This window comes from Heterocephalus glaber, unplaced genomic scaffold, assembly GCF_053883595.1.
Source record: "Heterocephalus glaber isolate CG9 unplaced genomic scaffold, H.glaber_assembly_v1.0 deba00001497, whole genome shotgun sequence".
NCBI classification, from domain to species: domain Eukaryota; kingdom Metazoa; phylum Chordata; class Mammalia; order Rodentia; family Bathyergidae; genus Heterocephalus; species Heterocephalus glaber.
In genome coordinates this window covers 66,021,471-66,093,559 of record NW_028258320.1, presented here as the reverse complement: position 1 = coordinate 66,093,559, position 72,089 = coordinate 66,021,471, and the positions used below count along the sequence as shown (strand labels likewise).

Here is a 72,089-nt window from a genome sequence, read left to right as displayed (position 1 = left end):
TTTTTAATCTTTGAAAGCCGTGGCACAAATCCATACCCATGGACACGTACACATAGGAGTAGACAGGACAGGGATGGCATTTTCAGGTCTTGCCTATTCCTAAACCTGTGACCTATATTTCTTTCTGAATTCAAGAGTGTGTTTTGACATAATTGATCATGAAGTAGCGCTTTCTTTGTGCTTGCAGCCCAACCATACCCTTTGATACCATGTATGAGGTCTGAGGTAAGATAGAAGGCATAAAGATAGATAGAAAAAAGACAAAGAAAATCATAATTTTCCAATTGGGTTTCCCAACACAAAAGTTACCCAAAGTTACAATGCCCTTTCTCTTCCAGGAAACTCACTCCAAACAAATTCCTAAAGAACTGAAAGACACAGTAAGCCCATCAACTGGAGGATCTTTGTTTTTCACCTGTACATTGAGCCTCTACTTTTCCTCCCTCAGACCTCCATCCTCAAGGAAGCAACACTATTAAGTGGATGGCGGATCTTAACTTCCAACATTCTCACAAAGCCCACCAAATGGGTAAGCTGGCAGGCAGTAGGAGTACACATCCTGGAGCACTCATCTTGAAGACACACCCAAGACCACATAAAAACCCCCAGCTCCTGACCAGATTGTGCCTTTCTGTTAAGGACCCATATTTATTCTCTCTGAATGTGTACTTTTCAAATTCTGACTAATAAATCTCTTTATGCTTCTCACTGACACATCTTGAAGATTCTTTTTCTATAACAGAAATCAGCAAACCCACAAGCTATTCTGTGAGAGGAGTGAGTTAAGTTTCTCTTGTCCTCTTTGGGGGACCTCTTCAGTCCTGCCTGGTAATAAGGTGTACTAAATTCCATATCTGCCAGAGGGAGAGATTTGGGGAATTCACAGCTACAACTAACTGGACCACTCTGCAGGGCTTTTTCTGGTTGATGTTCTCCAACTTCCACCGGTTAATTGGCAACTTTGAGCAATGCTTCCTAGGCTGGGATGTGCATGTGAATCACCTGAGGTCTTATGAAAATGCAGCTTCTGGCTCAGTATGTCTGAGACAGGGTTTGAGGCTCTGCATTTATATTATCCAAGAGATGCCAGGGATGCTTGTCCACAAGTCACACTTTGAGTAGTCAGAATCACTCCATTGAGATTCCCACTCCACCAGGATTTTCTCCTTTCTCTCCCTCCTCAGTTCCAATCTAAATTCTAGGAACAAAAATCGACAATATTTGATATTGATCTTGGTACTCATTTGATCTTTACCTCACACAAGATAAACACGTCCTATGTGAAGCTTATCTTTGGAAGTAGATTCTAACCTCTGCTGCCTCTGTTACCTCCTGACAGCAGCAACCACGATGACCCAGCAGACTGTGGTAATTACTTGTTGAATTGCATTCAGTTCAGTGTGGCTCTGTTTTCTTACGCTATATTGCGAATGCATTGCCTTCCAAACGGGATTCGCAGACTGACATGTGAGAGCTTTGAGGGAGAGTTCACATTTTTTTTACATGTTTGCAGCAGTGATTGTCAAATAGGCAATAAAATTCTAGCACTGGATCTCAGACCTTCTCTCCCCAATCTCACCAACCTGTCCTCAAGCCAGAACAGAAAATGCAACCAGGACAAACCTAGTCTTATTTTTCTGAAGAACTCTCCTTATGTCCCTAGCCTTGCCTACACCCCTCCTCCAGATCCAACAAGGTATCTTGAGACTTGTAGAAAAATGAAAGAAATATCTTCTTCCCCTAAAAAAGGGAGAAATCTTTAATTTGGCAATTTAAGTACATAATAAAGCCCTACTTACTATTTTTGAATCATCTTCCAGCCAAATGGGTTTAGTTTATAGGTCCCTTCTCCCACCCCAATTTTTTTTAAAATGGTGATTTGTTCTCTCCTGTTGTCACTCCACCTCCCACGCCTCATGGGCTCCTCACCTCTTCTTTCTAACCAATTCCTCACATGCATGTGGGCCCAATGCAAATCTAAAATCTCACAGTCAGCTTCCTCTCCCTCAGAAACTAGTAGTATAATTATGTGTAGAATTTGTTTGGCTATTAATTGGGTGGTATCCTGTGTGCCATATTTTTCTTTGTTATCTCAGCCTGCTATTTAAATATTTTACTCTTAGTTAACTTTAGACATATTTATGCGTTATCAAAAGATGTTAAATTAAAATTTGCTAAAGAAATCCATGACCTACACCTGCATATTCCCCTGTGCATCGGGCACTCATTCATCCATTCAACAATTAATTTTTGAGCACAGTAACAGTGGAGTGATTGATTAATAACCAAAATAAGGTTAAATATATGAACATAATTGAATTTAATACCTGATATTTCATAATCCAAGTACTTTCACACATAACATCTCTTTGTCCTTGTGACATCCTCCTGAGGCAGATGGGAAAAAGTAATATGTCATGCAAAAGCACTTAATTAGTAAATTCACTTTGACAGTGTTTCAAGCCAGCATGTGAAAAAAAAAGATATTAAGTGGGAAAATCTAAAATTTAATTGTGACACGTCAAACAAACTCGTAAAGCAGATTCATAAAAATACCAAAGAAGACCAGCGGTTCAAGAACTAAACAACACTGGCTCAATTTATGGCTTATTTAACCAAATCAGCAATCTGGAAAAGGTGCCTCTTAAATTTGGACTAAATGCTTGACAGAGAGTAAGACAGCCTGACCTCCATGGTTAATAAATTCCATAAGTAGAGAGCAAACATTAAAAATGCCCTGTAGCTCAATGTCTTCAGCCAAAAAGAACTAATCCAATTGAGTGAGACCAAAGAAAACGACTGGGGATGTATGGTCCCAGAATGTCTCTGAGGTATTCAAACTCAAGTCAATTTAAGGACTTGTAAGTTAATAACTAGGAACTAGGACTTTACACATAATCCCCGTACTTTACAGGTAGCCAGTGAAGGTTTTATACAATCAGGATAATGTGATTTTCATGCTTGATGTCAGTCAAAATGTCAGTAACTGAGTTCCAGACCAAGAAAAGTTCTTCTATCAGTCCATTAGGAAAGTCCTCAGAACACTGACCAGCCGGCACTGGGTGCACTAGGAAGGCAGAAGCTCCGACCACCACATGGAGGGCAGAGAGGGCAGTAGACAGCGGCCATGGAGTGGGCTGGGCCACAGGGGCTTTTAAAGGTGTATCTGGTAAATAATTAAATGGGCAACCTAAAAGATATGGCAGGATGGAAGATTAAGTGCAAATTCATAATAGAACTCTTAGGAATGAACAGCCTTCAAAGCTGCAGTTCTGGGCAATTTATGGATTTGCAGTAATGGTGAGAACCCAGAAGCAATGAGAGTTTCTTCTTAGTGTGATTCATCATCAGCTTTTAATAGCTAAGCAGAGAATATCTGGAGATGAGGTGGGTAGAGAGTGAATTTAAATTTCAAAGGGGCAAAGAGGACTACTTTTCAAAAATATACTACATAATAGCAGGTAAATATTTTAAATGCACTGATTGGATTTCTTTAAAAAATAATTGCCCAAGAACTGTGTGTGTGTGTGTGCACACATGTGCATGTTTAAATTTCCCAGCAGAAATATCATAACGTCAAATGATTAAATCTTTACAGATTTGATATTGACTTGTGTTGAGATAAATAAGATGGAAAAAGCAACCAAACCACTAATTGATCATACTTGTGCTCCTTTAATCTCACTTTAATATTGCAAGGCAGCTAACATCAGTTCCAAAAAAACACTGGGAAATGAGAGCACAGAGGAGCGAGGGCTCTAGGTCTTGGGCACAAAAAAATTGCCTTCAGATGAGTGATGTCAGCATCACTTGAAATGTGGTTAGAAATATAGAGTCTCAGGCCTTTGGTAGACCTGCTGAATCAGAGTCTGCCTTACCCATTCTATGTGTCTCCCAAGGAAGTTCTCATAGAGTACCTGGGGCAGGGGCAGACCAGTGATGTGAACTAGCTCAGAGCTGGCCAGCCAACTCTGCTGTGCAAATAAGCTTCAACCCAGGGGCCCCTCACCCAGGAAATGCATTCACAGAGAACCCCTGATGAAGAAATGAGACATCTTTAGGCTGCCTATGGCAGGCAGAACTCATGAGTGCTCAGGAAGAGTTGTTCCACAAAAATTTACCAAGTAATAACAGTAGACTGTAAAATAGAGGTCAGGGCAATAGGTCCTGGAGCCAGACTGCCTGGTGTTAGTTTCAGGTCAGCCAAGTGCTGACTTTGTGACATCGGACCATTTGTTTAATCTCATTATCCTTCAGTTCCCTTATCTGCAAAGTGGAGTTGTGGTAGAGCAAACAGAAAGCTCGATGTAGGCTGGCTCTGGTTATTCCCCATGTCGTGCTACGGGGGCGATGCACAGTATGGAGCAAAACTGATGTGACTCCTGGCCTTCCAGCAAGGAACTTGGCTTTCAGAGGGACAGCAGACATCTCTAGGTGAATTGGAATAAACACCGTGCAAGAAGATCAGATTACTATGGAAAATGAAATAAGAGAGCAACTCGATTTATGGAATGAATTAGGGAACCTCCCTTACACAACTGAGCTTTTCCTGTGGCCTGAAGCTGGGTAGAGAATGCTTTCCCAATGTAGAGACCAGCACTGAGAACCCTAGTGAGGAACTGAGCACTGGGAGAGCTGAGAGATGCCCTGTGGAGTGAGTACAGAGAGCAAGGGGGTCTTGGCGATGTGGAGGAGTAAATGACCTAAATCCCCACTCAGATACCTGGAAATGCTGATATAGAATAAAAAAAATTCTCTTCACTTCACAGAACTTAATACAAATGAGGACCTCTCAGATGTTCCAACTGCAGAATGAAAAAAACAGTGAACTATGCCCTGCCTGCCGTCGTAGGAGTTACTGATGTCAGAAACCTCAAGGTAAGGCTAAGAGATGATGAGACTTCGAGCTGTACGCAAGGGAGTAGCAGAACTGAGTTCCCCTGTGAAACTGAGACAGTGGAAACTCACTGACCCAGGGAGAGAGTGAACAAGTGGTCTGTCTTTTGGTGAAAAGAAAGAGAGATCATTAAAATTACATTTCAAAACTATCATTCTAGCTGAGGATTGGAAGAGAGCAAAGGAGCTGTGAGCTTCTGAGTTAAGAAGCCTAGCCTTCAAGTGGGGGTTTCTCATGACTTCGACTGGGGTAGTAGCAGTGGAGTTCGCCTGTCTTAGTAGCTTTCCTGTTGCTGTTACACAGTGCCGGATGCCCAGCACTTAGAGGAAGAGTTTTATTTTGGGTCATGTTTCGGTCCATGGTTATCTGGCACCAAAGAAGAGGCAACATGGCCGAGGGACATGGCAGAAGGCAAGCTGCTCACTGCCTAGTAGACAGCAAGCAGAGTGACGGAAGGAGCTGGGAAGGGAGACACAGCCTTCCTGGTCGGTCGTTCCCCTCATAACCCTCCTCTTCCAAGCAGGCCGTGCCTCCTCACTGCAAGCCAGCTGTATACCCTTGGAACTCCATCACCTTGTAAGAGCCCTGCCTGTGAGTGTATGAGGCTTTGGTGTGACATCTAGGTACAAACCATAACACAGTTCATACAGAGTGATTAACTTCAGGCCCCACATTGCCACCGTAAGTGAGTACTGGAGCTTCACAAAGAACTACGGAATGAATGAGAAAAATGAAATGATCAGTGACAAGGGCCAGGCTTTCAGAGGCTACAACCAGAGGGGCGGGGGGAAGCCAGGTTGTAGGAGATGTCAGAAAGTCAGGAAAATGAGTGAGGAAAATGTGATCCCTTCCACAGGAGAAAGAGCTGCAAAGCTGCTCCATGCAAAGTTAGGGGTGGTCTAGGGGTTCACATCCCAAGTTGGAAATTTGAGCAAAATTCTAGAAGGGAGTAAAAACCCCACGGGAAGCAGCAGTGTCTCTGATTTAAAATTGCTTCAAGCTAGGGGAAAAACTAGTATATTCTAGAACCTTATGCATTCTGTAAAGGCGAAACAAGTGAAAAGTGTAAAACCCAGTCTGCTAGTCATTGTATGGTGTGTGGGTTGGCAACATTGGCCTTATCTGGAGCCAGGTTAGGAATGCAGAGTTTTGGCCCCTCCTGTGGGCCTTGTGAGCAAGAATATGCATATTAACATGTTCTCATCGCTTCCTACCCACACGACCATTTCATGACATGCTGTGGAAGATGAGGTTGCCTAAATCATCTATGGCCAAGGATAAGGAGTACTCCACAGTGGAGGGCATGGAGATAATATTGAAATACTATAACTCACTTCAGGTAAATCAAAGATAGAAGAGATTCAACCCCATCTAGACCAAGATAACTAAGGATCTTGGAATCTTCCCATAGGTCAGTTTGGTGGATAAAACAACAGGACAAAACCAATTGAAAAAAAGTGAAGTGAAGTAAAAGGAGAGATACAAACTTGAGAAGTAATTTAGTGTATAATTTCTAATTTGTTCCCATTCCATGTTAAATGAATAGTAGATGACCTAAATCCCCACTCAGATACCTGGAAATGCTGATATAGAATAAAAAAATACTCTCTTCACTTCACAGAACTTAATACAAATGAGGACCTCTCAGATGTTCCAACTGCAGAATGAAAAAAGCAGTGAACTATGCCCTGCCTGCCGTCGTAGGAGTTACTGATGTCAGAAACCTCAAGGTAAGGCTAAGAGATGATGAGACTTCGAGCTGTATGCAAGGGAGTAGCAGAACTGAGTCCCCTGTGAAACTGAGACAGTGGAAACTCACTGACCCAGGGAGAGAGTGAACATTGACAACAGTCAGCTTAACCTTACCATGCAACCTTAAAATGTTTACAAGTATAATTATTTTAGATTTAAATTCACAGGTTCAGTGATTTGTACCGGAACATCCCTTCCCAACAGTTCGTTAAAATCCTCTGATATTACTCTGTTGTCACCATTTAGGATGTCTTCTACCCACAGTGCAATTTGCATTGTTATATGACATCACTAACACCAACTTCAGTGGTATTACCACCCACCCTTTCAAGGAGTACATACTGAACATCACCTACCACGTGCCATGTAGACACTGAAGATACAGCAGTGGACATGACTGTTTGCCTAACGTGGTCACTACTTTTACGGAGCTTCAAGTCTCTGGGATCAAATTTAATCATCACATTTTCAGCTATTTTCTGAAGTGTTATTAACATTTAAGTTCTGATTCATTTTCGTAGTGCTACATATGGTAGACGAGGAAATGTCTCCATTTGCATGTGTATTGTTGTTTGTTAGATAACACCATCATGAATGCATCAAAAACTTCTTTTGTGCTATATTTTTAGAAATGTTTTCTTTCAGCCTCACTATACTCCTTCCCATAGTGAAAAGCCATGAGAGTCCTAAGGGATGGCAATCGAATACATAAATATGTAAAATTCTCATTGAATTAATAGACTTGCTTCATTTTTTTCTCTTATTAGAATATAAAAATCTGACAAGTTCTCCAAAACTCTATCACTTAGGTCTCTTGGGGGAAATGTGAGACCTGAGGACAGCACAAGCATCAGTAGTCTTTGTGTCACTAGATAGCTCTGCTGAGTCTCCACAGGCTGCAAAAAATGATTTGTCAGTTTAATTTCAACTGCGGCAGCTATGGAATGGGGACCATGGCTTCTAGTCACAGAAATAGACGTGCAGAAATAGCCTTCAAAGCCAGAAATGTAGGTGGTAGGAAGGGAGCCCTCCTCCCTACATCCCAGTCCATCCAGTTCCCCACCTAGCCCCACTAGTGATCCCTGGTACTGATAGGTGTCTGTGTACTTAGCTGTAGTAGACTTAGGGTGCATAAGTAATTACAGCAACAGTGAAATCCAGGTCCCTTGGCAAAAAAGCAGGCAGAATTGTGAACTTTATGCCTAGAAATGTAAGACAATAAAATTGTGTATAATCTTAGTTATTACTGATCTAATGTGGGTGGGAGATTAGAAAAAATATATCCTATATATAACACCTTTGACTTTTCTCCTTCCTTCATTCCCTTGATTATATATTAACTCAGTGATTATCTGCATAGAAAAGAGATCAGCTGTAGAGGGGTTTATATTCTCAGATACTGAGGGCCCAGGAGCCAACTATAACATCCATGTTATTGGTGACACTGGTATTCATTCGATCAGGAGATGAGGACACATTCCTGAGTATGTTAGCATCCTGAAAGACCTTCAAATCCCTCTTTCTGTCAGCAGCTGCACACCATTTCTGTCTTCCCAGGGTTGGCTTCCCAGATTGACAGCCAGCTTCCAGGCATCCTTAAGCATTGTCATTCTTCCCTGGAATTATGTTAGGATTTGCCTTCCTCTTCATTCGTATAATTACATCCCTGTTCCGTACTCAAATTTGTTCTCCTGTTACTACACGCATTGATCTTCTGGCATCTCCTCTTTCTCTACACCTATTCATCCATTAAAGTGATCTTATGCAAATGTTATTTTTGTTCTGTTGCTTCTTGGCTCAGAAATTTTAAATGAAAGGTAGCTCTGCACAAGTGAGCAATATGTGCCTAAGAATATGTAGACCACAGAATTAGAAGGACCCGGACTTGAATTCCATCTCCACTGGTTATTTATCTGCAAGTTCTCTAATTTCCTTCACTTTTAGGGTTTTTGTTGTTGTTGTTGTTGTCATTACTGTAAAAAATACTAGACGTGATCAAAATATACCATGAATGTTTGAATTTTTAAAAATTTATTACTGTAAAAGATACATTGCCATTAATCCCCCTCAAGATACTCCCCCATGCTTCAAACACACTTATCCCATTATTCTTGCCACTTTCTGAAGCAGTTCTAGAAGACCTTGCTCATGAGTGTCTTTCTGAGGTGTGATAAAAAATGTGGTGAATACTGCTGCCCAGTGCCACCCGAGAGAAAGGCAGGCCCCTAAAAACATTATGGTGCATCCTCATCCTCTTTATTCATCGGATCCGCACCATACAATTGCTGTCTCTTCTCCAAAATCAAAACGACCATGAAAGGTGAACATTTCAAATGGATTCGGGACCTCAAGGCACAACAATATAACTAAAGACACTCATGAAAAAGGATTTTCAGAACCGCTTCATAAAATGGCAAGAATGTGGGAAAAATGTGTTAGAGGGAGGGAGAGTATCCTGGGGAAGATTAATGACAATGTGTCTTCCACTGTAATAATTTTTTTAATTTAAACATTCACTGTAGTTTTTCGATTACACCTTTCATATAACATAAAATTTGCCCTTTTAGCTATGTTTCAGTGTTCAATTCAGAGGTCTTAATCACATTCACAATGTTGTACAACTATCACTATGATATAGATAGCAACATAGATATATGCACAGACAGATTTAATTTGTTGTGCAATTTAGTAGCTGGATTGGCCCCAATGTTAACTGAGTAAAAATTTCTAGTGGATAATCTACCTTTTTTTTCTCTGTAGTTAATTCTCAATGTACACTAACATTTTACACATTTTTATTAACAGATAAATAACATAAAATTTGCCATTTCAACCATTTATAAGAGTACATTCACTAGTATTAATTACATACACAGTATTGTACAACCATCATCTTTATCTTTTTCCAGAATTTTTCATCTTCCCAAACAGAAACAATATACTCGCACCAGGCCCTGGTAACCTCTAATTTATTTTTCTTATATTACTTGGATTTCTCAGCCTCCAGAACTGTGAGAAACAAATCTCTCTAGTTTAAGCCATGCAGTCTATGGTATTTTGTATGGCAGACAAGCAGAACAATTCACGCGCTCACTATGGCTTCTGAGGACCTGCCATGTTGACTTCCAGAAGCATTACACTACATCACTGGGCAGTCCCGCAGCCATGCACAAGGAGAGTTCTGATTTCCTTGCATCCTGCTACCACTTGTTATCTTCTGTTTCTTGTTGGGGAATTTTTATTTAAGCTGTTCTAGCTGGTAGAAGTGGGATCTTATTGTGGTTTCAATTTACATTTCCTTAATCACTCATCACGTTGAGCATCTTCTCATGTGCTTATTGCCCATTTTTACATTTTTTTTGAAAAGTACCTTTTTAAAATTGGATTGTTTGGATTTTTGCTATTGTTAATGTCCTTTGTGTTTTGTGTATAAGTGGAGGTTTCTTCTTCATATTAGGGATTGAATCAAGGCCTTACGCATGCCAGGCAAGTGTTGTACCACCGACCTACATCCCACACCCTCTTAAAATATTTTTGAGACAAGCTCTCATTAAATTGCCCTGTCTAGGGCCAGGGATTTAGCTCAGTGGTTCTGCCACCTGCCTTACAAGAGCAAGGACCCAAGTTTGATTCCCCCATACCAAAAAAATAAAAAAATAAAAATAAATAAATTGCCCTGTCTACCCTTAAACTGGATATCCTCCTGCCTCAGCCTCTCATGTAGCTGAGATTTCAGGTGTGTGGCCACCATGCCTGGCATTTTTTTTTTGATTTTTAAAAGTTCCTTATACATTCTGGATTGTAAAATCCTTACCATGTATATGATTTACAAATTCTTTTTCCCACTGTATAGGTTATCTTTTTACTTTCTTGGTTGTTTCCTTTGATGCACAGAAGTTTTACGTTTTTATTAAGTCTTACTTATCTATTTCTTCTTTTGTTGTTTGTGCCTTTAGGCCACATCTATGAATCCATTGCCAAAATCAAAGTTATAAAGATTTGCTCATATATTTTCTTCTACAGACTTGTGACTCTAGTTCTTTTATTCAGGTCATTGATATGCTTTTAATTAATTTTTGTATATAGTATGAGTCAGGGACCCAGCTTCATTCTTTTGCTTATAGAAATCCTATTGTTCCAGAACTGCATTTTATACACACCATTCTTTCCCCAGTCGAGTGGAGTTGGCATTCCTATCAAAAGTCATTTGGCCATAGGTGCTTAGGTTTGTTTCTAGACTCTTTTTTTTTTTTTTTTTTTTTGTACCGGGGATGGAACTCAGGTTGGTGGTGAAACCACTGAGCTAAGTCCCCGGCCCTTTTCTAGACTCTTAATTCTATTCCACTGATTTATCCTTCTGCCAGTACTAAACTGTTTTTGATGACTATAATTTTGTAGTAAAATTTAAAATCAGGAGACGTGATTCCTCCACCATTATTCTTCTATTTCAGCACTGTTTCTGTTATTTGAGGCTCCTTACAATTCTATATACATTTGAGGATTTTAAAAAAAGACTTAGAAATTTGTTACAGATTGCCTTAAATCAGTAGACTACTTTGGGAAGTATTACCATGCTAAGCAGATTAAGTCTTCCAACCTATGAACATGGAGGTATTTCTATTCATTTAGATCACTTTTAATTTATTTCAGAATATTTTATAGTTTTTATTGTATACGCCTTTCACTTCCATAGTTAAATTTATTCCTAGTGTATCAGTCAGTGCTTACTAGAGAAACAGATTTAATACAAGATATACAAATACATTAGAATTACAAGATTAGCTTACAATGGCAGGCCACAGAGTCAGGTGTAGAAGAGTGCAGAGGGTCTGTCTGTGCATTGGAGATCCAGTCGAAGGCCTGGAGTCCACAGTAGTGACCACTGTGAGTCTGTATCAGGAGGCCAAAGCATCTGCAATGAAGGCTGAAGAGTTTGTGTTGGAAGCTATGAGATGACATCCAAGGTAAAGGCAAAGACTGGAACTCTTTGAAAGAATCAGAAGGGAGCCTTCCTTCTTTGCTTCCCCTTTATACCATTTGGGTGACAAATCACCCTAGGAGGGGTCTTCTGTCTTCAGTAAATCCCCTCAGCCACACCCAGAACTATGCTGATCCAATTTAGTTGAGTGTTTCTACTCAAATTGATGCAGTCAGTTAACTATCACACCTAGGTATTTTATTCTTTTAGATATTTTGTAAATGTATTTCATTTCTTGATTTTCTTTTCTGATTGTTTACTGCAGGTATATAGAAACACAGGTGATTTTTGTGTTGATTTTGTGCTGTGCAACTTTTTTGAATTTGTTTATAAGCATTAGTATCTTTCTTGTGGATTCTATGGTGTTTTCTGTATACAGGGTCATGTTATCAGTCAATAGAGATGGTTTTACTTCTTCCTTTCTAATTTGGATGCCTTATATTTCTTTTTTGTATGTGATTATTCTGACTATAATTTCCAGTACAATGTTGAATAGTAGTGGTAAAAGTGGTTTTCCTTTTCTTGTTCTTGATGGATAGTTTACTTTTAAAATACACATTAAATGGAAAAATTATTTAAGCCGGTTTTATAAATACTAATCATCATTGAATCCAAAACTATCTTTTAAATTAACTTCTTACTTGCTGTATTTGAAGGTAGACTTGCTTAGTGACAAAGGATAATATTGTGATGAATTATCACTAAGTGAATGTGTCACATACCACAGCCAGCAAAAGGAAATTAACATCATCAGCTCCCCCAAAACCTCCCTGTGTCTGTCCCAGTCAGTACCTTCTCCCTTCTCTACAAATGGCATCAGTGTTCAATTTCGAAAACCATAGATTATCTTTGCCTTCCTTGTCATTTGAGGCAACGAGAATCTTTCAGCACAGCCTCCCCATTACTATATTAGCATGGTATATTTGTCACACCTGATGAATCAACATTACTATTATTAGCCAAAGTCCATACTCAATTTAATTCTTCTTGGTTTTTACCTAATGTCTTCCCTTTCAGCATCTCATCCAGATGCCATATCATATTGTTTCATTTCCCTAGGCTTCTATGTTTTTAAGAGTTTTTCAGATTTTTCTTGTTTTTGGTGAACTTGTGGCATTTCAATTGGGACTTATCTGATGTTGTCATGATTTCACTGGGGATACAGACTTCAGAGGGGAATATTACAGAAGTAAAATGTCCTTCTCATCATATCAAAGATACATACTCTCCATAGGGCTTATTACTGTTGATATTACCTCAGCTCATATGAGTATGGTAGTGATTGTCAGGTTAGATTGTAAAGTTGCTCTTTTTTCTCATTTCTGTATTGTACTCTTTGGGAGGAAGTCACTGTGTGTAGTTCATACTTAAGGAATGGAGAATTATGCTCCACCTCCCTGAGGGTGGAATATCTACACGAATTATTTGCAATTGCTCTGCTTTGAGGTTTGTCTGTTCCCTCTTCTTTATTTATTTACTCAGTCATTTATTTATGTCAATATAGGTAGTAATTTATACTATGAGCTGTAATCCAGTATTAATTTATTTATTTTGTTGCTTAAATTATTCCCATCTTGGTGTGTTTGTAATTTTTTCAGTTGACACCTGTGTCTCTTTGATATATCCCTATTATTGTGGGTTGTTTTGTTTTGTTTTTGCTTGCTTGATTTTATTGTTTTGTTTATTTTTAGCACTTTCTTGCTGTAATGAACCGAATGTATTTCCCCAAAATTCAAGTGTTAAAAGCTTAATAGCTAATATGATAATATTTGAAGATGAGGCCTTTGAGAGGTAATTAGATCATGGAGGTGTATCCTTCATGATGAAATGAGTGCCCTACCAAGAGATGAGAGAGAGAGCTTTCTCATTCTCTCTGCCTTGTGGGGACATAACATCTGCCTATACACCAGAAAGAAAACCCTCACTAGAACCAGACCATGCTAGCATCTTGATCTTGAACCTCCTAGCCTCCAGCATTATGAGAAAAAAATTTTTGTTATGTAGGCTACCAAGCATATGGTATTTTCGTTATAAGGCACTTATTTTCAGTCACTACAAGATGCTCAAGTCATCTTGTCTGCTGCCAGCCTCAGTTCTAGAATCAGCCATTTCTCCAAGGAGCCCTGGTTCCTTTGATTAGAAACTGGTGGTATAAACCAAAATCTGGACACTAGCTCATTGCTCCTATAGTGCCATTGCTTTAGGACCAGGCTAGTCTTTGCAGAATATGTTTCAGATTTTGTAGTTAAGTACTTGACTGTCATACACTCATCACCAGCTCCAGACACAAAGGTTGGGAAGAACAGGTATCTCTGTTTTAATGCAAGATGAAAGCAATAGTATGTTGGGCAGAGCCAATCGTAATAATACTTCTTGATTATAAATAAGCTAATGCTTATTACCATTCTCTTCATTGACCAGCACATCTGAATGTAGAAAATAGTTACAAGGCCAGCGATTTAGCTCAGTGTTCTGCTGCCTGCCTTGCAAGAGCAAGGACCTGAGTTGGATCCCAGGTATCAAAAAAGAAAAAAGAAAGAAAAGAAAATAGTTACAAGGGAGAGAAAATTTTAATTCTGAGACCCAAAGCACATTATAAAGTACATACATGCAAATTTTTCTCTACTTGGTAAGAATTATTTATGACCATAAGATTACAGAGTTATTAAGCTCAAATTTTAAAATTCATTTTGTAGACAAAAACAAAGGTAGACAACTGTCTCACCATTGTGCCTACATTATATGGAGGTTTTTTTAAAATTCCATTTGTGTAAGATAGAAATTGTTCTTGTGGCTTGGAATTAGCCTTTTAAAAGTCTTGATGAGCATTCACATTTAGTAAAATTTTACTATAAACTCTTTGGATTAGATGGAATCTAGAGTATTCTGTAGTTATCTCTAATTGTTAGGCAAGGATAAAAGGGTATTTTCCATCTTCTTTTCCTTGATGATACATTACAAAGTATGGAAAACTGAAGCTATGTGGCACACTTGGATCATTCTCAGGAAAGACAATACATGAGAGTCCAAGCATCCAAAGCTGATAGAAAAGGGATGGTTCTGCACATTACAAATAAATCACTAGCTTCATAAAACCAATCATTTCATGTTCATTTATGTAACAATCCATCTAGTCTTTGTAAAAATTACTTGCCTCAAAAATTTTATGTAGACTATATGGAGGGAAGTATGCTAGTGCTTGGTTGGAAATGTTAAGCATTATGAAATTTATTAACCCAAATACGATGCAAACCCATATCTTCTAACTTATGTTTTCTTAAAGTTCAATTATTTCTTTAAAAAGAAATTCTTGAAGGTTTTATTCAGCAAGTCATTCCTGTAATATATTCCATCTTAGACATAAAACTACAATTTCAACAGATTGTATTCCTGAGCCACAGACTACTGAAATCTGTATCTTACTATCACCACAGTTAAGGAGACGCATGATCTTTACTACACAGAACTTCTTTCCTCATATCTTTGCCATCAAACTGTCACAAGAACTGTTTTATACCATATGGGTCAGTGCAATTAGTCTATATTTTTTCTGATCTTTGAACCACAAACCGTATTACAGACCTCTCCAGTGGCACAGGTATTATGAAGGGCTTTTCTCAAGTATCTTATATATAAAAGAAACATCTAGAAGTCCAGCTAGGCATCATATTTCTCTGTCTTCACCCATTAGCACCTGTGAAGAGAGCCACACTCCAAAGATCCAGAATAAGCAAAATTGTGGTAACAACTGGGATTCCAAATGAGGACACGTCCTTCAGACTCCCAAGTTCAGATGATAAATGAGCAGACCGCTTGGACTTAAATAATTGACACAGAAGTATTATGGCTGATTATGAAGCCCTTTTAGTTTTATTGTATGAGTCCACTCTTGACCATCTAGATGTTTGAATAAAGATAAATTTATATTATTTCTGACACCACAAGATCAAGTTCTGAGGAAGCTTCCGTTGGTAGACTTCCTGCTATTGGCAGTAGCCAGACAGGGTGTGGTTTTATTAAACCACCAAGGTCTGCGTGGCATGATCCAAACTCTTTGCCTTCATTCCATATTATAAACAATATGTTCCACCAGATTCCAGCTAAGCTACTTGACTGTGCCCGTGATTATTTCCCATGCCTTCTTAGCAGATGATAGGTATTTGTATTTTTGTTTTTGCTCATGCTCAATTCCATTTACATGTTTGGAGCAGGAAAGAGAATGTTTCAAACACATTTAACTGGGTCTTGAGTTTGGGGTCAGAAATGTGCTGTAACTCCCATGCCAGTCTGCAAACATCTGGTGTTCCAGATGGGAGTAATAACAACTCTGCTCTTATTTTCATAACTGCATTATAGAAGATGTTCCCTGATTTCCTCCTTGGTGAGTTTAATTCACACCAATATTTTAAGGAAGATTAGAAAAAGAGAAAAAAAGGGAATGAAGGAAAACATTTCTGACAGCACAGAAAGTTGGGTTTTCATACTCCCATCCTATAAAAGAGTCTAAGATAATTATAGCACATAACAGATCTTTTAGGCTTATTTTGTGAATCTAATCAACTATGTATTATTTGCTATGCTGAAGCTCAATATGGACCATAAAATACTGTATTTTTAGCCCAGATTTAGCATTTATCTTTTTCCTCTAAAATGATTTTCACCAGTAAAACAGTTTTTCTAAAACCAGTTGAAAATCAAGTCCCTTCGTAGAGTCGCTTTGTTTTTAGTGGTACCATTGAGCCTCCCTTGTAATACTGATCCTGGGAGATGCCCTATCTGCTGCATCACCAGCACTTTCTAGCAGCTACACGAAGGAGTAAGATGTCATTTTATTGCTTACTACATCTCTGAGATGATGTGCAGTCACACTGTCCAGATTTGCTGCACTTGTTTGGTCTTCGAGAGACAGTGAGCAAATCAGAGACTCAAAAGGAGACTGTCAGCTCCTACCTTGGGTCCTCAAGCAGAAAACCACAGGGTCACAGATCCAAAGTTGAGTAGGCCTGGAGCCACAGGTGCAAAGGATAAGCAAGTGTCAGGATCATGTCTGAACCAGATCTGGCTGTCTAGCATTCCTCAGAAAGAGACCACTACCTCAAGTGCTGGGAGGACAAGAGGATTTGTCCCTTTTGTTGACTCATTTAACCTGAGCACTGCTTAGAAGAGTGCTTGGCACACAGTGAACCCTCAGTAAATATGACGGAATGAAAGAATAAATATAACACCCAGCTTCTTGATCAACATCATACATGGCAGTGTACCAGGCTTGACTCTCCACTGGGCTTGCAGCATGACTTAGTGAAAAGAGGTCCCAGATCTAGCTCTTGACTTGGCCACTTCCTCACTTTAGGAACTGTATGACTATATCTCCAAGAGCAAATAACTCAGAGCCTTAGCCTTATCATCTTTAAGCTGAGATGACACTGGGCCTCCCTATCTCACAAGGCTTTATGCATACTAAATTAGAAGGTGTATAGCAAACTTCACAACCTGGTAGGAATATTGTTACTATCAGCACATGGATTCTGAGATGTGATCTTCTTATTACAGAGGTACTGGCTACAGGAAAGCTTAGGTAAGATATTCCTATGGATTCAAGTTCTTGGCCAAAGAACACATTGAAAGCCACAACCTGGGCTCCTCATGAGCTGGAGCCATCTCTAGCAGAAGCCAGGGAAACTCATGCAATCCAGAGTGAGGTAGAAGATGGGGTGGAGCAGCTTGAGGGAAGCAGTCAAGAAGAGGGTAGGCCAGGCAGAGATTCAAGTGAATTATCCCAAATATGAGGCATGGAGGACACATTTCCAATAACCAGTCCAGGTGGTAGATTATAATGCAACGTTGAGAATTCTGGCTGGACAAGGTTATCAATATGCAGAGACGTCTAGGTGATTGGTAGACAAGTCCAGCCTCGGGACTAGCCACAGACATCTGGATATAGGGCTAGCTTAAATGGATTGGAGTTGGCAGAGCCTAGGAGAATGGGATAGACTTGGGGCTATATTGGGTACCAGTGCAACGCCAGGTAGCAGAGGCTGGAAGTAGTAGGGCCAGATGGAGGTTTTTGTCTCTCTCTGGAGTAAAGGAAAACACAGCTGAGGACTTATGGGACATCCAGGGCTTTGTCCACTCCAGGTTGAGATTTCAAATCCCATTAGATCCTGGGGAGAGGTTTCTAGTGTACCAGCAGACCTAGGTAGAGATGAGTCCACAATCAAACATATTATATCTTCCTAAGTTGGGAAGGTTTGAGTTCTCTGTCAATTAGAACTAGCAAGAAAGCAATTTTTAAAAATAAAACTTTAAAATATGTTGTCTTTGCTATAGGTAAGAGGAAATAACAGTTTTAGACTAATCATAGATGCTACTTTATGGCCTCTTACAGCACAGTACTATTGGACAAAATCCTGAATGTACACTGACAATTTTCCAAGTGTTTATTCAGAACAAAGAATACCAGGCAGTTGGGGTCATAGCTGCAGAACTACGCAAAGAACAATGGTTGCTTGTACACCTTGCGCACGCAGCCCTGTACCTGTGAGTCATTCCACTTGTCCACGAGCCACTCACTGATGGTCATAAAAGGAGACTAGGGATAGGCAAGCACAGCTCATGGCTGTTCCTCCATACCTCCTTCTCAGCACCCTCACCGGTCTCAGCTTCAACAGAATTCGGACACTTTTCTTTCATTTCAGCTCTCTCCTTCTTGTCCATTGGTGTTGAAACTCAAGGAAGCTTTCCTGCTCAATCCAGTGAACACCAAAGATTCTGGCCTCCTAGACTTCTGGCCCCACCACCCCTACACAGTTTTAAGGAAACTCTTTCTTTGCTCAAGCTCTGACCCTGGCACCGCACACAGCCCCCACAAGCCTGACCAGCACCCAGATGTGTAAACTCCAGTCCCTCGATGTTTGCCCCTTGGTGAACGCTGGAAACAGCATGTGTACCTCAGCCCTTCCACTGAGGTCCCTCAAGCCACTGCTTTGAGTGACCATGGGAGAAACCCCTAAGCTTTTAGGGGAGCTGTCCATTTCTACGTGAAAGAAAACAGCAAGTGTAGAGGAAGTACTAACTTGGGGACCACCCACCACATCGAAAATGTGCCAACCCTATAAAACCTGAATTTTAAATTTTTCTTTTAAGGATCATCCCCTTAGAACACACAAGTAATTCATTGAAAGTTTGGAAATTTTCAGGCATCCACACTGACTGCAAAACAATTTAAACAACTTCTTTCCTCCCAATTAGTTATAAGGGGCAAATATGAAATTGGATGGGCTGTGGGGAGGAAGCAAAATAACTATAGTAACTGAAGACTTGGAGAGGAGGGAAGGCTGTCTTAAAATAGATGTTGCTACAAGGGAGAAAGGAGAGAGCTTAAAAAAGTCATAAGGACCTGGGGCAAGGCTCAGCGCCACCAGGACTTGGAAGAGAGGCATAAAAAGACTGAAGTTCCTTTTAGTTGTTGTTGCCTACATTTTTCAAGGACCATCTGTGAATCAGGAAGGTGGGATTCTCTTCTGTATTCCTCTCCTGTTGTTATCATTTGTAAGTGCGCTTTCATTTTGTTGATGCATAAATTCAAAATGATTAACATTTCCAATGATTCAAAGTCCAAAAGGCACAAAAGGCTCCTCCAGAAAGCACCCAGTTGATGGAGGATCTTTCTGGAGCTGAATAATCAGTACACCAGCAAGAACATATTCATTCTCCATATATACTCTCATTTTCCCCTGGGCTGGTATTTTTAAGGAACATCAAGTTAAATTGGCTTTTGAGTACATTTGGGAACCTGACAACCATTTAAAACATGTTTCTCCATAAGAGAAATTGATATCAGATCCACAATATCAACCCAAAGGTAAAATTTTAGACCCAAGTACATCTACAAGTTGGAGACTTTCTGTTTGGATCTGTATTAAGCAGTGCTGAACGAGCAGAGATATGAAGAATGAGAAGGTGAAAAGTGAAAGCAGTCTGTATATGCTAGATTAAAGTTTTCTGTGCTTTTTTTTTCTTCCCAAATGTACCTTCAAATGGGCTTTTAAGAAGCCAACATTTTGGGGGAGCTAAAGGTTAACAAAAAGTGATAGCTGGAAGAAACCCTCTTAAGCTATCAAAATTATTCTTCTGTTAAATAGAAGTGAACTCAACTTAAATGGCGCCAAGGCTGTCCACAGAAACCCTTTTCAACTGCCACCCCACTGTCCACAGTGACCACATCCGGAATGGGAATCCGTGCATTCCATATTCTCATATGAGAAACACCTTAGCAACAGAACGGGCCAGATGGATGCGTTTTGTTTAATGTCACCAGCTGATATCTTCTGGTAGGAAATTTGTTTTTGTTTGTTTCCCATGACAGTGTGAAAAAGGGTGAGTGTGTAGATGACCATTCTCAGAAATTGCATGTGCAAACAGGTCACCAGGCCTGGGTTGAGAGTGTCACTTCTTGGGCGACGTTTCAGAAACTTGCCATAATTCGTCCAGACAACCACAAGTTTATTATGAAGTCGGTGCGTGAACAGCAGTGCACATCCCTGAGATAATTAATGTTCAGACTCCTCACCTTAGAAAGAGGTAGTGCAATAATAAAGGTGAAATAATTCAATTCCCCTTCAAATTTGTTTGGACCTCAAAAAGCAACCCTTCCTTTCTTGACCAGAATTAACTGAAAAAATTCAGTTTTTGCTACAGAAAGGAATATTAGTACTACAGGTAGATGATTGTGTGCACTTATCCTTGTGGATTTTTAAGTTTCTTAAAGGCAGGGCTGATAGATTTTAAAAACAGACACAGGGAGAGGTAGAGGGAGAGAAAATAAATATAGGATACTCAGTTGAATACGTATTTTAGAAAATCTCATAATCATTGTTTTATACCACACAATGCTTAAACACAGATTTGCACACAGTACTTTTCCCCCAAGTTGTATGCTAAACTGATTAGACATCATTTCAACATATTTATCTGTTTATTAATCTAGCAAACAAATAGCACCAAATGTTAAGCATTTTTTCTATGTGCTTTACAAATCGTCACTTATCTAACGGACAGCTGAATCCATGAATATAAGAAAACCACAGATAATAGTTCTTTTTAGAATTGTAAATCTCTGTGGTATCTTTATTCATAGGGTCAACACAATCTAAATTTGGTTGGCATTCGAGTAAAGTTTTGCATGTTTTTTATTTGATTATGAAAGTAGTGGACATCTAAGTAAAAAAATGAAGAAAATACAGAAAAGTACAAATAGACAATAAAGTCACCCTAACACCTGTTACCGCTTCTTCTTAGACATATATTTTGAATAGCTGTGAAGTAATGAGCTCATTCTATCCAAATAACTTTCCAGGACCAGCCGTTCTCAATCCTAGAATCCTATCTTTTGCAGCCGTTGTACTTATCACTCTCCGAAATGATCTCGTTTATTTAGTTTTCACTTGTGCTCTGTTTCCAGCTACTAGAATCAAACTTCTGGGTGCATCTCTACTGTAGGCACATAGTCAATGCTCAATAAAATATTTCTTAAGTGAATTAATATTCTCCCTCTCATGTGCATAGGATCACTGCAATCAATTTAGCACGATCCCTTAGCACTTTGTTTCTTTGGTATAGGTGGGCCCTAAATCTGAAATGATTGTGCTCAAGATTTCTCAGGCTTAACACTGAAAACAGAATTTTGGCTCAAATTTAGTGGTCGCCATATCTGCAAAAATTCTGTGCAGGCTAAAGTCGTGATAATAATGCTACAAAAATACTTTCAACATGCCAGTGAGATCTTGTCTGTTTCAGATTTTAATGGGTTAATCCTTTCAATCCCAAGATGATCATGGGCAGAAACTTGCCAATTACAAATTTTAAGTACGAATGTATTTAACAAGGTCAATAGAAAATGCCATCTTCATATGTCCTATAAAAAGCCAAAGTTTTGCTTTCTCTCCAAATGCTTATTTAACAGACCAGCATTGTTAGGTATGAAAAATTCAATATGCACTAAGGGAAAATAGAAATAGGGCATCTGTTGAACAGTAATTGGTGTCTGAAAAGATTTCTTATCACGGCCCTAGGACATACTGAAACACAAAGAAGACGGCCTGGTTTGACTTACGGATTTTTTCCCATTAAATTACATCTCATTGCATATATTACCACAACATGTCCGTGAAGTAGATAATAAAGACACCACTATTGTTCCCATACTACAGGGTTGGAAACCAACACCTCAGTAAGTATTTAAGGACCTCTTTGTTGCCCAGTTCTTTGCTAAGTAAAGCGTGCCCAAGGAAAGGGGCTTTCGGTATAATTTGAAAGGTATCAGGAAAATGCTTTAAACGATTAGAAAAAAAGAAAGCAAAAACAAGGGGGTACTGTACATTTAATAGAAAGATCGGAGTTTTGGGAAAGGAGAGGTGGAGAAGGCAACACGGAGAAATAACATTTGCAAAGATGAAAGAGAAGCAGCGAAGGATCAGTAGCAATGCCAATTGTACCATCACCTCCCGGGGCTTGAGCACTCACTGCCTGCCATTCCGAGGGCCTGGCATAAACTCATTCCGAGCTCACAGCAGCTCTGCGCAGTTATCGATCCTATTACGATCCCCAACACCACCAGTCGAAGAAACTGCAGGATTAAAAAAAAAAAAAAGTATCATGTCATGCACACAATAGGAATAAAGAGGGCCTTGAGGTAAACAGAATGAGCTGATCATGAGGCCAACCTAGAAATCAGAACCGAAGAGACCCCAGCTCAGCTGGAAGGAAGTTTCCCCCTGTAGTGAGAACGTAGCCCAACTCATCCGAATGTGCCCATTATCCAGACTGTTGAATCTTAGTTTGGGGTCAGTCTTATCAGCCAGCAGTGTTAAGATTTAGGACCCTTTTATGATTTTGACAATGACTGAGAACCCCAAAGAGCTTTTCTGTAAATGGTTATTTATCAAATCTTTAACATAGAAGTTAAAACAAATTTTCTAAGCATGAAAATATTAAATGATCTTGATTATTAGATGCAAGTATAAATAATACCTGCATGAAGAATATCTTTTCCGTACAAAAAGAAACTAGGGAGGAGAATGACATTATTTTGCATTTTTGCAAATTTCTTTCATGCCTACCGTAATACAAGACACACGGATTCTCCTATCTGTTTCTGTATTTGATATGTTTTGATATGTTGCAGTGGCTGAAGAATATGAAGAAAGTCTACGGTCACAGAGATACATCATTGAAAAAGTGAGTATTTTAATAGTGGATAATTTGTGGAGTATTTTAATAGCCTTTTCAGATAATTTGGGGACAATCTTTTTCGGTAATACACCAAAACTTGCTCACTTGTAGTATTTCTCTCTTTTTGTTTATTAAGATATTATTTACATACAAGGAATTTCTTCAGTTTACAATGTACAGTGTGATGAAATTCAGTACTGATCTCAAAGCATACATCGGTTGCCAAACCCTAAAAAGAGCCTATGGCTATGCCCCTTTTCACCCACTTTGCCTAGCTCTCAGCAACTAGTGCTCTGCTTTTCTTATTTTGTCTTTTCTAGAATTTCACTTAAATGGTTGCTTGTGTTTGCCTTCTTTCACTGAGCATAATAGTTTTGAGATTTACATATGTTGCATATACAAATATTTTGTTCCCTTTAGCATTATGTAATATTCCATTGGATACTGCTCAGTTTGTATATCCACCAACTATTAGATACTTAAGTTGTCTTCAGTTTTGGGCTATTAACAATAATGCTGCTATCAACATTTGCGTGCACATTTTAAAGTGGATGAATGTTTAAATTCCTCTAGGTAAATAGCTGTGGATGGATCTCATTACAAATACATGTTTAATGTTATAATGTACTGTTTTCCAAAATGGCTGTACTATTTAGCATTCCAATTTGCTTTGCAAAATATGAGAGGTCTAACTGCTACACACCCTTATCAGTATTTGCTATTGTCCATCCTCCTACTTTATCGCTTCTAGAAGATATGTAGTGGTTTCTCATTGTAGTTTTAATTTGCACTTTTTTTTTTTTTTTTTTTGCAGTACTGGGGATTAAACTCATAGCCTTCATATTGAGTTACATCCACAGCTCTTTTTATTTTTTTTATTTTGAGTCAGGGTCTTACTAAGTTGCTAAATTGCCTGGACTGGATTCAAACTTGAGATCCTTCTGCCTCAGCCTCCCAAAGTGCTGAAATTACAGGTGTATACCACTATACCTGGCTTAATTTTCACTTCTTATATGACTAGTGACATTGAACAAATTTTCATATACTCATTGAACATCTTTTGCAATGGTTCTATTCCATTATTTTCCTCATTTTTAAATTAGGTTATCTTATTATTGAATTGTAAGCAGGTTTTTTTGTTTTGTTTTTGCACCTTCTAGATTCAAGCCAAATGTTGGGTTTATGTTTCCCAAATTTTCTCCCAGTCTATGACTTTCCTTTTCATTTTAATTACATTTTTCAGAAGGCAAACCTTTTAAATCTTCATTAAAATAATTTTGCCAATTTTTTCTTTTTGAAAAATTTTCTATTTTGAGTTAATTTCCCCACATAGTTTTAAGGAATGGTTAAGGTTCTTTTATTTATTTATGTGTTTGTTTGTTGGTTTATTTTTTTCATGCACATGTCCAGTTGTTCCATCACCAACTTGTTGAAAAGACTGTCTTTTCTCCTGTGAATTATTTTGTTATCTTTGATCAAAATCAATTGGCCACATCATTGTGAGTCTATTTCTGGTCTTCTATTCTTTTCCTCAGTCTATTTTTACTTTAGTATATCATTGTCTTGATTACTATAATTTCATGGTAAGTCACAATATTAGGTAGTGTAAGTCCTCAAGTTTCATTTTTTTTTCTAAATTGCCTTAGGTATTCTAAATCCTTTACTTCTCCATATATAAATTCCATACTTTAAAAAAAAATTCCAAACATTTTTAAATCAACTTATTAATTCTTTTAAAAGACCTGTTAGAATTTTGGTTACTATTGCAAGGATCAACCTGGGAAGACTGCCATTTTAATACCATCTAATAATATTGAATCTTCTAACCAGGGGGTCAACAAACTATGATCTTCAGGCCAAATCTAGGCTATCTTTGTATGACCCCAAGCTAAGAATGGCTTTTACATTTTGAATCAGTGACAAAAACAAAACAAAAAAGAATATTCCAGAGATCAAAGCAGTCCAAAACCCAACAATATTTACTCTCTGGCCCTTTATAGAAAAAGTTTTCCAATTTATTGTTCTAAACTTTAAATATGACACAACTCTCCATTTATTTAGCATTTTAATTTCCTCTTGCAGTGTTCTGTAGTTTTAAATTCACAGGCCTCACACACTTGTCATTAAATTCATGCCTAGGATTTATTATTGTGGCTACACTTTGTGTTGGTTGGAGGCATAGCTTTTTTTAAGAACTCACATAACATGATAAAAATACTGAAGAATTATTTTAATAATATTACGGAAGGAGCCACATAGACTAGAAGCAGGGAAAGTGGGGAATCTGCAATATTTAAAGTGAGAAGTACTAGAGAAATGGGTTAGTGTTGTGGGAGAAAAAAAGAGAGTAAATTTTTTAAAAAAACATTTCAAAGGAAGGAAAGGCAGGATTGGTAATGGACTGGATAAAGAGGATGAAAGAGAAGGAAGCGTCAAAGACAACTTCAAGGTTTCTAGCCTGTGATGTTCAATGGCTCATCCATGGTGATTTTTATTTGGTTTACTTTTATCATCTGGATGCACAAATGGGATTTTCCCACATCTAGAATTGTAGCGCCCAACATTCAGATTTACCATTGAAATTACCTTCTATCTCTTCACACCCTGTTAGTGAACAGGTAGTATTTTGATGGATGTTATATGATCAGAGAAATCCTGGGTCTCGGTGGCTTGTGGAACATGGTCCTCTATAAATCCTTGCTTTAATTAATCTTTCCTTATTTGAAATCTTTTTGGTTTTGTGGTAAACTAATAGAATTTCATTCTTACAACCTTGTTTGTTCAGAAATCATTAGCCCTTTTAAGACATTTCTGTTATTTATGACATTTAGATTTTCCTCCCTTTTCTATCCTTTGGTTTTCTTTTGAAGTCGCACTATTAAACCTCCTTAAAAATATTTATGTGTGTTTAGTTAACAAAAGCTCCTGTAAGTTGAATCCATGCTGGGAAAAGGTTCAGGTAAGCTCTCTATATAAGCTTACAGACAATTGTGTAAATCTTCAGCCATTAAAGAGAAAGGAGAAAAAAGCCACCCTCATTACACTGCTGTCATTTGCTCTTCATCTCCTGTCCTCTTTAGCAGCATTAAGATGGGATGTAAATTTGCCAGTTAATGCTGTTAGAAAATGGATGGTTCAAGAAGGGCAGGAATTAGAGATCAGCATTAGGTGCAGATAAGCCCCTTTGCCTCCGCAGTGGCGGCTGTTTAACATTCATGGGAAAATCATCATCAAACAGCGTTATCACAGCTCTGTTGATGGCTGAGGAACTTCATCACTATGATAATTTTTTTTATAGCTGTGAGCCAAAAAGCTCTCTTTTATTTCTGCTGTCTCGAGCTGTGATAGAAGCTTGTTTGTATGGGTAGGACACAGCAAACCCTGGGCTCCTCAGCCTGGTTTGATTTCTTTTTCCCTCCCCTCTGCTCTCTCCTCGTGCATGTTGCACTAAACAGTCCCGCTGATAAAAATACATATATAAATATAAAAATGGAAGTCCTCCAACAATCCTTCAAAGCAGAACAGATATTTTTATGATCAGTAATTCAAAGTTTGACAAGTGATGCCATTCTGTAATGAAACTGTCATCCGTTTTACTGTGAGCAAAATGCTAACTTGATAAATGGAATGTGGAAGGGCGGGGGCAGGCCAAAAGGAGGGGAAATAATGCCTGATTCTGAATACCTGGAAAGCAACAATTCGCCGTAGTCAAAGTATTCCTCAATAGCATATTTCTCCCCAATAGGCTACGTCATACAAGCTCCTTAATTATAATTATGTCTCTAAGTCGAGCAGAGTAAACCCAAGACCAGGTCTTCTGTAGCCCCTTTTGGCTCTATTCTATTTTTATCTTTGCAGTGTTTGGGGACAACAGTGGTTGTGTTATTCTAAATTTACCAAATTTGCTTGAGAACACACAATCTTTGCACATGATATTTTCCCAGTGTGTTTAGACATCTTCAAGTATATCAGAGATGAAAGTAGCAGTTGGTGCTTGCAGCATATATGGGCAAAGACATGTGGTATTCTTCGGGGGTAGATAAGGAAACTATTCAAAGAAAATTTAAATTTATTAAGGTGCTCAAGCTTATGCTTCTTTGCAGCTTTGACCTCATTTTTGGAGGCTTAACTCTTCTACGTGACTTTTTCCCCCTTTTGGGATGCAGCTAGAAAGGCGTGGTGCTTAAAAGCACTTTTGCCTCCCTAACCGAAAAGAACTATCATTTCAATAGTTGGGATTTGAATTCAGGATTGACTTAACTACTTCGGTAATTTACTTTCCACCCCAGCTCATTCTGTTTCTTTCCCAAGAGCAGACTTCCAGTCCTGCCATGATGGGCTGAATTATGCTTGGAGTTTGGAGATAAGGACTTTTGTCTACGAGGCTCAGCTTAGACGACCAAACTCATTTCCTGGAAGACTAGAGTTTGAATCCAGTTAGGATCCTGGAGGTGAAAGGCTAGTGCCTTATCATTTAAGTATAGCTATTTAAACATAAGTTTAAACGAGATACTGCAGGATGGAGGGACAGCCTTGTCCCTCTGAGGGTAATCTTGAGGACAGCAGGCTGACTGTTCCCTGAAGATCAGATAACTTTCTCTATCCCCAAATAGCTTTGGTCACCTCTGACTTCTCAAGATCAAGAGCCAAGGATGCTTCCTCATTCCAAGATTTTCTGTTTCATGCTGGTTAAAAAAAAAATCTAAGAAGGTATTTAATTTTCATGAACACATTCCTTGAACTGACTGTAGGTTCGGTCTTAACTCTGCAAGCTTTTCTTTGTTGGTGAAAAAAAATCACAGGGTCCCTCTATAAAGGAGTATTGGATGCGCTTGGTATCCATTCCTCTCAAGGACCCCTGATACATACAAGCCAGAGATGGGGATAACTTTCTAAAGTCTCCTTCATGAGCCACAAGGAAGTACCCTTACCCTACCTAGGTGACCACATCCAAAGGAATTCGGGCTCTTTTCCTCTCTGCTGATGAAAACTCCCTGGCATTCACTTCTCTTGTTTATTGCCTGTCTCTCTACTGTAACGTAAACTCTCTGAGGGCAACATTTGTTATCTGTCTTTTCTTTTCTTTTTATTTTTCTTTTGTATCTCCAATGTTTGGGGCTGAGGGCTGAAAGGGTGTCATGAAATTATGGCACAGAACTCAAGGAGCTAACCCTGGCTGATAACCCAAGAAATCCCAAGATGAGCAGGGCCACTTAAAACGCCAATAGGGACCCCCAAACCCCTTTGTTTCCCAGGTACACATAGGAGAGGTAGAAATGTGTTCACCTCTGAAGTTGGACTAAAGAAGAAGATTCAGGGAGAGGTAACTTTTACATTTGACATTTTTCCTGGAGTGGAACAGGTGGAGAGAGAACTTTGTGGAGAGGGGTCTTTCTACCAACAATTATACAGGAAATAATGTTTATAGCCAGTGGCTTTTTTAGCCCTCTTGTTTTGTGGAAAAATAGATCAGTGATTCTCCATCTTAGTTATAAAGACTGATAAGCTGTGAGTCTTAAGTGACTGTACTTGGAGAAGATGAAGAAAGGGGAGCAGGTGGATGCCCGGCCTTACAACACTCAAGAGGAAGTCCAGCTCCTGTGAGGGATCCTGGGCGGCACTGTCAACCTACGTAGGCTTGAGAGCAGAAATTCTGATCCACATGAAGTAGAACCAGCTGTATTTAGCAACTGTAGAAATCACACATGCTCTGACTTCGTTCATTTTACACTAACAACTATAAGAAATGGCTTTGAGGTCACAAGAACAAAAGACAACGATGATAATTTCCTTTGGCTTTCTTGACAAGCCATTAGCAATTTTCTAGCTCTTTTTTCTCCTTAAATCCATCCATCTATCTCATTATCTTGAATTAGCTTTATTTTTTCTTGGAAATAAAAAATTAATTAACCTTTTAATAACTGGAATCTCTTACAAAGATATCTTGCATTCTCAGTATGTAGGTTATGACTCAATTGTCAATTAATACATTTTTGTCACCTAATTTTGACTTTGGAGTTAAGGATAGTTAATCTCACAAGAATTTCATTTTAACTTTACTACACATATTCGTGTGCATGCTCAAGCATGCGTGTGCATCTATATACACACATTCTCATCCATCTGATAGACTCACAGCATAGGTTGGTTTTATTGCAAACCTAAATTTATACAATTTCTTTTACTGTATTGGGGATTGAAACCAGGGCCTCAAGCATGTTAAGCAAGTGCTCTTCCATTGAGTTTGTATCCCCAGCCCTAAATCCTTTTATATTTTTGAATATCTTGTGGATACCAGGACTTTCTCTGAAAGGTATAAAGATAGCTTACTATATCTGAGGTTATGTCGATTAAAATTAAGCATAATGAGCTAGTTGTTTTCATCAATACTATCTTATATGGCATTCCTATGTGATTCCCATGTGAATCTATTTATCAGCTTTTTAGTAAGATCAAAATCTGAAGACATTTCACAACACAGAAACCATCTCTATCTCTGGGACCTGGAAAAGGTTTCATTTGATGGAGTGGTTACTGGCAAGAAATGATTGGTAGTATTATTCATCAAAGCCTGCTTCCCAGAATGTAATTCTCCTTAGCCTGTTTCTTTGCTTGGTTTCTTTACTATGCATTTTTTAGGAAGAGCATTAGCATTAAGGAAGCAAGAATTCATGCTTGGGTCTTCGCCATAGGATCTTGAACCAACCATTTCTTTTGTTAGTCAAACTGAGAGGCTATAGACAAAATGACCTTGAACATATATAAGGGCTGAATGTCTGCCCTGCCCTCCCCAAAGACACACTGCTACAGCTGGACTGTGTCTCCCTTGGTTTATGTGTCAGAAACTTAATCCTCAACGCAACGTGTTGAAAGGTAGGTCCTTTAAAAGGTGAATTAGGCTAAAGGCTCTGCCCCAATGTATGGATTCATGCTGTGACTGTGGGAGTGGAGTGGTTGTCCCTGGAGTAATTTCCTGAGGAAGAAGAAGTCCATTCCCTCTCCTCTTGCCCTCCCTTTCACCCTCTGGAGTTCTGCTACAGGATGACCCCGCAAGGCACACCTTGACATTGGACTTCCCAGCCTCTACACTATAAGAAATAAATTTCTTTATAAATTGTGCAGTCTGTGGTATTCTTTCATGGCAACACAAAGCAGACTAAGACATACACAAAACAATGATACTGCCAAATCACTGGAATAATGTGTGATTCATTTTCTCAGGAAAAGGAATAGGATTGTTCTGGCCCATCTGTACTCTCTCAGCTCCACTGACCCAGCACACACACAAGAGCAGTGATCAGAGGACTAACGGCAGCAACTGGAAGCCATGGCATAGCGAGAAGCAGAGGACCCGTGCAGGGACAGTCCCTGAACTCTGAGCCAAGTCCACTGGCGGGAACCTCAGCAGCCACACAGCCACCCTGAAAGGCGCCGGGGTCTGCTCCACTGTTGCACTGCTCGCAGCCACACCTGCTACCACCAAAGCAGGTAAGAGGTGCTCTCTCAAGTCTGCCCTTTACATGGGGCCTCATTAATCAGAGCCCAGCCAGGCCCTGAGAAAGCATCCGAATGTATCTGTCACCTCTTACAATTCACAGAGCAGATTCTCCATTTCCTTTGTTAGGCTATGAATAATTCTACAGCTTCTCCGGTTTTATTAGGAAGACTTTCCCTCGGTTTCTCTTTGTTCTTCTCATCTAATCTCTTAATGAAAGTTGCTAATTAAATTCCTATAGCCATTTTTTTAACAGTGTTTTGAATAGCAAAGTCTGTCAACTGCAGAAAGTGTATTCTTATCAACACGCCTGTTGCCTGGAGGAGCAAAGGCCTCGCTGACAGATGGCTGCCGAGGGAGGCCCAGCAGGCCTCACATCTGCAGCACCTGTCAGCAGGAGCAGGGAACGGTGCAGGCTGGAGAGGGGGGACTGCTTGGGTTCAGTAAATAGGAGCCGGGTTGCAAGGGTGTCTCTGGGCGTCTCGGGCAGAAGTCAGCACATGGAAGCCGAGAGTTCTGGCCGTGTGCTTGTTTGCAAGCATGTCCCATTAACAGTTTGATGCTGTCCCGTGAACAGTTATGTATACCTTTAAACCTAAGAGGTGTCAGTTTCTAAAGGACATTTTAAAAGCAGCTGAGGGGTCTGACATGTACACCAAACTAGCCTTTTATAGGACACAGGTCATCAAATTGACTTCCATTAGCAGGTGACCCAACTTACTTTCAAATTAAATTCTCTTGTTGCTGTCTGGCTTCAAGGCCTTTAAGAACAAGGAGGAATAGCCTTTTTATTGAACTTACATTGAAATTAAGGATCCAAATGTTTTCCCTCAAACCAATCCCACTTTTATGCCCACAGAGGCAGTTATCTTGCAACTACTTGTTAGTGTTAATGGAAGGATGATCCGCAAACACAAGAACTGGAATAAAACCATTTCCTTTAAGGGAACATTTGTCCTTGATCTAATGCTGGTCACTTCCAAAAGCAAAAATTATCTCTCGATACTTTTTCCTAATAGCAGTTGTCAAGTACTGATGGTTGGCATGGGATATAGAGTAGTTGTCACAACCCAGCTCTAAAGCCCAAGAATCTTCACAAGAAGTATGTGTTCTGTGAGTTCATAACAGAACTGGAAAACACAAGAGACTGACCAGAGATTCAAGGAATTTCTGAAATATACAAAGACCCCAAATCTGTAGAAAAATAAACCTATAGTCTAGCAGAAACTACAGCTCAAAATAAGAGGAAAATGCCCCTAAGACAGAAGCAAATATGAGAAAGTTGCAGATAAAGAGGCAAAGATAGAGGAGGGAAGTGATCAGAGTGGTTAAAGAGGTAGCTCAACAACTGTATCTGTCCAAAAGAAATACTTAGCCTTTGTGCACTGGTACATACAAATGAATGTCTGGCTCATCACAGTGAAATAGCTTGTCAATCCAACAGTGAGTGAGACACTATGAAATTATGTAGATCACTGTGCATTGAGATTAAAAGATCTCCAAGATATAATATTGAAGGTGAAAAAAAAAACAAAATGTAGAAAATCATAAAGTGAATAGATAGATGAGTAGATGGATGGACGGATGAATGGATGGGTAGATGGAGGGATGGAATGTATGTACACATGTTTGTGAATGGAAAGATGTGGACCTAGAAAGAGACAAACTGTTTTTAGATGTTATCTTTTGGGATATTGAGTGATGGTACAGTTAAGGGGAGGGAGATATTTACTTTTTACTCTCATGCACATGTAATGCCTGAGACTGTATTAATATGCATGTGCATGATCATAGATACATAAGGCAAAAAAGAGACAAAAGCATACATGCTGCCTGTCCTCCACAGAGCTTATGTGGGAGGTAATGGCAGGTAGGAAAAAAAAAATCCACAATTTAGTGAAACAGATGCTCTGATGGAGCAATGTCACAGTGCCTTAATGCCCACCAAGATACAAATAGCCCAGTGTAGATCCTAAGGACTTCCCCAAAGCAGGGATGACTAAGGTAGAGCCTTGGTCAGATGAACAGGCAAGCAAGGATGAGCAGAGGGAGCTAGTCAGCAAAGCTGAGGGGCTTACTTTGAAGTAAGCATCAAAGATGAGCCTGAGATGGGTCACAGAGATCCTTGAAAGCCCTGTTGAGGCTCTCACCCCCCTCCTGGGCCTGTCGTATGGGCAAGTGCTGTGTCAGTGCTCCACACCTGGGGTGGGAGCTGTGGAGTACACATGCCCCAGCCAGGTCATCTCTCAGTCTCTCTTTTCACGAAGGCACTGCAAGCTGGAGAATCATAGGATAGTGTGGGAGTAACTGACAGCTCTTAGAAAGGTGGGTCACCTGCTGGAATCTTCCCTCACAGTCTGGCCTGTATCCGCCCACACACCATCTCCATTTGATCCCCCCGCAAACATATGCCCAGAAGCCCTTGGTAGGTGGCCAAGAAGATTCAGGTGAAGACAATAGGACAAGCATCCCTTTCGTTGTCCTTTTTTTTTTCTTTTCTTCTGCCTTCTGCAGAAATCAGTCAATGACTCACAATAATCCTTGCCCAGAAAACTTCAACTCCTCAAACCTTCCCAAAGTTTTACATGTGGAGCAGTCACTCCTCCAAGCAACACAGACTTGAATTCTGGCGTGTAGATTCCCATGCTACCATGAGCAGGTGAAATACACAGTGAAGCCAGGAAAGTGAACTGCCTGTCCCTGGTGTAGCAACTCATACACACCCAAAAGCACAGTAGCTCTCAGGAAAGCTCCTGTGCCAGGTCTTCCTGAGCTGATACTGGAATCCGTGGAGAAGAGATGTGGCAATCTGCCTGGCACAGCCCCGTGCAGCCTGAGGACAGCCTGTGCCTCTGGTCCCTGGGGAGTAAAAAAAGGAGAAGCACACTAGCCCTGTATTAGTTCCTAGGGCACCATAAACAATTGTCACAAACCGAGTGGCTTAAAATGATGGAAATTTGTTCTCTCTTAGTTCTGGAGTTTAGAAATCTGAAATTGAGTCGCCAGCAGGCTGCAGTCCTTCCAAAGGCTCTATGGGAGAATTCTTTCTTCTGTCTTTCAGCTTCTGGTGGCTCCAGGAATCCCTTGGCTTGTGGCCACATCACTCCAATCTCTACCTCTATCTTCACTTTGCCCTCCACTCTGTCTTCTCTTTTTCTGTCTTTTACAAGGACATTTGTCATTGGATTTAGGGCCCATCCAAATAATTCAAGGTGAACTTATCTTGAGATTCTTAATTACATCTGCAAAGACTCTTATCCCAGATAAGGTCACATTCATTACTTGCAAGGGTTAGGATATGGACAGAGCTTTGGGAGGGACAAATTTGAGCCCTCTAGAGATACTTGGCCAGCTTCGTTGGCTTTCCCAAGGCATTTTGTCTTAATTGTTTCTACGAGGCCCACTCTGTCTTAGCACACTTGGCCTACATCTACTAGGGAGCAGGAGAACAGGGGAAATAAAATGATATGGCTTTTGAGATGAGATTCAGTACTCTGGTTATTCAGATGGAGAAGCTGGGCAGGAAAATCTGGTTGCTGGCCCAAGTCACAGTTTTTTTTTAAAATTAATTTCATTGGTACACTTTAGGTATACAATATAATGACATTCATCATTGGAAATTTGTACCTTTACATAATCTCTCTTGGTTCTTACTTTTTCCCCATTCCCCTGCCCTCCCTTTAACCCCTCCATCCCTCCCTGTTTACAAAGAAATTCCATTTTTTCCAAAATTTCCATTTTTTCATTTTCTCATATTAATTCCATTCCATTCTCCTTTCCCCTACCCCTCCCACTTCCCCTTCCTCTTTGCACCTTTCTCCCTATTTCACAGTATCTATTATAACTTTAAGTCTATTCAGTATTTACACATGTGTATCATTTATTTCACTTAAGAGTATCGCCTCAATGTGCATCCACTTAGCTATAAATGTCTCTAATTTCTCATTTTTTAGGGCTGATAGTACTCCGTTTTATTAAAAAAATACATTTTCATTCTCCAGTTTCCAGTTGATGGGCAATTGGGCTGCTTCCAAGATTTAGCTATTACAAACTGTGCTACTATGAACATGGGTGCACGTATATCACTGTGGTACAATTCTTTCAATTCTTTGGGGAAGATACCCAGCAAGGGAATGGCTGGGTCAAATGGGACTTCCAGTCCTACTTCTTTGAGATATCTCCATACTGATTTCCACAGTGGTAGCAGCAGTCAGTACTCCCACCAGTATTGGAGCAGTGTTCCTGTTTCCCCACATCCCTGCCAGCATTTGTTATTGGTTGATTTCATGATAGCAGCCATTCTTTTTGGGGTGAGGTTGAATCTCAGAGTTGTTTTCATTTGCATGTGATGTCGAACATTTTTTCATATGTTTATTTGCTCTTTATACTTCTTTGTCTGAGAAATGTCTGTTCATTTCAGATGCCCATTTTCGGATTGGGTCTTTAAATTTGGGAGGTCTAATTTTTTTAAGTTCTTTATAGATTCTAGATAGTAGATCTTTGTCTGAGGAACAGCAGGTGAAAATTTTTTGCCATATTGTGGGTTGTCTCTTAACACTGTTGGTGGTTTCTATGCTGTGCAGAAGCATTTTAATAAGAAGAGATCCCACTTGTTGATTTTTTGAGCTAGTTCATGGGCAACTGAGGTTTTGTTCATAAAATCTTTTCCTACACCAATGTCTTCAAGAGTTTGACCCAACCCCTCTTCCAGCCAATTCAGGATTTCTGTTTTAATATTTAGATCTTCAATCCATTTTGATTTTAGTTTAGTGCATAGTGACAGATATAGGTCTAGTTTTAATCTTTGGCAAGTTGAAACCCAATTTTTCCAGAACCATTTATTAAAGAAGCTATCTTTCCTCCAGTGAGGGTGTTTGGCTCCTTTATCAAAGATGAGATGACTGAGTGTATCTGGAGTTGTTTCTGCATCTTCTAATCTGTTCCACTGGTCCTCAGGTCTGTTTCTTTGCCAGTACCATGCTGTTTTTATCACAGTAGCTTTGTAGTATAGTTGCAGGTTGGGGGTTGTGATACCCCCTGCCATGTCTCTGTTGCCTAGAATTGCTTTTGCTATTCTAGGTCTCTTCTTGTTCCAAATGAACTTTTCAATTGTTTTCTCAAGGTCCATGAAGTATGGTGCTGGAATTTCAATTGGGATTGCATTGAATCTACATAGCAGTTTTGGAAGTATGGCCATTTTCACTGTTGATTCTTCCTACCCAGGAGCAAGGAATGTTTTTCCATTTTCTGATATCATCTTCAATCTCTCTTTTCAGAGTGCTATAGTTTTCAGAGAAGAGGTCTTTGATTTCTTTTGTTAGGTTGATTCCTAGGTATTTCAGTTTCTTGGATGCTATTGTGAAAGGAATTGTTTATCCTGTTTCTCTCTCAGTGAGTCTGTTGTTCATGTAGAGGAAAGCTACCGATTTTTGTATGTTGACTCTGTATCCAGCTACTTTACTGAATTTGGTTATTAGGCCTAGAAGACTTTTTGTGGAGTTCTTGGGGTCTTCTATATAGAGTATCATGTCATCTACAAATAATGACAATTTGACTTCTTTATTGCTTTTATTTCTTTCTCTTGTCTAATTGCCGTGGCTAGTGTTTCCAAAACTATATTGAACAGGGATGGTTGATAGTGGATATCCTACCTAGGCTTGTTCCTGATTTTAGTGTGAGAGATTTCAGTTTTTGACCATTTAATATGATATTGGCTGTTGATTTTTCATAGATGGCTTTTATCAGATTGAGGTACAGACTGCCTATTTCAATTTTTTGTAGGGTATTTATCATAAATGCTTGTTGGATTTTGTCAAATGCTTTTTCTGCATCTATTGAGATGATCATGTAATTTTTGTCCTTGGCTCTATTGATATAGTGTATTACATTTATTGATTTGTGTATGTTGAACCATCCTTGCATCCTTGTGATGAATCCCACTTGTCAAGGTTTATGATCCTCTTGATGATGTTCTGCTTTCTATTTGTCAGTACCTTATTAATGATTTTTGCATCTATGTTCATTAGTGAGATTGGCCTATAGTTCTTTTTTTCAGTTTGGTCATTCTCTGCTTTGGGAATCAAGGTGATGCTTGCTTCCAGGAATGAATTCAGGAGTATTGCTTCCCGTTCAATTTCACTGAAGAGTTTAAACAGTAGTGGCAGTAAATGTCTTGTAGAATTCAGCAGTGAAGCCATCAGGACCTGGATTTTTCTTAGTAGGTAAGTTTTTAATTATGTTTTCAATTTCATTGATTGATATTGGGCTGTTTAGAATTTTTAGTTCTTCTTCGTTCAGCTTTGGTAATTCATACACATCTAGGAATCTATCCATTTCTTATGTGTTTTCCATCTTATGGGCGTATAGTTTCTCAAAGTAGGTATTGATGATCCTCTGGATTTCTGTTGGGTCCATTATAATTTCATCCTTTTCATTCCTAATTGCATGGCTTTGGGCCTTTTCTTTCCTTTTCCTGATAAGGTTGGCTAAGGCTTTGTCAATTTTGTTTATTCTTTCAAAGAACCAGCCATTGGCTCCATTGATTTTTTTTATATCATTCTCTTAGTCTCCATTGCATTGATTTCTCCTCTGATCTTTATAATTTCCTCCCTTGTATGAGCTTTGGGTTTGTCCTGCTCTTCTTTTTCTAGAAGCTTGAGGTTCAGCATCAGGTTGTTTAATTGGGCTCACTCTGTTTTCCTAATATAAGTATTCACTGCTATGAATTTCCCTCATAAGACTGCTTTCATTGTGTCCCATAGATTCCAATATATTATATTGTCATTGTCATTTAATTGTAGGAACTGTCTGATTTCTTCTTTAATTTCCTCTGTGACCCCTTGGTTATTCAGAAGTGTGTTGTTCAATTTCCATGTGTTTATGAAATTCCTGTGGTTGGTTTTGCTATTGATCTCTAATTTCATCACACTATGGTCTGATAATATAGAGGGGATAACTTCAGTTCCTTTGCACTTACTTAAACATTTCTATGAGTGAGTATGTGCTCTATTTTGGAGAAGGACCCATGTGGAGCTGAAAAGAATGTGTATTCTGATTTTGTGGGGTGGAACACTCTATAAACATCTGTTAAGTTCATTTGTTCAAGAGTTTGATTGAGTTCTAGTATTTCATTGCTTATTTTTTGTCTAGTTGATCTCTGTACAGTGGGGTTTTGACGTCCCCCCACTATTACTGTATTAGTGCTTATTTGATTTTTCACGTCCATTAGTATTTGTTTTATATAGTTGGCCGCACTAGTGTTTGATGCATATATGTTTATGATTCTCATCTCTTCCTCTTGGATTGTTCCCTTTACAAGGATGTAGTATCCTTCTTTGTCTCTCTTAATCAATGTTGGTTTGAAATTCACTTGATCTGCAAAAAGGATAGCTACTTCTGCTTTTTGGGCTGTTCCTTTTGCATGGAGTATTGTTTTCTACCCTTGAACTTTCAGTCTATGAGTTTCTTTTTGAAGTAAGCGTGTTTCTTGTATGCAGCATATTTTTGGATCTTGCTTCTTGACCCATTCTGCCAGTCGATTTCTTTTGAATGGTGAATTGAGACCATTTAACATTGACGGTTATAACTGATACATATTAACTTATCATTTTCATGACTTTTTCTTTTTGTTGGATTCTCCCCATTTGCATTTAATTTCTTGTCATGCCTGGTGGATTCATTCTGCTGGGCTTCCTGGGGTTGTGATCCTCGTTGTCTTTTCCTAGGATATTGTCTAAAATTTTTGAGTATTGGTTTGGTATTCATGAAGTTCCTAAGGTGCTCTTTGTCATGAAAGGATCTTATTTCGGAGCCCAGGAGGGAAGCGGTGGCCGCAGAAGGAAAGGCGCGAGTGGGGTCGGCGGCCGTGGGTGTCCAGATCTCTAGTGGTATGTCCCGAGGCCGCCGGGCGCTGTGCCCAGAGGACGCAGCCTGGTGTAGCCTTGCGGGGGGGGGGGGGGGGAGCCAGCTCCTGAGCCCGCCTCCGGGCCTGGGGCGGGATGTAGAGCGTTGGGCGTGGGGCGCGGAGGCCAAGGTGCGAGCGAGGGGATCGCGCGAGGGGATTGCGGAGGGCGCGCTGAGGATGGAGAGAGTGATGGAGCAGTTGAACAGCTTCACGCGTTCGCTCAGCCGTGAGCGCACCGTGGAGTTGCCCGAGGATAATCAAACTGCTGTTCATACATTAATGCCAATGGTTATGGCTGATCAACACAGGTCTGTTTCTGAAATACTATCAAATTCAAAATTTGATGTCAGTTATGCATTTGGATGTGTGAAAAGAAGCTTACTTCACATTACAGCAAATTGTGGATCAGTAGAATGCTTGGTTCTGCTGTAAAAGAAAGGAGCAAATCCTATCAAGATATTTCAGGCTGTACACCCCTTCATTTGGCAGCTAGAAATGGACAGAAGAAATGCATGAGTAAATTATTAGAATACGGTGCTGATGTCAACATTTGTAATAATGAAGGCCTTACAGCAATACACTGGTTGGCTGTGAATGGGCGTACAGAATTACTGCACGACCTCGTGCAGCATGTCAGTGATGTTGACGTTGAGGATGCGATGGGGCAGACAGCACTGCACGTGGCTTGCCAGAACGGTCTCAAAACGACTGTGCAATGCTTGCTAGACAGTGGTGCTGATATTAACAGGCCAAATGTATCAGGAGCTGCTCCCCTGTACTTTGCTTGCAGGCCTTGTCCATGCTGGACAAGGTCTCTCTGCTGAGCTATGGCTCCTGGTGTGGAGGAGGAGGTTTCCGGTGGATGTGCTCCAGCTCCCAGTTCAGAGTAGGAGGCTTCTGGGCCAACCTACCACCACTCCCAGCACAGAGGAGGCTTCTAGGTTGACGTGCCACAGCTCCCAGTGCCCCCAATTTTGCATTTATAGCACCCTGCCTATCCTGGAGCACCTACCAAAGCACTGTCAGTCATCTTCACACCAACTCAAAACATGCTCTGAGGCAGAAGAGTGACTCATCCAAGTTGCCCAAGTCCTGATCCCCAGAATCTGTGAATATGTTGCCTTAAATGGGAAAGGAAGATTAAGGTTGCAGATAGGTTGCTGATTGGCTGACTTTAAAATAGGATTATATTGAATTATCCTGGTGGGCACACTGTTTAATCACAAAAATTTAAAACCAGCCTGGGCAAAATAGCAAGATACTATCAAAAAAAAAAAAAAGTGGAAGAGAAGATGTGAAAAAACAGAAGGAAAAGTGGTGTGATTATTTTGAAGATAGAAGTGGCCATGAGCGGGCAGAAAATGTAAAGATGGAGATTCATCCCTAAAGTCTCCAAAAAAAAGGAACATGGTTTGATTGACTCATGGATTTTAGCCCAGAAGAGCTCTGTAAGGTGTCTGATCTACAGAGCTGTAAGATAGAGCATTCCCTGGCTTCTCTGAGGGGAAACCTTATGTCTTCCCTTTTTTGAGCTTCCTAGCAGCATGGTATTTGGGTTTTTTCCTCTTTTTTGTGTGTAGCACTGGGAATTGAACCCAGGACCTTCTAAGATACATTCTCATGCCTTTTTATTTTTTATTTTGAGACAGAGTCTCACTAAGTTCATATATTGCCCTGGCTGGACTCCAATTTGTGATTCTCCTGCCTCACCTTCTAGAGTGCTAGAATTATGGTATAAGTCTGCATGCCTGTTTCTGGCAGTGCATTGTAACTGTCCCGAGAGTAAAGTTACTGCGTTACTGACCCTATGCCTAGTATGCTGGCTCACCAAAGCCAGGCTCTAGAAAACACTTAGAAGATTTACTGCACTCATGCTACAAGCAGTTATCCTGCTGTATGGTTCTCTCATGGTGAGTCAGAGTTGTAGCTCATGAAAACCTGTGAAAGAAAGGGTTTTGGAGGTCTACACATAGAACCTATAATTCTTTTATTCCGAGGCAAAGGAATTAGAAAATGTAAAACACATTGTGAGCATCTCCCCTGGCAGAGAATCCCATCTAGTGTTGATATAGAGGACCAAGTAATCCAAATAAGGGAAATATTATAACTGTCTACCTGCTGGATATCCAAAATTTGAGTTCATGTTCTCTAAAATCAAAGAATGAATTCTAGGAACAATGGAGGTTAAGAGTAGGAAAAACTTATTGAGAGAAAGATAGCTTTTGTTTAAGAGATAGAAGGGGGACTGGAAAGTGAGTTGCCCACCCACTCCACTTCTCAAAGGTTCTTTATGGGGCAAAGCCACGAGGTGAGGTGGGTACAAAGTGGGACAAAATTGTAAGATCCAATGGAAAATCACAAGGTAGGAATGAGGTGGGATGAAACCATGATCAACCAATAAGATTACAAGTACAGTCACCCAGGTAATATTGATTAACTGAGGATGAGGGGGAAGCTACTCACCTGGTAAGAGTACGTGGATTATCTGGAAGGAATGGACTAACTAGGGATGTTTTGGTCCCCAATTAAGGTGATTGATGTCTATTTAGAATATCAATCCCTGCTCTTCATCTCTTTGGGAAGTATGTGGGGGTAGTAGTTTCTCTCTTTTTAATGTTAACCTTTAGTGAATGTGCCTCAGTTGTTTTCTATGCTGAGGGCCCAGCCCTGCCCAACTGTCTTTTTATTTTTTCTTAATTTTATTGGTACATTTTAGGTACACATTACAGTTACATTCATCATTGGAAATTTGCACCTTTACATGATCTCTCTTGGTTCTTATTTTTTCACCCTTCCCCTGCCCTCCCTCCAACCCGTTCATTCCTATTTGCAGAGACTTTGTTTCCATTTTTTTCATTTTCTCATATTGATTCCATTTCCTACTTTCCTTTCCCTTACCCCTCCAACTTCCCCTTCCCCTTTGCCCCTTTTCTTCCTATTTCACATTATCTATTATACCTTTTAGTCCTTATTTACACTTTCAGTTTCTCACACTAGAGAAACTATTCAGTATTTACGCATGTGTGTCCTATTTATTTCACTTAAGAGTATCGCCTCAGTGTGCATCCATTTAGCTGTAAATGTTTCTAGTTTCTCATTTTTTATGGCTGAGTAGTACTCCATTTTGTTAAAAACCCACATTTTCTTTATCCAGTCTCCAGTTGATGGGCAACTGGGCTGCTTCCAAGTTTTGGCTACTATAAATTGTGCTGCTATGAACATGGGTGCACATATATCACCAACTGTCTCATAATATGTTCTAATTTAGCTGTCTGCAGTAGTGTGATGCTGACAATGCCTGGGTGTCTTGAGGTTCTCAAGGGCAAAACCCATGGGGATCCCACCTATGCTGCCAGTTTGCTCAGTGGTTCCACCTCCCCTGGGAAGGACCTGTCAAAGAGTAGCTGCTCAGGGTTCTAAAAAGGATATGTGACGGGTCTGTGTAAGGTCTCTGTGCCCTATTTCTGGAGACAACCCCAGGTGAGGTCTCTGTGGGGACTACAGAGTTTCCTTGTGATCTCTGTGGAGTCTCCTGGGAGCTTCTGTGTGAGGTCTCCACAGGAGGACTCTGTGGGGTGGGAGAGCTCTGTATGGGCTCTGTTGCGGTGTCTGTGTGGGAGCCATCTCTGTCAGGTCTCTGAGGGAAGCCCCTTGTGAAAGCTCTGCACTGGGTTTCTGTGTGATGGCCTGTGGGGCAGCACAGATCCCTGTGAGAAGTCCGTGTGCAGGCTCTGTGGAAGGTGTGGGCTCGTGGGGCAGTGGGAAGGCTGTGTCCCGTGAGGTCTCTGACAGAGGTTCCTGCTTTTGAGCTCTATTAAGCAATGTGATGTCTCTGCTCAAGCTCTGTGGGAGTCTCTACCAAGGGCTGAGTTAGGTCTCTGTGGAAAGTGTAACCATGGTGTCTGTGGGAGGGCTCTGCAACATGTCTGTGGGAGGAGTCTGGGGGTTCTCTGTGAGGTTTCTGCAATGATTGAGAACAACCTGAAGAATCTGTGGGGTCTCTGGGGAGTGGGGTCTCTGTGTGCTGACTGACTGGGAGGTCTCTGTGCTGACCAAGAGGACTCTCCGGGGGAGGGTCTCTGTCCCTGTTCCCCTTGTCTGGATAATCTTCACTTGGTGTAGGATGCTGTGCCCCAGGATTGAGGCCCCCGGGCTGTGCCTGTGGCTGCCCAGTGGGCCACACACCACCGGAAATGCTTTCTGGAGAAGGGGCTGCTCCTCTCCCTGCCACTTGAGCCCCTCTGCTTTTCCATGAGGACCAGGGCCCACTGGAAAAGAAACATATGCTAGAAACTGAGTGCTCTCCTCCTGGACTGGCCCGGCCCCCAGGGATTTGGACAGGTCACTTCCAGCCTCCTTGTGGCACAAACCCTGTGTGACCGCCTCTTCCCCTGTGGGCTCCCAGCTAAGCAAGGGCTGGGAGCCAGGCAAGACTTGCTGTGTGACCCCAGGGCAGGCTCTGGACCCTTCTGAGTCCCTCCTCTCCTCTAGGGACAGCCTTGGGGCTGCATACACATGTACGGGTCACCAGACTTTGAGTCACATCTCAGGTTCCCTTGTCCTATCTTCTCCACCATTGTCAGTTTATCCTTTCTGCAAGAGGAGAGCATATACAAGTTACCCAATGTATTGATAAGAAATTGATCTTTTCTAACATGCTCTGCTCCCTCTCAAATCTGGCCCTCTGTGTGAGAGCTGAAGGTGGCTTCTCTGGGTGTGGGATCTGGAGCAGGTAGGGCCCTGTGGCAGGGCCAGGGTGAGCCACTTGGCCCCTAATGTCACCTCCTGTCTGCTGGTGGATGACAGTGGAACCTTGGGAGTGCCCCATCCCCTTCACCATCCTTGTGCCCCTCTGCTTCCTGCCTGGCTCCAGCATTTTCAATTCTCATTCCACATCTCCCTGTTCCCAGTGCCTGTCCATGAGTTACTATACTGGCACAGCCCTGGTGCCTCCACCCAGAACCACTAACCGGAGTTGCAAGATGCACCAGGATAAATGAGCTGTGAGCAGGACCATTTGTTCACCCATGAGGAGGGCCCCCTGACCACTACCAGCCACCACCCCCCCAGCCCCCCACCTCACCCCCAGCTGGATTTTCTGTCCTCACTGCTGCTCTAGTGTGAGGAGGGCCAAGGCCCTGGGATGGGGACTCTGAACTTTCCATCTCAGCTGAACCCAGAAGGGCCCTCTCCATCCAGGCCTTTGCCAGGGAGAGGAGGGGCTTCCCAAGGGTGGACATCATCTGTCCCCCACCGGGAGATCAAGGGCATGATTTCTCCCACTTCTGAACTCAGGGCCCAGCGTCCTCACCTGCAAACTGCCACCTATTTTGGGACCAGCAGAGCTAGGTGGCTCTGACCCTTGTGGAACCTGTGGGGGAATTTTCAGCTTAAAATGTCTCTGTGTCCCTGGTCCTACTGCTGCCATAAAGTTGGGGAGCAGGGAGCAGTGGAAAGATGGGTTGAACCAGATCCTGGGGTTGGAGGATTGTTACTGGTTTTCCCCAGCTTGTTTTTAGAGTTTTTGTTCCTGTAATGACGGAAGCAAGGATCAATGAAGGAAATAAGGATGAAGGTGGGCTTATACCCAACCCCCTGTCACCTCCACACTGCTCCCTTCTAGACACCAGAGCCCACACCAAGCACAGAGCAGACAGAAGCCATTTCTCTTAGAGGAAACATCAATGTTTTGGATTACAGTAAATATCCTGGATGCATAACATGAGAAAAATCATTTTCCTCTATATAGATTATTTTTTTCTTGGACATATGTTTTCTTACTAAGACAGCCTGGAGAGAAATTTCCCTGTTGTCCAGTCAAGACACCTCTCTGAAAACCATGCCTTGGACAGTAATGTCGTTGGCCTGGTGCCCTGGACACTGTTGGGCCACACTGGGAGGGGCTGTCTGGGGACACAGCCTTGATGGGGAAGGAGGGGTGGGCATCCCCCTGGCCCTGCTGCTCACTGTTGAGCTGTCTAGTTTTCAAGGACTCTTGGCCACAGAGGTGCCTCTCCCTGGTAGGACAGCTGTGGCACTTGGGGGTGGCTGCATGTCTTGGCTTTCTCCCGTGCTCTGAGGAGCAGGAAACCTGGGAGACTGGGGTGTGACCTTCTTCCTCTTTGTGCTGATTGAACTTCAAGGCACAAAGTTCATGCTGAAGCATCATTTTGGCTTCTAGCCTCTGTGCAACTGCTGTCTTGAGCTGCTCAGCCTCATCAGTGTTGTGGTCCACGCGAGGTCTGTTTTTGGCTGGTCTCTGACTCTGGGCCTTGGCGGGTGCAGGCTTGCCATTTTTCTGGGTGTCTTCCTGCCCTTTAATTTCTTTCTTAGGTAAAATGCACCATGGTAATTTGTTCGTGCTTCTATAGCCTTCTGAGGGGACTGGTTTCTTTTGTGGGAGCTGAAGGCATTTACTCTCTGAGGTGTCTTCTATTCCCCCATCCTGGCTGGGCTCACAGGTCCCCAAGTCTCCCAACTTGTCTTCATGTTTTCCTGAGCTGGGGCTCCTCCCAACCTCATGCTTGTCAGCAGGGACAGACGTCTTGCTTTGGCTCGTCAGTGAGTGCTGATGTTTCGGGATCTGGGGCTTCTGCTGCCCCAGGTTGCTCCCTCTGTCTGCCATTAGGTCACCTAACAGCTGTGAAGCTAGCATGTCCCCTAGAGGCATGCTGTTGTGATGGCACTGGGACTCTGGAGACGGCAAACAGTGTGAAGCACAGAGAGAGTCAGTGGGACAGTCTGGAAGGTTGGCACCTGAGACACAGGCTTGACAATGGCTCACTGATGTGACCTCCACTCCGTGCTGAAACTTGTATCCAGTGTCTGCCCAAAGGCTTGGCTCTCCTGCCTCTTGGGTGACACATATTCCAGGAAGCAAGGGGACTTCTGGGCTGCCTCTGCCAACCCTTTGGGTGGTCCTGCTCTCATGGGTTCTGTCCATGAGGCTGGATGTGAGTTGCTGTGAAGGCCTCGCACTGTCCTGTCTAGTGAGGGGGGCCTCTGAGGACCCCAAGCCATCACCAAGAGGGATCCCTGCTAGGGCCCTCTCAGTCTCCTTCCATGAAATAGAGGAGACAAGGAGACTGCCCAGTGCGCAGACAGACTGCCTGACTGTCGCCTCCTCTCCCGGACATCCCTGAGGTGGTTTTCCCAGGAATTTGGCCTCATCCTCCGCTGTCAAGTCGGCCCAGGACACACGCCCAGAGGAGGAGGGATGGGCACACTGTGGAAAGGGTGAGGGCGCAGCCTTCGTAGACTTAAAGGCATTTACCACCTTGAGGAGCTTGAGGGGGAGGCCCCACCTGTGCCTCACCCTACACCTTGTATTCTGCATCTCCAGGTCCTGCTGAGTGTGTGGATTGGAGAAAAACTGGATGGTGCTCACACAGGTTTCCTGACCCCTGGAGGATGCTGGATTTCTGGTTTCCTTGTGGGTGTGAGATGTGGAAATGACAGCATTGACAGCGAGCCAGGACCGGCGCACTCTCAGAGGGATCAGCCCCTCGTGGATCTGCCCCATCTTCACATCCAAATGTGCTTTCAGCATGCCTACTAGAGATGTCTTATCTCTGCTTCCGGATGAGTCATTTCTTGTGTCACTGTCCATGGGCCACATCAGGTTTCTCTCTGACTCCTCAGAGATTGTCTCCAGAACCTTCACTGGGGAGCTTCCTAGGTCTCTGGAGAGATCTTTGGGTACCTTGCATAGAATATGCCCCAAATTCTTGCCTGAGTCCCTCACTAGCTGGAACTTCATCTTCTGCACATCCTTGCTGCATTCATCTGTAGACACGGATGACTGTGAGAGCCCAGGTTTGTCCTTTACCTGAGGTGAATGAGCTAAGTCACACTGAGGCTGTGTGAGTTCTGGAGACTCCTGGATCCTGCAGGGCGGGTTCCACTGGTGATGAATGTGCCACTTTCGAATGTGTTGCTCTAGTTTTTCCCAGTCCTCAGAGCTGATTGAAAAACTCTCATGAAGAGTGGTAGCAGCACCCTTGCCTTGGCAAAGGTTGGGAGTGGAGGGACAGTAACCCTCCTGAGGGCTTCGGACTGCTGAGGGAACAGTCCGCCCGTGTTCTAGGTGTTTCTTCGACAAGGGCCTTCCTGAGGGTTGCATTTCATCTGCGATGAGTGACTGTGGGCTATGGGATGTAGAACGGGATGCTCCACAGCCCCTACTGAGGGGCAGAGAAGGTGCTAACAGGACGGGGGAGGAGGATTGGGGGTGGGTCCAAGTCTGGGCCTGACCCAGAGCTGGGGGCTGGGATTGGGGTGGGGATCGGGGCTCCAGACAGGATGGATCCTGGCCCAGGGAAAGCAGCAGGGACATTGGATCCTGCGTGTGAACTGGGCAAACAGGTGAGGTTCTGTTGAATAAGAAGGTGGGAAGGTGTGGAGTGGGAGGGCTCTGAGAGATCCTGGCAGCAGCTGTTACGGATTCACTCTGCAGAGAGGGCAGACCCCAGAAAAGCTGGGTCCATTTCTGCCAAAAGTAGACCCCCAGGATCTGGGGACCTGAGAATTGCTGAGGACCGAGCTGCTTCTCTTTTGGGTCCCACCAGGGTTGTGAGGTTGTGGCAGGATCTGGGGGACATGGTAGGGAAAGGGAACGTGCAAGTGGCCAGGGTGAATGTCTTCCCAGGGGAAGCAGGGGCTCCAAGGTTTGAGAGTTGGTAAGGGATGTGGGTGAACACACAAAATCGGAGGAGGTTGCTGATGGGCCTAGTGATGGAAAGGAGGCCGGAGGAGGAAGGTGCAGAATGAGAGCAGAGGGGGCCGCCTCTACCAGGGCTAGAGCAGCAGGGTCTGCTTTCTCCTCATCTAGCTGAGGGGCTGTGACAGATGTTCTTGTACACACATCAGCAGAGTGGTGTAGGTATACAGGCTGTTGAGAGCGTCCTAGGCCAAGTAACAGCCTCTGCAATCTGTAATAAATAGGAGTTGTAACTGTAGCTGGGGGCTGGGGTGAGCTCAGTTGGGCCCTGGCCCCTCCACCACCCCATACCCCAAGTCTATAGTTTTCCTGCTACTCCTCACCCCAGGGTCTTAACATCCCCCACTCCCAGGATCTCCCCCCCACCACCACCGGGTTAGACCAATTCTGCTTTGTGACATCACAGGTTTTAGAAGGAAAGAAGAAAGGACAAAGTTCTTTACCTTTTCATAAGGGAAATTAGCTTTTTATCCAACTTCCAGTAAATCTGGTAGTCTGCAAAAGGTGGGAAGTGGGAAACTGAGTTATAAAGGATGAAGGGTAAGGAAGGGATTAGGATTTTACAGGAGGCTGAAGAGAATGTCCCCTTAGAGGACACCATTGGAGGTCTGACTGCAGAGCCCAAGCATTGGTGTCCAATGCCCTCTGGCCCTGGCTGACAGTGGTTACATAGTACACAGATGGACAGTGCTTTATCAGTACAAAATGCTTCCACATCCTTCAACATCCACGGTCCCCACAACTATGCTGTGCTGGATGGATGGGGTCACCTCACAAAGGAATCAGCCTCTGCCAATTTTAACAGCTGGGCCTCAGTTTGCACTTGGAGGTCCCATTTCCAAATCCAGGCTGTACTGCTCCTCTGCTGCCTGCACTGCCCCCTACTGGACAAAACCCTTCTTCATCCCAGCTCAGCTTCATTCTGAGCAGGGAGCCTGAGAAGCATCCCCCCTGCTGACTCCCATTCCTGGAGCCCCCCTCTCAGGGCTCTGCAGCTGACAACCTTGGAGCCCTGGTGTTGGCCCCTGAGGGATAAGCAAGGTCACGTTAATTCTGGGACTGCAGGACTGAAAGGCAGAGCCTTACCTAGAAGAGCAGCTGTCCTCTTCCTCCTGCTCTTCCACCTCATCAGCACTGGATGCTGAGAAAGAAGGAAAATAGTGAGAGGCCCAGGTTGGATTCTCCTCTCTCAGTCAAGCTGCAGACATTCAGTATTCATGAATATTATGCTACTCAACAATGAATTAAGGAAGCTGTGTTTTTTCTTTCCTTTTACTCATTTTTAAAATTACAATTTTTTTTCTGTCCTTCTCGTAGAAACACAGCAACTTTCTAACATGAGATCCCCTATAAGAACTCACTTCTACAGGTGCACCTCACCTGCTAGAGACCAGAGGCAGCTGTAGCCCAGGATGGGGCTGGACTCAGGCCCTCAGCACAGCCCTTGATTCAGCCCAGCACAGAGCAAAGGCTGGGCCCTAAGACACCTGCCATGAGACTGGGACAATGAACCAGTGCTCAGGGCCTGGCCCTCCCCAAAGATCCCCAACTCTCAGGAATCCAGTCCTCATCCACTGAGTTACTGTGTTCTCCTTTACTCTGGGCAGCAAACCACCCAGAGATCTGAGATTGTCAGACAGATGTCCTGGTGCCCACTTCCCCTGTCCTGCCCTGCCTGTCCCACAGGAAGGATATTGTGTTCTTTTCTGAGTTTTCCCTCTCACCAGTCTGTCTACTTGACTCAGAAAAGTGGAAACTGTGGTAAAAGGAGAGAGAATCATTCTCTGCTGGCTCTGGGCTGAGAGTTTCTTACCTTTCTGATCTTTCTAGTTTTCCTCAATGATGATGGCCGTAAGGTTGGTTCATCCTGGAGCCAGGGCAGTAACAAAAGGAAGAGCCCCACTCCACCCACAAAGGCGAGGATCATATCCATCGCAAAGGTATTGGGGCTGGGGCTCAGCCATGTGGCAATAAGGCTTTTCAGAGGAATGAGAAGATTCTCCATCATCTGAATCGCAGTGTTGCTCTCAGGCAACTGAGCCCTGAGAGTTCTCTCTGGGGTTAAAGAGGAAGGCCCAGGCCTGCATCACAGAACTGTGTTCTCCTCATCACAAAGGGCTTCTGGGGTGGGGGAGGGGCAAGGAGAAGAGGCTCAGCCACAGCCCCGCCCCTCCCCCAGGCTCCAGGACAGTGGGTGCTGCAGCCTCCTGGGCCTTCTGGACCCTTCCTTCAGCCTCCACCTCCCCAACCTATCAGAGATAGACCATAGTCTATTTTTTATTTGTTCCTCCTGGAACACAGGTATTACCTGGCTCTTTTACCCAGTTGAGAGCCTGGCTGATGCTAACACGTCAATGAGATTTTTATAAGTTCATAACATTTATAATTCTTAAACTGCACAAAGTGGTCTTAAGAATCACCATATGCGTACACATAGAGAGATACATATAATCCCTATATCCTTTCACAAACCAATCTAATATTTTTAATAAAACAATGTAATATTCAGTTCCATCCTTTTCTCATTAGTATCAGGAAAAGGCCAAACAAAACTACAGTGAGATACTCTCTCACCCTAGTTAAAATGGTTATAGTTATTTCTTTTAAAAAATGCTAACAACGACGTGGAGAATGGGAAACTCTCATACAGCACTGATGGGAATGTGAATTAGTGCAGGCATTGTGGAGAGCAGTGTGAAGGTTCCTCATAAAACTAAAAATAGGTCTACTATGTCATCCGGGTATTCCACTTCTGGGAATATGTCCAAAGGAGATGCAGTCAGCACACCAAAGAGACACCTGTGTGCCCATGTTTATCCAGCACTACCCACAATAGCTAAGATGCTAAATCAACCTAGGTGCTCATCAGCTGATGAATGGAAAAAGTGAGGAATACATACACTATTCAGGTATAAAGAAGGAGATCCTGTTGTTTGCACCAAGGATGGAGCTGAGGGTTATGTTACATGAAATAAGGCAGATGCAGAAAGACAAGTACTACTAAATTCTCTCTCATATGGAAGTTTAAGAAAAGTGAACCTGAATGTAGGGGAGTGGTTGTTAGAGGTTGAAAAGGGGTACTTAGATGAAAAGAATGTAAGAATGTGGATGTGATCAGTGAGTACTGTATATGTGCATTGAAACGCCACCCTGAACCCTGTTAATATGTACAATTAATATTTTTAATAAAAGGACTTTGATTCTTACAAAAAAAAAAGTATCTTATTTCTCCATCAATTTTGAGAGATGGTTTTGCAGGGTACATCAATCTGGGTTGGAGGCTGCTTTCCTTTAGGGCTGGAATACATCACTCCAAGCTCTTCTTGTCTTGATGGTTTGTGTTGAGAAGTCTGCTGGGATTCTGATAGGCTTTCCTTTGTATGTGATTTGTTTCTTTTCTCTAACTGCTTGTAGAACTTTGTTCTTCTGTTGGATTTCTGGAGTCTTTACTATTATATGTGTATGTGTAGATTTTTTTTGATCAAGGCTGTTTGGAGTCCTATATGCCTCACTTATCTGTATGTCAAGTTCTTTCCCCCTCCTTGGGAAATTTTCTGCCATCGCTTCTGTGAACAGGTTTTTTTTATGTTGTCTGTACTCTCACCTGTTTCTTCATTGACTCTGATCAGTCTTATATTATTCTTCTTTGCATTGTCTAGCAGTTGCTGGATTGATTTCTTGTGATCCCTTACTATTTTAAAGAAATTTTTCTTTTCCTGGTCACTAATTGCAATCTTATCTTCTATATCTGAAATTCTGTCCTCACATTGGCTTATTCTGCTGTGTAAACTTTCAATGGAGTTTTTACTCTCTTGGAAATCTGTTTGCATCTGTTGTATGGATTCCATTTGTTTCCTGTGTTGGAATTCCATCATGTTCCTCAGCTCCTCTATTTTTTTTATCTGTGTCCTGTCTAGATTTATTAATCATGTCTTGCACTATGGGCACAATTTGTGCTGTTATCTGATAAATTATTTCTGATTTTATTTATTCCAGATCTTCTTTTGTTGCCAGTTCAGGGAGTCCAAGTGGTTAAGTATCTGGTTGTTTCATCTTGTTTCCTTTGTGGTTGCTTTAGGTGATCTGGAAGTCTGATTTTTGAGACTTGTTTACACATTGTCTCATTTCAAGGGGGCGGGGAGGGATGTGTGCTGCTGGTGCCCACAGGCTCACTTCCTCAGTGCTGGGGGTGGTGGTACTGCAGCCCAGAATGTTCACCTCCTCAGTGCTGGGAGCAGCTCTGCTCCTCTAGGCTGGGCACGATGGTATGGCGACCCAGAAGGTTCACCTCCTCTGCACTGTGGCAGTTCTGCTTCTCTGCACTGGGGGCAGTGGTATGGTGGCCCCAAGTCACAGTTTGTAAACAGATCTGGGACTCAAATCCATGGCTCTTTCCACCACCCCATGATCTGCAGATATAAGATTCTAGTTACTAAGGTTTGCCTTCAGTTACAGGTTGGGTATCAGGCAGATGGCAATTACACTAAGCAGGAAATAGTAAATGTTTCTATTTCTTTCATTTTGAAACTCCTTATTCAACAGCAAGACCTCAGAAATCTCACTCTCATTGGGCAGAATATAACCAGTGTTTCTCAGACTACTTAATGCTTTCTTGCTTAGGTCTCACCCGTCCCAATAAATGAATCTGTCTCTTTTTTTCAGAAATTTTGGGTGTACTAAACTGTGCTTTGTTCCAGTTAGAGAAAAAACTACCCCAAATGCTATGAAAACAAATCATGAACTTGAAGAAGTGTTATCAAGGCCTTTAGTTCGGGCTGGTAAACTAAGGAGTTGGATAGCACACTTCAAAGACTGGGCACTATTTTTCTTGGGACCTGGATTAGGAAAGAATGGGGCTGTGGGGGGAGTGTCAGGAGGGGTCTCTGGACTCACTTACAAGGTCTGGCTTGATAGGAGCTGGGTGCCTGTGAATATCTGTTATGTAATGCACACCCCAAGCAGTTGTAAAGTCATTCAGACAATAGTCAAACTTGGGAAGTTCCCAACTCATGAATATTGCAGATACCCCATTTTCTTCACCTCCAGTTGAATCTGATACTTTTGAATAGGCTGCTAGGTGTCTGAGACTTTATCTGAGCCAGAGCCGCTGAGCTGAAAGGAGACGTGAATGGATGAGGGAGTCATTCAAAAAATGCTTTCATTTGGTTTCAGAAACACTTCCTTTGTTTTGATGTGCTCAGAACATCATTTATTTGAAGTCTGGCTCCACAAGAGTTTTTATCTCCAAAGCAAGAAAAATATGGTAATCTTAAATAAATAAGCCACCACAACAAAATGTATTTAAAAAAAACTTTCCAAGAGATTTGCACATTTTGAACATGGGCAATGCCTATATAAAAACCCACATGTGCGAATCTAAGCTATAGTCCCTCTTTTTCTTTGTTCTTTATGAAAATATTCACATCTATTCAACTAAATTAACATATATTATCACAAATGTGTCATTCTCAAATTTCCTGAACGAGCCTTATCACTCGCTCTTCTTTCTTTTGCTCATGACTGTCTTTTTGAAAACAAAACAACATTATTCACACCAATAAGTGTAACAGGCACAATGGGAGAAAGCCCTGGAAGTGATTTCTTTGTTCTTATCAGGGTGACCTCTCGCTTCAGGTCTTTTCTTTCTTAGCCTCTTTGGAGTCGAATCTCTGAGAAGGAACTGTGGAACCCTATGTTTCATGAGTGTACCCCACACCCATCTGTCCTCTCACTCCCTTTGTGCTCCAGGGGAATTCAGCATCCCAAGCACAATCTAACTCCTGGCTTTATCCTGCACTTGACAACAGTATATCTTGTCTAAAGAGAAATACTCAATTCTTCTCACTATCTTAATTCATAGGTGGCTTAAATGGCTAGGAAAAAAGCCTAAATAGATGGCTTCCTGATACTTTAATAAGAAATAAAACAAGCTACTTAAAGTTCCATTTGAAGCCAGATGCCCCATGGAGAATTTGGCCAGACCTGAATGAATACTCATTTGTAAAATGGGAGGTGATTGTATATGTTCCCACACCTGGCAGTGAATTTGTATGAGAAACACTTAGATATGCACAAATTAGGGGTATCTAGAAGGATGGGGAAATAGCTCTGCCAACTGCAAATTCTAATTCAGGTCAAGAAAATAGAGTTCCCTAAATGATTCCTTTTATGTACACGTTTAAGATTCAGAGCCAACATAGTGGAGAAAAATATTTCAGAATTTTCTAACACCAGTGGGATACTAAGACTATTGCTTTTATATTCACCATTTAAAGCAACTCACTACTAAAAACATCTTTTGATTTAAAAGGAAACTCCTAGGACCTTAGATATGGTATTGGAACAGAAACAGGTTCATTTTCTTTCAAAGATAGATTCAGAGATAGATTTCTTTAGATTATTTGAGTGGCAAATATGATTTACATAAGTTGCTAAATGCATATGGGATATGAAAATGACACAAAATAGCTTGAGGTTTGCCAATTTTATAACATAAAATTTATAGATTTGATAAGTATAAAGCAAATTACTCATCTTTGCCTATTTACATTTTTTTACAAATTTTCAGTAATTCATTTATTAAATCAATATATTACTAAGTCCTAGAGGTTGTTCAAGCCCAAACCACATTTTAACCCTGATCATCATAGATACACTAGTGACCAAAATGCTATTTTACCAACAACTACCAGGAGTCTATTTGTTCCAAATCACCAGAATAGAAAAGGACTTTGGTGTACCCTAGATTTTTACTTTTGTTTTAGTTGTAACAAACCTCATCTCTTTCTCCAGCATCTTGGCAATATGTGCAGGCCCCTCACCACTATCTTTGCTTATTCATTCCTCTCTCAGAGAAATTCAAGGCTGGGATGCTTGAATCCCATTTTGGCTGGGATGCTGTAGTACCATTCCCATCTTTGCCGTAAGCTGGCTTCTAAGTGTAAGAAAACTCCTGAAAGAGAGGGAAAGTGGATCATCTCTTAATTCAGCCAGCCACCATGGATCAACATGCACTACTCTTGCCTGAAACCAGTTAGTTCGTGCCTGGATGCTTGTTAAGCCTCTGCTGACTCAAGAACCCTAAACCCCACCAGGCACCAACGGCCAGAATGGCTGTAAAATTACTCTGCAAACATTAAATCTTCATGGCTTGGAGATTAAAAGTGTCTCCCTCAGTGTAGGTATTTTCTAGTACAGTACAAACTGTTAAAATTGACTTGGTGCTTGTTAAAGCACCAATATCCTTACATTTTCCACCTAAATCATTTAGGAAACCAACATGGGGATGTATGTTTGGTACATGGAACACTGTAGAGACAACAGCTATGTCAGAGGCAAACATGGGGCCTTTTTTTTAAAAAAAAAAAAAAAAAAGGACTTTTGGTGTACACTTCCTTCTAAATAAGGCTTTGGGAGAAACAAGAAGAAGGAAAAAAGCAGCCTCCTCTGATTAAGCTCACAAAGAGGCTACAGTACTCTACATTATCTTAAGAAAAACAAAAGCCCAAAGCACAGCCACAGCCTCTCCATCAAGTAGACAGACATTAAAGTACATTAGCACTATCATTTGTAGGTCTGTAAATATCAATAAAGTATGTGATTGGGCTTTGCTTTCACACAAAGAACAGGGACTATCCTTTTCAGGAAATTTCACAGAGATACTTACCAACAAAAGTTCAGTAATTTAATCTTTGGAAAGCTCAATAATGCTAAGTTCAAAATTGCAGGTTTTAAACTAATGTACCTGATAAGTGATGATGGCAGAACTAAAGCGACCCATTATTAGGTAATCTGATATTCCCAATCCTGGTTATCTGTAACAGAGAAGAGTCTCCCTAAAACAGTAGTGATGGGCTCACATCTACATTCACTGCTGAAGTCAAAAAGAGGCTTTCTTTGTGGACTTTATCTGCTCCCAAATGTCTGCTTCCACAAGAAGCGATTTCGCACTCCCAAGGCAGCTATGCAAATGACTCCCGTATCTTTGCCTGATAGGTGCCCTTTGGTTTGGAAGCAGGGGATACCATCCTGCAGACTGGACTGTCACAGCTGTCTGACTTTCTTCCCTAACAGGACATAGAGACCCTGAACGAGAGGAGCCTCTGCTTGTGCTGTTTCTAGACAATGAAGGGCTCCAAGGTTGAAGTAGGTGGCATGAAAAGGGTGGCAGTCAGTAGGGTTTTTCCTCTTTTCATGTGTCATATTTCTTCTAACTTTTCTCCAGCACAAGCTGCCTCTTGCAAGGTGTCATGATGCTAATATAGAGGATTTGTAGAGCTTTGCTCTTCAAAAGTTATTCACACAGGAACACTTATCACTTCTAGTGGTTTGAAACATCTATCATTTTTTTCTCTGAGTGGCAGGCAATAGGTCCAGAGCTGAAGTAAACATGTCCACAAACCCTCATTACTCAGTTACACATTAAGAGATAACGGAGAAAAGGCAAAACATATTCAAGGTGATTTGTTTGTCCCATGTCCAACTTAAGGCAACATTAAGAGCAACTCTGGAAATACATTTCTGTATTGCACAGTTTTACGTGTTCCAATTTGGAAGTAGGTAATTTCCCTTTATAAATTGCATTTTTAAAGCTGGTTTCTGAATCTGAAGTGAAAGCATCTCAGAGGAAACCGGTGGGCAGGGTATCATGTGGGTAACAAAACAAGGCTGCCACTTCTTTCCTCCACAGCTTTGACTGGCTTCTGCCTGGAAGCACTCATTTCCATAAATGGGATTATAAACATATTTGAATTTGCATGTTGTATCTTGTACATCCAACAGAATTAAATTAACGAACATCATCTTTGGCAAATATAGGCAGGGTAAGAGTTCCAAGTCCCTGCAGGAATGTGTTACACATCTCTGCACTGCTGTGACAAAATACCTGGGAAAGTTAAATCAGAGGACAGGTTTATTTTGGCTCACAGTTTCAGAGATTTCGGTCCATGGCCTGCTGGCTCCAAGTAAGTAAAAAACACCATGATGGAAGGGTGTATCAGAGGAAAGCTGCTGACCTCGTGGCAGCCAGGAAGCAGAGAGAGAAGAAACAGAAAGGCAAGGGCCAGGGACCATGTATAATCCTCAGATTTAGGCCCCAACTTACTTCCTTGAACTAGGCCAACATTCTCATTTCCATCCCAATAATGCATCACATTATAATCCTATCAATGGACTGATCTACTGATGAACTTAGAACCGTCGTGATCCAAACACCTTCCAAAAACCCTTCCTTGAACATCTGAGATTTGGTGGAACATGTTAGATCTAAACTACAACAAGGGATGACAGCAGCTCACTCATTAGAGCCCTAGTTGGTTTTTGTTTCACTAACCTTCCAACCTGGGATGGTTCTCCAAAGACATCATAAGGTGGAAGAGAAGCCTCAAAATAAGAACACGTCTTGAAAAACAGGCATTCTAATAAAGCTTTTAAAAGTCATTTATGATATAATTTCTATAATTTCTTGAATTCAGAAATTGTATCTATGAAGCAAGAATTCTCCAAAATTCAACAAGAACTTCTATTTTATAATGACCACCCAAGGAATATATGTTGTTTTCTATTAGAATTTTATCTAACTCCAAAATAAAAAGAAGTAAATAAAAATGGTCCAATTAATCAATCTTATTCAACTAAACTATATCAAATTCTAAAACTATTCTGAATAAAATGCCCCTAATTTCAGGAATTTGCGGCACTGCCAAGTTAAAACTGAATCCACTGTTTAGCATCCCATAATCCTATAGTTGGACAAAATGAGTGAGATAGAGGTGCACACATGTTGAAGTTATTAGGCTCTACCTGGAGGAACTGGCCTTTTCAATAAGTTGGAGATTTTAGCTTATGATTGGCAACTGTTTTGTGCGATAAAAATAGAGCAGACACTGAAAAAAATTAATTTAAGTACTAGAGATGGAATAGTGTGGAGGCTGTGAGCAAAATTGGACAGCAGTGGGTAGCATAGGTCCTGTCTAGAGCCAAAGTCTTCCAGAAGAATCACATGAAATTTGGTGGTTGATTGTTTGGTACCCCAGTTAACTTAACTATGTTGATGTAAACTCAAATAGTTCTGTCCATAAACATCTCCTTATGCCCTCAGATATATAGATTGACCTGACCAGTCAGAATAATCAAATACTTAACAAGTTTTCATTTTGTTTTGTACCACCTCGGTATGGAATCATAAAATGTGTATCCTGTGACTACAAAGAACATTTAAGCATTTCAATATGTCCATGCAGTAGCTAAGCCAGCTGGTCTTGGATTCATATAAAGCTATGTCCTTTCCAGCTGCATGACCTTGACCAAATTATTTAGTAGCACAGTTCTTAGATCTGTAAAATGGGGCTAATAATACAAATCTCCAGTGGATTGTCATGATTTTAAACATAAAGTCACTATTTTATGTACCTAGAACTATTAAAACATAATATTATCTATCATAACATTATAACATTATATTATATATTATATATTATATATATTATAACATAATATTGTCTATCATATTATATATAATATTATTATAACACAGTATTATCTATCATAATATAAATTCAAAAGAGCCAATCCAATATAATTCTAATAACTGTAAAGAACTATAGATAATTCAGAGGAAGTCTTGTATTCTGTAAAGATGAAACTTCTCAATACATATTATTACACTATTCCATAAAATATTGACTAATCAGACTATGAAGATTAATTCAACTTTCTCATTAGCCAAAGTTTTCAACAACTCTTTACTTCATAAGAAGGAATAAATGTCTCCAAATAATCTTTCCTTACTAAGCTAGAATGTCACACTGCTGCAGTCATCATTTACATCAGTTTGTCACTGTAGTCATAGATGGTGAAGGAAAATATATCCAGTGAGCTGTGGCTGTAGAATATGACTCAGATTTTACAAAATATATCATTCGCATTACAAACCCTTGTGGATTTGTATGTTCAAAGAAACATACATCACAGAAAAAAATACTAGTAAATAAGTGATTTAGTTAGTTAAGGCGTAGTCTGTTGATAATGTGGTGAGATTTATGGGGCTTCAGAGAATGAAAGCTACAGTTCGACTAGAATATATAGTTGCTCCCTGAACAGATAGTTACACAGGTCATGCAGGAAGTGGTGTTCTGGTGTACCTCTTCCTCCAAATTCTTGACTCCATGTGCTTCAAAGACTAACCCTAACCAACTCTCTGAAGTACTGCCCATGCTCAGTTTCGGACACTACTTGTCTCAGCACAGCTGGGATTATTTGGTCTCCATTGTATATGATCCAAAAGTCAAGGCAACAAGCCCTAGCTCCCTGTCTGCACTTTGGAGGCTGCCAAACAAAAAGCCTGTCTTTAAAGAAAAGTCTCAGCAGTTGTCCTCCTGGCGCTTGGGTCTATCTGATCCTCTGTGGCAAGGGCAGACCTAGGTACTGAAGGAGGTGTAACAACACCCCAGGCTTTTACCCCAAAGATGCCAGTCACGTCCCCTCCCCAAGTTGCAATAATCAAAATTGTTCAGGACATTGCCAAAATAGCCCCTAGGGGGCAAAATTTACCTGATGTCCCTTGATTGAGAGCCACTGTCCTAAAAGCCAGTCCTGGGTTAGAATTGCGACACTTTCTTCCTATTGTTCCCTCTGATGTTAATCAGAGTGGAAATTACCAATAACTCCTCTGGGAGTTTGGCCCTTGCTCTCTTCCTACTAATTCTTTTGATTAGGCAAGCAAAGCACAGAGATTTCTTCATTCCAACACAACCTTATGGAACAGACAGCTTATGTCAGATATAAACATATTCATAGAGGAGATTTTAGAGCTAATCACTCAGGCTACACACACACACACATACACACACACATACACGACTTCAATATTTTTTGATGACAGATTTCTGAAGGATTTCATTTCTATCAAGGACAGTCTAAACAAACCTCATTTAAATAGATGTTCAGAGAATATCTCTGCTCATTTCTTGAATTTCTTGATTCACTGGACCTCAACAAGAAAAATCTCACCAAAAACCTAAATGTGAAACATGTTACAAAATGCTTTTTATGTTGGGGCTAGTGAGTTAAAAAAAAGAAAAAGCTCTGTATGGGTAGCTTGTTTAAAGTGACTCCATTCCTCTATTCTGAGTATAAATTTTCATTATAATCTGGTGATCTAAGAAACAGAATTGGCTCTGTATACCTTAAGAATTCTGTTGTCTGTTTGTATGTGTGTGTATTTTAAAACAAAATTCTTGATATGGACTTTTATGATTTTCCTATTACTCTACTTAGTATAATACACAAAAATTTAAGAAATAGATATTTATGCCTGACACAGATACCATGTAGGATATCGAAGAAGCATGAGAGAGGCTACTATCCTTAAGGCCTTGCTCACAATCTACGTAGGCAGGTAACGCTGATACCTACGAAAGAACGAGAAGATGCCTGTGTGAGAGCATTGTGAGCCCAGTGTGTGATGCAGAGTTCAAAAAGAGGGGCTTCATGAAGGCCGGCATCCTCAGAGAAGGCTCCGTGAAGGGCAATGACATGAGTGCAGAGACCTGGGTTATGCTTCCTTCTGCAGAAAACCTGAACTCAGGGGTAGAGAAGTGGCAGGGCAGCTGGACAGACTTCAACTTCTTTATGATCATAACCAAGGGGTATTTATAAATAACCAAATACTTCAGAATGCTAAGGGTATTAAAATATTGCCATGTTGTGATTAATTATCATTTCTGTGGAATAATAAAAGCAAAAGAGAATCTAGAGACTAAAAATATTAACTAGAAAATCTAGAAGCTAAATCTACTTTAGAGACTGAAAATGTTTCTGAAATAAGTATGTAGGAAAAGGCTATTTCCTAACCTTGTGGCAGTTACATGTCCTCCTGTTCCTTTGGTAGGTTACATGTCTTCTTAGCAATTCCATTGGTGGAAGGATCTGGATTTACTCCGCATTCATCCAACATCAACCAAGTAACAACCAGGTACCAGGCACACGACTATTCTAGGAACTGAAGATGCACAGGCAAACAGGCAAAGCCTCTGTTTTAATGGACCTTCCTTTTCTACTGCGGATGAACTGATGAACAGTGGAGAATTGGAAAGCAATTCCAGAAAATATTACTCCAGTGGGAAAAACTGACTAGAGTAATGTATTACGGGAGGAGCCTGCCATTGTGGCCTACAGACAACTCCAGCCTACTGCCTGCTTTTATATGGCCCATGAGCTAAGACAAGCTCTTACTCTGAACTCCAATCCAGTGGAATGTTATCTTCCCAAGAAAATTCCTTTCTTCTCTAGATCTACATCATGAAAATTACATTCAGTTCTGTTCTATTTTTAATTTCATTAAAGAAATTGTGCACATTTATTTCTCCTGCTGTCCTCTATGTACCTACATAATACCATGGCTTTTTCCTCCTGATCTACTGAGTGTCCTTTGTCAACCACTGTGTTAGAGATGCATCACAGTGGCAAGGGGGAAAGGCCACTCTGAGGAGGCAACCCTGAAGCTGAGACCTGAATGGCCATATCGAGTCCTGAGTTCTCACCTACTTTCAGAGTTCTGTGACTGCTGAATCTCCCTTTCCATGTTTGTAAAATATCTCAGTCATCCATACCATCCTCCTTCCCTAAACCACTACAGTTTTACTTCTCTATGACTACAAATATAGTTCTGTCTCTCTATTTGATTGAACATGAACATTATTCATCATTTGCCTCCCATCACCCATCTATCCTACCCTATGAGTATTGTGAAGAAATAGACCAGCGACAGAGACATTTGTAATTCTTCACTTTTGCACACATCATACTGTTTGGCAAGACTTACAAAACTTGCATAAATATGAATTCCACAATTAACCTCCAATACTGTGACAAGACTTTCAGGAAGCATGCTGGAAGTTTACACGAGCACAAGGCCAAATGCCTTACAATTTTCAAAACACTACTAAAAAGCAGCCCACACTTGCTCTGAATTATTGTGGTCTTTCAAAGTCTATACCAAGTAATATGCAGGGAGACAAAGCTATTTTACCAAGCAGACAGATATTCCAAATTACTGGTTCTTAACAAGCATGGTAATACATCAGTCAAAAGCAATAAATTTAAACTGAATGAAATCTCAATTTGCCTACAGTGCATTTCACTTTGACATTTTCTATATTGCCACGGTGCTTTGATAAAGTTTTTTAAAATGCAAAGAAAGTGTCTGTAAGGCTAAAGACCAGACTTGGTACTATTGTGGTCAAGGCGGCATTACACTACTTAAGTTTCATCGCTCCATGCCCCGTGGCAGGCACAGCCCCAGTGCTAACACAGGTTCAGTTTTCATTATCATCATATGATTATGCATTTTACTGCATTTAACTGATAATACAACTACCAGCTCACCTTAAAAGAATTAGCTTGGAGGTTTCATTGCTTTCCAAATGGAATTCATTTGACAAACAAATGACAATTAGCCTAGTCTCCCTGTTCTGCGTCAGGATGCTTTTTGATTGAACCAATTTACAATTTTTAAATGAGTTTAGACATTTACATTTAAAATGTCTAGAGGAAATTAGCCCTGGGACATCCAACAGCCAAAATGCTTTTTGAAGTTGATTATTATTTGATCTAGTACCCTCTACCTGTACATTTTGTTCCAACTTCAAAGTTTGGGAATGTAAATGCCACCTTACCTCAAAGCACAGGGAGAAACTTAAAAGCGGTTTTACTCATTATGCTATGCAAAGGAGTCCATATTTTAATATTCGTTTAATATGGTTAGTTAGCTTTAATGACACCAGTGTGACAGTGTCATAGTTTTGGAATCTGAAAGCACTGATTGAAGTTTCTGGCTGCTGCTTCTATTTTTCTGCACACAAAAAAATCATGTCCTTTGAAGGACAGATCAGCCCCTGGCTGCATCCATTTCTGTAACAGCTAAACAGGACAACTTTCAGATGAAGAGTTCACCTGTCCCAGAGAGGACAGCACAAATCACGATATCAAGGGCTACAGAGACACCTGACTGTCAGATCCTGGGGCTGTGCGTTTTACAAGAGCAGGCGCTTCACTCCTGGGTGCTGAGGAAGCTGCCAGTAATTTCACTATAAACAGGTAGTGCTGATAACCTGGCCATAGAAACTAGTATTGCTCTGAAATCAAGCCTACTCGTTTTGAGCCAAGAGCTTATTTTATTTATATATTATTGTTATTATTGCTACATTATGGTCAAAATGAGAAAATGACAGCCTTCTGCCCAGACCACGTTTCTCAACTGCAAAAATAAACTGTAGTGAGGGGAAGGCCAGAAATGTGCTACTGCACCATCTCCCTCTCCTGAAGTCCTGTAAATCAATATTATGCACAGCACAGGCCAGGAAACACTCAGGAAGAAAGGGCAAGTGGCAGGGCCTCGCAGTGGGCCAGTCTACATCCGCATGGAGTTACTGATCACGGCTTTCACAGACCAACTTTGAGAGCATACCAGGATATTTATTCTGAATTTCTAGTTTTGTCTCATGCTCTGGGACACACACCCCATGTTTTCAAAATAGCTTTGAGTTCCAAAGAGTTCCTGAGTGATAACATTGCATAACCCCAGTGCAGTGTTCATGGTTTTGAAGACAGCTTTCTGTGAAAGTAGTAGATGCTAAATTCGGTAGTCTGAACTCTCATTAATCTTTGTCAGAGTATCAGGAGGTAAAGACAATGGAGGGTGAGAAATGTAAAAATGTGAACATGTACATCAATGTGAACATGGTGCTGTAAAGGGGCTCCACGCTCCTTTCTGGGTCAGTCTCAACACCGTGTAATATGAAAATGGTGATAAAATAAAACAAAAAACGACTTAAATATTTCATCTAGGATAACTTCACTTTATTGCTGGAGATTAAACTTCCTCTAGGTCCCTTTGTAAGAAAGTTGATTTCACATCAGTTCCCTTCCTTCATCCTCTCTCCCCAACCCCCACCTCACTCTCAGTTTCCTTAATGAAAATGGAATTTAGGTCCTTGTCAAAGCATTCTTGGAGTAAACTCTGCTTTGGTTCCAAATTTAACGCACAAACACCAAATTTTCTCCCACACAATGTCCAAACTATGCTAGAGACATGCCAGATCTTTGTATCGCGAGATTTTCATCCTCTCGTTCTCTTCTGCTACAAATAGAAATTTTTATTCTTGTACTGGCAACAACCATTTCATACAGCATCCTCAGCCTGTGGCTTTAAAGTCGCCAGAGTTGTCTATGAGCCCAGGCAGCACAACAATGGGAATCCGAGAGATATTTTTTTTTTCCGTTACTGCGTCTGCCCTCTGCTGGATGGAGCTACAGTTGCAGTTAAAGCCGCCCAGAGAGACCCAGAGGCGGCCCCTTAAGCGGCTGGGCGGGGAGAGGGAGTCCTGTAAGCCACAGGGAAGAATCTTGGTGCTTTAAGAAAATATTTTCTTTTTCTGCTAAGATTTCTTAGAAATGCACTTTTCTCTATCTATATGTACTGGTCCACCAGTTTATTCTGCTTCTCCATCTTCAAGCATATATATATATATATATATATATATATATATATATATATATATATGTATGTATGTATATGTGTGTGTATATATATATACATATATATGTATGTATATATATGTATGTGTGTGTGTGTGTGTGTGTGTGTGTGTGTGTGTATATATATATATATGGAGATAATTTGTCAGGTGAAAGCCATGAAGAATTCTAACATCTCTCTCTGATATTCATGTACAATATGGGACACTGCTCTGGGTCATATCATGAAAGTTAAGGCCATGAAACCAGACTGCCTGGGTGCAAATCCAGCTCAGACACTTAGTAACTGGGCAACCTCGAATAAGTTCAGTAACCTCTCCAAGTATGTTTCATTCTCTGTAATAAGAAGTTGCAATACTGCTTGCCTCCTATGGTTTATAAGGAGTTAACCTATCTATCTATACACATAATTTAGATTGGTGGTTGGCAGGTAGGAAACATTTCCCAAGTGTTGGGTAGGATCATAAGAATGGCACAGTGTAAGAATCTTAAGTTAATGCTTACAGTGCAATAGAAAGCAGTTCTGATTTTCAGATTTTTGTTTTAAGGATTGTTAACATTTACTTAAAAAGGACGAGTATTATAGCTTCTAAACTGAGAAAGGACACACCTTCAAGAAAAGGAATAGAACTTTCAGTGAAACTTTACTTGGAAAAACACCATTTTCACCTCTTCTGGCAGCAAGATTTTGAAGTAATTGACAATAGTCTTCATATGATGATAGTTAAGCAAAGGGGCTAGGAATTTGCAGGAATCGGTGGTCTCTTCTTTGCAGGGCTCTTGTAAAGAAAAGTTAATAGTTGAAAGGCTTGTATGTGTTAGGCACATGTTAAGGGACAGACCATCTATCTACTTATACTGGAAACATGTAATGTGCACATCCTCCTGTGTGTCTACAGGCCCTGGGCTAGGTAGAGAGATGCAGGTATTAATAAGGCAGACATGGTCCCAGCAATGTGGACTTTGCAGACTAATGGAAAACTCAGAAAGTAAATGAGTAATTAAAGGTGAAGAATGAACTAAAAGCAGAAGAGCCAGAATCAGTGGAGTATAAAAATCTCACCTGGAAGGTCCCACTTTCTAGTCTCACAACTATGGAGAGATCATTGTCCCGGAAAATGCCACACTATTCTAATGAGTAATAGAAGATCTATAATGTCCTCATTATCCAGGGGGAGGTGACTTTGAATTTCCCTATAAAAAGCAACAACTGCGAAGGATATATTCCCCCCCACACACACACACACACACTCGTACACAAGATTTCCCATACCAGTTCAGAAACACACCAGAGCAAAACATTACATTCTTATGGTCAAGGTTTCATTTCTATGAAATCGAATTATATTTTCAGTGCTCAGTAAAACTCCACACCACTGCCATAACGGAATACTCTTGAAGGGTTCTCAGAATTAAAGTGGCCTGGAAGGCGAGGGCAGGTGCTAACCCAAACACTCTTAAGGGTCCTGAAGAGTGACTGGGGATATTGCAGATTTTCCAGAAGATATTTTTACTCTGCTAAGAAGGGGAGCATCTGTAGGTATAAGACAGAGATGGACACAGTGTAGACTGTATATAATAAATCTTCTGTCTTATAAAATTTTCCAAATAGCTGAAGTGATATGAGTGAAATAATTGCATCGGGTTCATCAGGCTAAGATAAACCATATCTGTATGAAACTTCTAGTTAAATTATTATTAGAACCTATGGGATATTGGATTATGTTTCTCTTTAATGAATGTTCATGGAAGGAAACAACTTGAAGTTAATGTTCTTGGGTCACAAAACAAGCCCGTGATGATGACCTTGTTTTCCCCAGTGTGTGTGAAACCCCTTCTTTTAATAATCTACCTTCTATACTTGCTGATTTTTCTGTCCTTTAATCTCCTTTCTCAATAACTAATAATTTTCAGGTCAAAGTTATAAACATGCAGTCAAGTAAAAATGAGATACATGTGAGAGTATTACTACTGAAGTATCTAAATCATTGAATTAAGTGATCCAAATGATTTCCTAATAGTCTGCATATATACACATATGTGTGTGGGAATTCATATGTATATATGAATATATTATATATAATATAATTATATGATATATATATCAGACAAATAGCTAAATGAAAAAAATGGTTAACCTGGTAATTGAGTTACAGAAACAAAGATGAGAAATTTGGTTTAAACTGAAAGAAAATGTATTTCACTGCCTTATTCTTTCAGAAAAATTTCTGAGCTTATAGTTAGGCAAACTTGTTAACCTTCTGCTACTGACCAAAACCCTAGGATATATGGGTTATTTGACAGCTTTAATTTAACATAATTTAATGAGGAGAAAAATGCAAGTTGTTATTAAGTTAACACATTGCCCACTTTGATAAATGTTCTGTTAAATTTCCCCAGAAGAGGCTTTAATTGGATCCAGAAGGAGTATTTATTTTTGTATAAAACATATTATATATACATATGTATTTTGTGTGCATACAAGTGTATATTTGCATATAATACATATTCATATTCCTAGATTACATTCATGAACACATACACATTTTCTCCTAGAAAAGAAATTACCGATGTACCAAATGGACCCATGGAAAATGGTTCAAGACCGTCATTTTTTTGGCAAACATAGTAAAATAAGCAAATTCCACTTAAACAAAAAACAAACTCCCCTTCTTCACCTTTGAAAGTCACAGGCTGAACAATCTTAAGAGTCTAAAGTCTCACAAGGAAGGCTTATTACTAAGGTAACTTGACATTTCCAGTAAAATATTAAACCTCTTTTGAAATGCATTAATATTTGAATTACATTGAATGTTCTTTAATGATTCATTGTAGTTAGTTTGCTGATTGGCACTTTCCCTGGAAGGGACTAGGTTTCTTCATCCACATGCATAAATTACATTTAGTGATGTTGCAGTCGAGACTAGTAGAGCTACGGTTTGGTAAGACCACTTCTTCAACATAGATAAAGAGCCATTCCATTCACCTGGGAAGCTCCCCAGTGAAAGTCACTGTTCATGGGTCTGGAACCATCTCCTTCCCAGTGTGGCTGCAGGTCCTGTCTCTTATCCAAAGCAGGGTGTAAGTTAGACCTGGCATGTCTCACTTGACAAGTGCTTTTTCATGTGAAACACATGAACTCCTTTTCCCCGTGGACTAAGTTGTTTCAGATCATTGTCTCTTCCGTAGTACAGGAAGAGAAGCTAATCTATAAAACAATGAGGCTCCACGAGGCCAAAATCTGCAATTACATTGTACAGAGGGGCTTCATGAATAATTCCTGGGGTTTGATCTGACATTAATCTGGATAGTTAATACAGAGCTGGGGCATTGCCAGAATAAAGCTGACTGATTTCTTTATAACAGAGCACTGTTGAGGTGAGGATTCAGCCTCTGTGAATTACACTCTTGATCCACACTGAGCAGTGAGCTATCATCTTTACATCTTGTGTTTCCTCCACAGATCTGGATGCCTAGGTATTGGCAAGAAGGTATCATCTAGAAAGAAGTCACTCCAATTAAGCAAGACAGCTCCAAGAACTTAACTGCAGTTTACATGTTGGTTACTTTCAAATGGCTTTGCTGTAAGGAAATCCCCTAGCATGCCATAACTGCACATCTGTCACTATTTCTGGCCAGGCTGTGAACCAAATCACCAGTGTGCTCTCAGCACTGGTTTCTTAATACAAGCAAGTGGAAGGTGGATAATTTCTGAAAATCTCCTTTAGAATTTACTGATAGGACAATTTTGATACCTCCTCTTAAGCCAGAAGTATGATGATAAATGGTCTTTTTTTTTTTTTAGTTAAACCATTCCATTGATTCAATTGCATATTTGTAGGGTGTAGCTGTCTTACCTTCAGAATTATGATAGAAACTGAGAAATTCTTAAGACAAAAAAACGAAGCAATAGACAGCAACATATTTTTGTCATTGAAATCTTCCCACCCAGTTAGAGAAACCTGAGTAGAACCGATAATGTTCAGAGCAAGGAGACGTGGGTGGGACCGAATCCTGGGAGGAGGCATCTTACAGAGCATTGAGTTTGAGTTTGGATTGAGTTTTGAAGAATGGTAGGAGTTTGGGTTGATGAAGAGGACTCATTTGTATTATTTTTTATTATTAAAAAATAATAATGATAACCAAGCAAAAAGAATTAACACAACACTAGTTTTCCTGCATAAAACTGAAAATTAACCATGGTATGAAATTATTCACGGCAGGTATGGTACCTGTACCAACCAATCAGAGTGGGCAAAACTTTCATCAATGATTAACACAACCATAACAGTGCAGAACAGTGGAGCATCAGCCAGGAAATGTTCTCAGTCTGTTGTTCTCCCGTCAATGTCCTCCTCTAGAACATCAGTGCACTTCCAGCAGGTGAAGTAATTCAGGCCCAAGTGTGACTGTTTTTCACTATTTTTTCAGTGGATGAATGCTTCTAAAACTGTACACAATCATCTTAGATTGAGCTCACCAGAGCTGAAAACACATCAGAGAAAGTTGAAGTAGATAGAAGGGATAGACACAATGGCGGCAGCCTTTCGTTGTCCAGATTAGAATTGTGAATGATTTTCTATGAACAGCAGAGAGCCTGTGAAAATAGATGAACCAGGACAGACCAACAAAAATCAGATCATCATCATCATTCCCACAGTGTTACTTTCATGACCCTGATGAACTGTTCCTCAGTGCTGGATGTTAGAACTTGGTGTTTTCTGTGCATTACCTCATTCAGCTTTTGTAACAACCCCGCAAAGTGCATCCTGTCATTATCTCATCTTTACAAATAGGCAAAGTGAAGCTTAAAGATCCCCAGTAACCTGCTCATGCTCACATAACTACTAACCACTACCCTGAATGCACAAACGTACATACCTTAGTCAGATGGTTTTCCTAGCAAAATTACATAACACTTTAACAAGGAAAATTACCCATAATTTCAGCATGATGCCACTCATTATTTCTTCATGCTTTCTTTGGGGCTGTTACTTATAGTTTCTATAGATGTATCATAGCTATTAAACAATTTTGTGACATGCTCTTTTCTTAATGTCATCAAGTAAAATTTTTCTTTACTGTTGTATAATATTTATAATTATAATTTATAGTGGTTGTTGTCCACTTTCTTTTCTTCCCTGATATATTTTTTTGTTACTACAAGTGATAGTTCAGTAAACATGTCCCTCCATGTATCATATTTTACTTTCACATTGATTCCCAAGGATGATTGCATTGTGTCAGAGAGTGCAAACCTTCATAGGACCTGAATGGCACCATCACATTGTTTCCAAAAGGTTATACTAACTTTTACTAATTCCAGCAATCAGTATTTACCAATTACACTGAAAATCTCATGATCAGCAGTTAGTACGTCCTATAGGTAGTAAGCAGTTTAATTTTTACTTAACACAAATAAATGGTACTTTTCATTTGCATTTCTAATAGTAATTTAAGCATTTTTAAACAAATTATATTTATTTATTCATATTTAAATGGTCTCAGAATACTTTGATGCATTTATTAAAATCTTAATAATATCTTTAATAAATTGATGAACTCTTTTATGCACTATAAAGAATACTATAGAGTGCTGAGGAGGAGAGCCCACAGGCACCAGCAGCACACACCAGTCCCCCCACCCTCCTTGAAATGAGAAGACACATAAACAAGTCTCAAAACCAGACTTCCAGATCACCTAAAGCAACCACAAAAGGAAATGAGATGGAACAATCTGATGATACTCAACCACCTGGACTCCCTGAACTGGCAACGAAAGAGGATCTGGAAAAAATGAAATCAGAAATGATTTCTCAGATAACAGCACAGATTGTGCCCATAGTGCAAGACATGATAAATAAATCTAGAGAGGACACAGATAAAAAATTGAGGAGCTAAGGAACATGATGGAATTCCAACATAAGAAACAAATGAAATCCATACAACAGATGCAAACAGATTTTCAGGAGATTAAAAACTCCATTGAAAGTATATGCAACAGGGCTGAGGATTTGGCTCAGTGGTTTCATCGCCTGCCACACAAGTGCAAGGACCTGAGTTCAATCCCCAGTACTGAATAAAAAAAACAAAAAGAAAGTTTAGACAGCAGAATGAGCCAATGTGAGGACAGAATTTCAGATATAGAAGATAAAATTGCAATTAGTGACCAGGAAAAAAACATTTCTTTAAAATAGTAAGGGACCATGAGGAACCAATCCAGCAGCTGCTAGATGATGCAAAGAAGAATAACATAAGACTGACTGGAGTCAACAAAGAAACAGGAGAGAGTGCATATGACATAAAAAAGAAAACTGTTCACAGACCTAATGGCAGAAAACTTCCCAAGCAGGGGAAAAGAACTTGACATACAGATAAGTGAGGCATATAGGACTCCAAATAGCCTTGATTGAAAAAAATCTACACATAGGCATATAATTGCTAAGATTCCAGAAACCCAACAGAAGAACAAAGTTCTACAAGCAGTTAGAGAAAAGAAACAAATCACATACAAAGGAAAGCCCATCACAATCACAGCAGACTTCTCAGCAGAAACCCTCAAGGGAAGAAGAGTTTGGAGTGATGTATTTTAAGCCCTAAAGGAAAAGAGCCTCCAACCCAGACTGATGTACCCTATAAAACTATCTTTCAAAATTGATGGAGAAATAAGATACTTTCATGACAAAGAGCACCTTAGGAACTTCATGAATGCCAAACCAGCACTCCAAAAAAATTTAGACAGTATCCTAGGAAAAGACAATGAGGATCACAACCCCAGGAAACCCAGCAGAATGAATCCATTGGGCATGACAAGAAATTAAATGCAAAGAGAGAATCCAACAAAAAGAAGAAGTCATGACAATGATAACTCAATACATATCAGTTATAATCATCAATGTTAATGGTCTCAATTCACAATCAAAAGAAATAGATTGGCAGAATGGGTCAAGAAGCAAGATCCAACAATGTGCTGCTACAAGAAACACACTTAATTCAAAAAGAAACTCATAACATGAAAGTTAAAGGGTGTGAAACAATACTCCATGTGACAGGAACCTGAAAAAAAAGCAAGCGTAGTTATCCTCTTGCAGATCCAGTGGATTTAAAACCAAAACTGATTAAGAGAGACAAAGGACACTACATCCTCATAAAGGTAACAATCCAAGAGGAAAAGATGACAATCATAAGCATATATGCACCAAACACTAGTGCACCCAACTACATAAAATAAATATTAATGGACATGAAAAATCAAATAAGCACTAATACAATTGGAGTGGGGGACCTCAATACCTCACTGTCACAAATAGATAGGTCAACTAGATAAAAAGTCAGCAACAAAACACTAGAACTCAATCAAACTCTTGAACAAATGAACTTAACAGATGTTTACAGGGTGTTCCACCCTACAAAATCAGAATAAACATTCTTTTCAGCTGCACATGGGTTGTTCTCCAAAATAGACCACATACTAGCTCATAGAAATGTTTAATTAAGTGCAAAGGAATTGAAGTCATCCCCTATACATTATCAGACGGTAGTATGATGAAATTGGAGTTCAATAGCAAAAGAAACTGCAAGAATTTCATAAACACATGGAAATTGAACAACACACTTCTGAATAACCAAGGGGTCACAGAGGAAATTAAAGAAGAAATCAGACAGTTCCTATAATTAAATGGCAATGACAATACAATATGTCAGAATCTATGGGACACAATGAAAGCAGTCTTAAGAGGGAAATTCATAGCAATGAATACTTATATTAGGAAAACAGAGCGAGCCCAATTAAACAACCTAATGTTGAAGCTCAAGCTTCTAGAAAAAGAAGAGCAGGACAAACTCAATGCTCATACAAGGGACAAAATTATAAAGATCAGAGCAGAAATCAATGCAATGGAGTCTAAGAGAATGATATAAAAAAATCAATGGAGCCAAGAGTTGGTTCTTTGAAAGTATAAACAAAATTGACAAACCCTTAGCCAAACTTATCAGAAAAAGGAAAGAAAAGGCCCAAAGCCATGCAATTAGGAATGAAAAGGATGAAATTAACAATGGACCCAGCAGAAATCCAGAGGACCATCAGTACCTACTTGGAGAACCTATACGCCCATAAGATGGAAAGCACAGAAGAAATGGACAGGTTTCTAGATGGGTAGGAATTAACAAAGTTGAATGAAGAAGACCTAAGAATTCTAAACAACCCAATGTCAATCAATGAAATTGAAAATATAATTACAAACTTACCAACTAAGAAAAGCCCAGGTCTGATGGCTTCACTGCTGAATTCTACAAGACATTTAGAGAGGAACTACTGCCACTACTGTTTAAACTCTTCAATGAAATTGAAAGGGAAGCAATACTCCTGAATTCATTCCTGGAAGCAAGCATCATCTTGATCCCCAAAGCAGAGAAAGACCCAACCGAAAAAGAGAACTATAGGCCAATCTCACTAATGAACATAGATGCAAAAATCCTTAATAAGATACTGGCAAATAGAATGCAAAAGATCATACACCCTGACCAAGTGTGATACATCCCAGGGATGCAGGGATGGTTCAACATATGCAAATCAATAAA

At 40.6% G+C, this 72,089-nt stretch overlaps 1 protein-coding gene and 1 long non-coding RNA gene across 3 annotated transcripts; one reads left to right on the top strand and one right to left on the bottom strand.

The window, feature by feature from the left end:
• Positions 1-19,860: 19,860 nt before the first annotated feature.
• On the top strand, positions 19,861-45,778 carry LOC106008862 (uncharacterized). Of its 2 annotated transcripts, none has more exons than XR_001183042.3 (5): positions 19,861-19,957; positions 21,698-21,855; positions 22,810-22,862; positions 30,078-30,344; positions 45,597-45,778. It is a non-coding gene; the product is annotated as an uncharacterized LOC106008862 (long non-coding RNA). The 2 variants fall into 2 exon arrangements; XR_002392677.2 differs by having other exon boundaries at positions 19,882-20,003.
• On the bottom strand, positions 43,944-49,036 carry LOC101710381 (spermatogenesis-associated protein 31A6-like). Its single transcript, XM_021253345.2, has 4 exons — positions 48,787-49,036; positions 48,060-48,114; positions 47,417-47,468; positions 43,944-47,184 (listed from the first exon to the last, which is right to left on the bottom strand). Exons 1-4 carry the CDS (start codon positions 48,979-48,981, stop codon positions 43,986-43,988), a joined length of 3,501 nt encoding a protein of 1,166 aa, XP_021109004.1. The 5' UTR covers positions 48,982-49,036; the 3' UTR covers positions 43,944-43,985.
• Between the last annotated feature and the right edge of the window lie 23,053 nt (positions 49,037-72,089).

What these genes read in the sequence shown, in the direction of transcription:
- LOC101710381 (XM_021253345.2), bottom strand. Translation starts at nt 48,981, where the DNA reads ATGATGGAGAATCTTCTCATTCCTCTGAAAAGCCTTATTGCCACATGG. An exon ending in AAACTAGAAAGATCAGAAAG is followed by an intron (nt 48,115 to 48,786) that starts GTAAGAAACTCT and finishes CTTCTTTCTCAG; the next exon opens with CATCCAGTGCTGATGAGGTG. An exon ending in GAGGACAGCTGCTCTTCTAG is followed by an intron (nt 47,469 to 48,059) that starts GTAAGGCTCTGC and finishes CACCTTTTGCAG; the next exon opens with ACTACCAGATTTACTGGAAG.